We start from the raw sequence: 72,089 nt of genomic DNA, 5'->3' as shown, positions 1-72,089 counted from the left end.
GTCCCTGGATCAACTTGTACTATGCGCTATCTTCCATAACCCTGTAGCTATCTTTCATAATCTCTGTAGTCTCATCTGCGTAATCTCTACTTTGCATCTTGTGCAGCATAGAGGGCACAGCTGGTGTTTTGGTGCAACTATAAAAAAAAAAAGTTTGTGTTCATGGAAGTAACTTTTGTTTGTCAATAGTATTTGGATATAGGCAGTATTGCTTCCATTTCTACACTCTCCCTATAACAACATATATTGTGTGTGTGTGTGTGTCTGTGTGTGTGTGTATATATATATATATATATACACACTCCAAGTGCTCCAAATTGGTGTGAGGCAGTGATGATGGGGGTTAATGAAACCTGTGGTACATAGAGGCTGTGAGAGAGGCATTTGGAGAGGCAACCTGTTAATTAGTAGTAGATTTTTTGTTTTCTATAATTAGTCTAGATATATTAACCATTTATGTAATACTGATGTGTACGGAATTAGGTTTGATTAGCAGTCGCTATATGTTGACGATTACACCACGTCAGTTAGACCAGGCCCGGACTGGCAATCTGTGGGTTCTGGCTAGGGTTGCCACCTGTTTTAAAAAAATTACTGGCCAGTCATGGGGGGGCGGAAATGCTGTGACAAAAAAAGGGCGGGTCACGGGTAAATGGGCGGAGTGTGACCTAAAAATGGGTGTGGCCACGTGCAGCGTGCCACGAAAGGGGGCGGGGCCCATCGCAAGAGGGGCAGAAGACGAAGGAGGGGTAAGTTTCTGCCGGAGGGCCAAGGGCTTTTGTTATAGGTATTACAAATTACCGGCAGCTACATTGCTGGTAAATTTGTAATAACAGCCCCGGCCCTGACAGGTATTTTACCGGCTAGGCAACCCTAGTTATGGCAAATGCCAGAGGGGATGCTGTAAATTGCCATAGATAGTCACTATGTAGTGGGCTGGTCAAGGGCTGTTTGGGCCTCTTTGAACTTGAAATGCCAGGGCCTATTTTGACTCCCAGTCCAGACCTGAGTTAGACTGTTGTTTTCCCGCCAGATCATGTATATAAAATGCAAGTTTATCATGGAATTGTTACTTTGAGAAAGGCCTGTAATCAGGCCGAAACGTCAGTCTGTAACTTCTACAATAAAACATTTTTTCCTTTTAAAAAAGTCCTGAGAGTTCGGACCTATATATATACGTGTTTAAATTTGATATTTCCCAGACATGGTACAGTTGTGTGATAATGTTATGTAAGTTAAACCAAAGTGCACTAATAAGTAGCCTATTAGCATTGTACAAAATGTATTTGCAGTAGGAAAATTACTGGGGTTTTTTTTTTTGCAAAGAGTTTGTGCCATTGGGCAGTGTTACTGCATTTGGCATTGAAATGTTTCGCCTCTTCAACCCTTTTGATTAAATGTAAGCAGTGCAGGGCCAGGCCAGAAGGGTTGCCGCCACGCAAACGAGGATGTACAGGCCTGTGTTATCAGGTTTTAACTTCAGAGAGAGCCACTCGTCTATATCTCTGATTCAGCCTTAATTCTTTTGTCTTTATAAGTTTATACACCACGTCACTCAGTGCTGATTAACAAATCAGTATTTATCCTCTTCCGTCCTGTTTATTTAATGTAGGCAGTGTGCGTCGCCTCCCTTATTGAGCGTAACGTGCCCAAATGAGGGCGCACGTGCGTAAACAAGGGCGCGCGTATGCGCAACTGTGCGCACACCAGGTTGCGCATGCACAAACTAGCTCGCACAGACCTGCTTTACCAGGCTTCAGAGAGAGACACTCGTCCCTAGATCTCGTCCTGAAAGTAAGAGTCAGAGAGAAAGTGTGTGCTGGAGGGTGTGCCGATATGCTGGATGCTGCTCTGATTAGTTTGTTTCCGAAAAGTGTTGGAATTATACATTAAGCACACAATGAAAAGTTGATAGTAGAGAGACCATATTTAATTAGCGATATGTCAGAAATGGCCTTGTCTGTTGTCTCTGTTTGCCCAGATATGTTTCCATTGCTCTTGTAATAAACAAAATAGTAAGTGTGGCAAGAAGTAGCGCTTCTTAACTATATTAGTGTTTAGGACATTTTCTTACCAATGTGCAACGCTTTGGGAAAAAATAATTCACGATTATGTATAATAAATGCGCATAGAAGGAAGTCTCTCTTCTTTTTTGCAGGGGGCGCTCCTTTTATTTAGAAGAGATCACTTTAAATAACTGCTGCAATAAGGTTTGACAAAACACAGCACCTGTTATATAGGGAAGTCATGATACAGGACATTGAATTTGTATTGTCTCTTTTGTATTGGATGCCATAAATGAAATGTGGAAAAAAAGACATTCTAATATTATATATTTTCTGTCATGGTGTGACATTTTGGGGGGGACAATGCTACATAGGTTGATTTAGGAGCCTTTCAATTACTCTATTGCCCTCCATAAGTATCACCTGTAAGCGCTTGTTCAAGAGATTTTCACCAGGGATGTACCATTTCTGTTACTTTTCCCTAATCCGAGCCCATGTGTCACTGCACCACCACTCTTATTTTACTCTTATTTTCTCTTATTTTTGTCACGTCTGCCTGTGAGTGTTCATTGCACATGTGGGTGCATTAATGTAGGGGGGTGATGTGCCTGGCTGGGTTTCCTAAGGTGCCGTGCTGGCTTGGTCCACCCCTGATTAGTACACACACAGGCTTTTTGTTTTTGTGCCTTTGATGCACAATTCAGATAAAAGTTTGAACAAATCTAAATGCAGGAGCTAATAGATTCCTTTAAATTCTACCTGTTTGTTTGGATGCATGTTGAGAACTACATTTTATTATGGTGAAATCTTACTGCCCCCCCATGCAACGTGTATTTTATTGGATTTGTACAATAGAATAGAAAGATGTGTTGTGAACTCCCACAAATGTTTGCATGTTTAATATACTGCACCTAAATGCAATATATGTGTTTATGTGATCAGCATGCATTTCAAATGACAGTGCGTTAGTCTTACAGTTGCCACTTACACCAACTCTCACAGTGTCACATGCTGTGGGATCTAATACAAGAGGTGCCAGGGCCAGCAGGTGGGACTCACAGAGGTGTAACTTGGGTGTGTATGGGCACCTCCATGACCACGGGGTCTGCTGTATAGTTAGTTACACCACTGGACTTCCAGCTCCACAGAAAGCACAACAAACATTATGTTGCTTTTAGCACTTCCACCAAAGTACCCAGAACAGCCAGAGGGCCCCCAAACTTCAAATAAAAATGTAATTCACTGTAAGCTGCTAACTACATCCATCAGGCTGCTGTTAAACAACAATTCCCCTAAACCTTCCCTAGCATAAGCAGATGGACATATTGTTAGATATCCCAGCTGCACGCACCTAACACTAATGAAATCTGCAGACTGGCGGTAGCAAAGACATATTACTTCATGTAACAACAAAAACTACATTCCCCAGCATGCACTTGTTGGGGGGAGAATCGCTAGGTACTGTATATGTCTCGTGAATAATTACAGCTAATCACCACTGTGTCTGGCACCAAGAGCAGCTTCTGAACTTCCTGTTACTTCCTGTTACAGTCGGGCTTTGCCAAGGTAGGAAGGAGTAATAGGTAGCTACTTATAAGTTTTATATATATATATATATATATATATATATATATATATATATATATATATATATATATATAGTCTCCTTCGTGGAATAAAGATGTGGGTAGTTCTTTAGCTGCTCAGTTGCAGGGAATTACTTTGTATTTTCCATCTGTTCTCAGACACTCACCTCCCAACATATGGAAAATAGAAAGAGGGACAAAAAGATTTTTTTTTTACATCACCCATTTTATAGCCACCCCCCCCCCCTATACACCACATCTATTTTACACATTAGGCAGGCTATGGAAAGTTTGAACACATTTCTGGGGGCTTTATATTTTATTACACTTTTGCTAATGAAGGTGAATTGCCCTTTAAATTGCAAATCTCATTTCTCCCAAGAGACCTGCTTATTGTAAATAGTTACAATTGTATCTTTGCTTATCTTAAATTGTTTTGCTCTCTGCCAATAGCCACTATTTAATTTTAAGTCTTAGAAACGTTGTATCTTTTTTCTGGCTGTTCAGTGCAGCAGATCAAAGAGAAAGTCAGGACATTTCAGTAACAATCCAGGACTGTGGGTTGAGCTGTCAAAATCGGGACTGTCCTATGAAAAATGGGGCAGTTGGGAGGTATGATGGTGCGTTCTAAATGGTGGCTCTGCTCCTGCCAGAATCAGCAGACCCACTGCTCCCCACCATTAGCAACCTCACATAGCTCTTTTCTACCTCAGTTACCAGTTTAAAAATATTGAATTATAGGTCAGGTATGGGATCCATTATCAAGAAAGTGATAGTACAGAAACCCCCCAGGTCCCATGCATTCTGGATAAGAGGTAATATACCTGTACTTTACATTTGCCACTAACCACAATTCCTTAGGGGCAGATATCAGACATTCATTGAAGAGCCACTGTAGCTTTGGGGTATGGAAAAAGCCTTTGGGGTTATATAGTAAGAGAGGCATAGAATACACACATAATCAGATGTTTTCTTTCAGTATTCTGCCTGTAGAACACTGCTAAACGCTAACTGGATCATATGCGTTTGCTGCTGCAGGGCAATGCTGAACATATTACAAGTATTTGATTAAAATATTGTTGCTATTGGGAGTTTGTTCTCTAAAAGCAGAACCAACCCCCCCAATAAGAAAAACCCCTATCTAATACCCTAGATAGTCCCCCATCCCTGCTTCCACCCTCCCTCCCACATAGTTCATTGCCCCTGAAAGTGCCCTATTTACAGGTAATTGTCGGGTTTTTCACACTTAATTACTAGCGGTTGTGTCCTCGTCCTGGTCAGTTGGATTTCAGTAGCGATATGCCTAACGGGAGCAAATCAGAAATAGTGCAGAATTGCCGGTGTATGGATGAGGGAGGGTGATAGGTTCTGCTTACCGGAAGATTTAATTTGCGAGCATCTTGAAACTGGGTAAAACCCGACAATTACCTGTGAGTAGTTCTTGAAGCGCAAATTACCCTTATTATAAGGTTAATACACTATCGGGATATTTCCTTTTTTTCTTTAGGTGTTTTAGGTTATAAACGTCCTGCAGCGCACCTCCCCTGCATACTATTTAAACATTTGGCCTATTTCATGGCCATTCCCTATTTCCTCTATATAACAAAGAGGCTAAATAGATGGAATAATAGATTATAGTATGTAAAGAATAAATACTAGGAGAATAGAGGTTGAGTGAGGAGAAGAAGAATAATAATACTGAGAGTGGGCCCCTGGTCTAAGGTTTTTGGGTGGGCCCCTGGTCTAAGGTTTTTGGGTGGGCCCCTGGTCTAAGGTTTTTGGGTGGACCCCTGGTGTCCCAGTCCGACACTGAGAAACCCCCCAGGTCCCATGCATTCTGGATAATAGATGCTAATCCTATACTGTTTGCCACTAACCACAATGCTCTAAGGGCAGATTTATCAAAATCCGGATTTGTGAAAAAAAAATTCCCTTGCTCGTTTATTTTGCAGAAAAAGGGACAATGAGTTTCTCACTGGCATGCGACTTTTTTGTGTGTGGGATATTTTGCCTTGTTTTTTTCTTAAATAAGCTAGCAGTGCCAGAAAAAATGGCATGAGTTTTGTCTAAGTTTTTTCCTCGTCCGTGGTTTTTTTTCACGAATGCAGATTTTGATAAATCTGCCCCTAAGTGAAGCTTTACAATTTGTCCAAGAGCAGTTTTGTGCAATTGATTTAATGGGGAAATAACAAGAAGCCTGCTCCCAAGTTTGCAAAGCCTGTTAAAGTGCTTAACTAAAGGCAGCTTCACAAGCAGAAATAGTGAGAAATCGATAGTGTGGAATAAAGGTGCATGAGCCGGCTGTAGGATACAGAGAAAGCAATATTACTGAACCTGCACTGCTCTTGGCAGACTCTGACACATTTCTCAATGCATTGTGTAACTGAATGCAGGCTTCAAACATTGCACATTTTTAACCTTTAACAGCTAAAAAGACTCACATATGATATATATTATCTCTAACGGATTCTTATTATGAGGTTAAAGCGCTTCACAGATTTATTGATTCTAGATCAAAAGTTACTTAGAATTAAAATATCCAAATCAATTTGACATAGCATTTTTATTCTGCAAATGTTAATACATTTTATTTGAGACAAAAGTCTTGATTGTGACTGCAGTGTTTTGCTTCCTGCTCTTGTACTGGCTGCAGACACCCATCCACCCTTCCAAATGTGTTCAATTGTATTTTAGATGATATATAGGGGTTCATTTACAAATGACCTGGGTGCAAGAACATTAAATGGCATCCCTTGTGTCTGGGCAATATCTCCACTCTGCACTAGTGATGTGCGCTCCAGCCCAAAACCCGCGGGTTGGCTGGTTCAGGAAGACTCCTGCAGAAGATTGCCAGGTAGTGGGCAGGCAGTTTAAACCACCTTACACTGCCGATTTACACCTCCAGCAGCCTGTATTTATAGGTGCATGCCTGCCCCCCTTTTGTGACGTTCGAAATGGGAGGGTTGGACATGGGTCTATAAATAGAGCTGCCGGGTCGGTTTCAGGTTGGGAGGGCTCAGGTTAATGGTGTCACATCTCATTAAGCAATTACAGTATATACTGCCTACTTTAAGGGTATGGGCACATATAACCTTAAAGTATATGGGCTTCGTTCCTCTCAACCTGCATATTTTTGCAAGCTGAGAGAAGCAGATCCACTCTGTGTCCCTGCTCCATATATCTAAATTTCTTCCACCTGCACCTTACAGGTTAGTGACTGGGGTCCACAGGGGGGAATGAATTGTACAAATCATTCCTAACCTTTGTAGGCTTTCCTTGCCCTTTAAGCTATAGGCACATGGAGCTGTAGGCTCTGCTGCTCTCAGTCTGTGTATTTTTTCAGGCCCCATCTCAATTGATTTGAGTTTAATCTGCCTGTGTGCGCTCACACTCCTCAGAGAAGGTCAACCCAAATACACTAATGAGGGATCTTAGGCTCAACCTCCACTTAGTCATGACTGGGAGGCACGAAACACGTAAGGCCAATGGAGATGCATACCTTTTTTTAAATGAATCTACAGTAAATATACTATTTTTAGGTGGAGTATTTTTGAGTGCCTGGATGCCCCCTGTTTTCTGCTATATACAATGCACTCATGTCAAGCTCCCCATATACATAAGACAACCCAGTACCCTTCCCCTAGTCAAAACCCAAGTATTATCTAAATAATTAAACAAAAAAAAATACTGAGGGAATAACTAGGTTCTACCTAGTTCACCTTCCAAATACTTTTTTCAATTCAGTTGTTTTTAGATTGTTCCCCAGAAATAAAGACTTTTTTCAATTACTTTCCATTATTTATTTTTTACTGTTTTACCAAAATCTAAGTGTAATGTTGACTGTTCGTGTCTCTGGTGTTTCAGTCTGGCAGCTCAGTAATTCAGGCGCAGACTCTAAACTGTTACAATTTTGCAACATTTAGTTGATACATTTCTCAGCAGCATCTCTGGAGTATTAACAACTATTGTATCAATTATAACAGCTGCCTGTAATGAAACCCAGAGATTCAGCTCAGCACGGATGTACATAAGAAATATATCAACTAAATGTATTAATTTAGAACAATTTACAGGGTCGGCGACCCCCCCCTCCCAGAGCTGCTTCAGAAGGTGAAAAAAAAGACACTTGACACTTCAATATTAGAAAAACGGTCACACATAGAAAATAGAAAGTCATTGGAAAAATCATTATTTCTGCTGATCTATCTGAAAACAACTAGTTGTTTGAAGGTGAACCACCCCTTTAACTTACAATATATAGAATCCACTGTTACCAGTGTCGGACTGGGATGCCAGGGGCCCACCAGAAAACCTTAGACCATGGGCCCACTTTCCAAACTTTTATTCCTCCTCTCCTTACTCAACCTCTTTTTCTTCTAGCCTTTTATCTCTACATACTATACTCTATTCCTCCATTATTATGCCTCTTACAGAAATAGGGAATGGCCATGAAATAGGCCAAACGATTAGAAGCAAGAGTGAGGTCATTGGGTCAGTGATGCTGGGGGATCACACAGCAGTATTGAACATGATATACAATTCTCAGATTAACTATGCATAGCATGATACTTTCCCATATCCCAACACTAAGGGGCACATTTACTTAGCTCGAGTGAAGGAATAGAATAAAAAATACTTCGAATTTCGAAGTATTTTTTTTGGCTACTTCGATCATCAAATTGGCTACTTCGACCTTCAACTATGACTTCAAACCGAACGATTTGAACTAAAAATCATTCGACCAGTCGCAGTACTGTCTCTTTGAAAAAAACTTTGACCACCTACTTCGCCACCTAAAACCTATGGGGAAGGTCCCCATGATTTCCTTTTGATTGAAGGAAAATTGTTCGATCGATGGATTAAAATCCTTCAAAACGAACGATTTTTCCTTTGATCGTACGAACGAAGGAAATGCGGTAAATCCTTCGATATTCGAAGTCGAAGGATTTTACTTCAACAGTCGAATATCGAGGGTTAATTAACCCTCGATATTCGACCCTAAGTAAATGTGCCCCTAGTAGTTTACTCAGCCAATATCCCACATCTACTCCTGTTTTAAGTAAATACAGAAAACCATGTGCAAAAACCTCAGAACTTGGAGAAATGAATATCACATACTGTAAATATGGTGAATACATGCTATATGTCCCACATTGTACATAATTTAAATGTCAAGATTTAAGCCTATATATAATCATTATGGTGCTTTCCACCCATTCCTAATCCTTGTGGATTTAGAAAACCTTTGATTGCAAAACAAAGTACATCAGTATTTGGGAAATCTATTTTCTTTCCATCAACCATTTATGTTTTTGGCTGCACAGAAATCAAATATGCTCACTTAGATGGAAAATTCTAACTTTGCCTCTTCGGAAGTCTTTCAGCAGTACAGAAAGTTCTGTCTTTTCTGGCCACAGATGAAGGTTAACGCAATTTTTAGCTCAAGCAAAATAAGAAAAAATTGACCCTGGCAAATTAAAGATAGAACTGGCTTCCTCAAAATAAATACATAACCTTTATTGTAATTTACTTAATGTGTTTACCTGACCATGTTGGGAGGGATTTATATGTAAGCTTTGGCTCTGTTCTTTTCCATTAACCTGACCACATCAAACCACAAGCACTGTCTTTAGTTAGGTCAGTAGTTCCTAACCTATGGGTAGGGACAAAAAATTGCATCCCCATGGGTCTCCATGACAGTAGCTGGTAATCAGTGTCGGACTGGCCCACCGGGATACCAGGAAAACTCCGGGTGGGCCCATGTGTCAGTGGGCCCTCTTGATTTCAACTTGCTTAATAATGGAAGCATTTAGTAAGTAGAGACTAGGAGAATAAAGAGGTTGAGTGAAAAAAGGAGGAAAAGTAATTTGGAAAGTGGACCCATAGTCTAAGGTTTTCTGGTGGGACACTGCTGGTAATAGTAATAGTGATGGGCGAACTTTGGCCGTTTTGCTTCGCCGAAAAATTAGCGCATTTCCAGTGAAATGGTGAACAATTTGCGAAACTGCGCCAGCATCTCGTTTTTGGCGCCAGCGTACGTTTTTTTGGACGCTGGCGTCTGTCCAAAAAAACGGACATCGGCGTCCATTTCTTTTGTCGAATTTTCGCGGCTGTTTCGCACCTGGCGAATAAATTCACCCATCACTAAATAGTAATTAAAATGAGTCGCAAGATTAATTTAATTTTGGGTAGCAAAGTACACTCTTCTTTCTCCGGGGACCCGAATTAAGTAAAAACTGATTTAGGTGGTACAATTCATAGGTGACTTCTTGCATCTTCTACACTTTTGCAGAGGTGCTGCATTTTCTCATATAGTGAACAGCAATGGTTCCTGAACTCTGAAGGGGGGGGTGCAAAGCCTTGATTGGTTTAGAAAGAATTCCTATTTGCTCTTTTTGATACTCCTGGAAGCCCACCTTGGAGGTCCATTAATGTGAGATTTGTGGCGAACACTGGTTTGATGTCCTAATAGTCTTGAAACTATCCCTGAATAGTCAACCCACAGGGGGTTATTTATCTGGTTGGGCTTTTTGGGGCAAAAACTCGAATTTTTTGTGGAGAAAAAAAAAACCTTCCGATTTAATATAACCCAATGCTGCAAAAAGCCGAAAACTGAAAATCCGCCATCTTAAACCTGTCAAGGTTCTGTATAAGTCAATGGGAGAGGAACCAATCTCAATTTGAAGTTATCATGGTCTGCTCTGGGTTTAGCCCAGAAATCCAACTTTTTTGGGGGTTTTGGGCAAAAAATCTTGAAAAATTTGTGATACGGGTTTTCGCACGATTTTATTGTGTTTTTCCATGATCCGATTAATTTGGGTTATTTTTTTTAAAAAAAACGTCAAATCGAGCATGGGAGTTTGGTTGTGTTTTTTATTAAAATATGAGGTAAATTTGGATTTTAGTAAATAACCCCAGTGTCATATGTCTGTGACCTTTTTATGAGCCTTATCAGCGGATAACTCCACACTGATTATTACACAGTTTATAGGTACATTCTGTTTCCAGTAAAATCCAATAATAATTCTTGGTTTCATTGTTTAAAGAACAAAGAAGAGTATTGGCCAGTTTATAGCCCCTTTTACCTCTAGTTTTTAAATACCTAGGAGTTTCATTTGCCCACATTATTAATTGTAGGAGTATGCTATAGACCCCCTAATTTAAGTGAGGAGGAGGCTAAGCTCCTGATGTAAATAGAAAAAGCTGCTAGTTTAGGTAAAGTAATGATAATGGGGGATTTTAATTACCCAGATATTGACTGGAGCAACAGTACTATCAGGACAATTAATGGGAAAAAGTGTATTAACTTGTTGAATTACAATTTTATGCCTCAGGTTATTGAGGAGTCAACTAGAAAAAATGTTATTCTGGAACGTATAGTAAATGTGCAAGTATTTAAACCTCTGGGTAATAGCGACCATAATGTGATATCATTTAATGTCTGGTGCAAATATACACTGGGGGTACTGAGAGAGCTGTATTCAGTTTTAGCTAGGCCTCTATTTCTGATTTTCTCTGACTCTCCCACCATTTTCTACCCATGAGCCACATTTAAACTTAAAAGTTGGGGAGCAACACAAGCATGAAAAAAGTTCCTGGGGTGCCAAATAAGGGCTGTGATGACCTTTTTGGAAGCCCCTATGTGGTGTGGACTGGCAGCCTACAGGAGACTCTGTTTGGCAGTAAACCTGTTTTTTATGCAACCAAAACTTGCCACCAAACCAAGAATTCCAAAATAAGCACCTGCTTTGAGGCCACTGGGAGCAAAATCCAAGAGGTTGTTGCTCGCGAGCCACTGGTCGAGGATCACTGCCTTAATGGGACTGAACTTTTTTCAACCTAAGTTACTATGTATAGCATATTGGGTTATTTCCAGCACATATAAAAGAGAGATTTTATTTAGCTGTCAGTTGTGTATCCTTGCACGTTATAATGTTTGCATGAAACAAACAGCATTTATATCTTTTCATTGTGTGATTGTTCCTTTACATGATGTTACCTAGCATTTCTAAGAACTAATAAAAAAACAGAACTCCAGCTACAGTACACTGATCTACAAAGAAAACCCTAAAGCCTAGCACATTTGATTTAAAGCCTATACTGTATATTACTAAGTACTACTAAGGTAAAGGAATTTTGCGTGAAATGAAATGCACCAGATCATGTGAATAATCTGAGACAGGTCTATAAAATCCACGTACAAGGGCAGTAACGGAACTAGGTGGGGGCGGGGCGTGCAGCCGGGCCCGCCCCACCCTCCAGCCGGCTGCAGCGCGCGTGATCTGCCGGGGGGCCCTGTGGGGGTGCGGGCCCTGGCCCAGTTGCACCCCCTGCTCCCCGGTAGTGCAAGCGCATTTTAAATGCAAATTACCAGCGGCAGCCAGGGAGACAAAGGACCTGACATGGGGTAGGTGAAAGAGCAGGTACGTGCCTGACGCCCCCTCAGCTTTGCGCCCTAGGCACGTGCCTACTCTGCCTACCCTTAGTTCCGGCCCTGATTCCTACTGATTCCTGTTTGATCTACTGTGTTTGACCTTTGCCTGCCTGCTTACTACTCTGACCTCTCCAATCCTGACCTTGCCTGTCTCAAACTATGTTGATCTCTCCAATCCTGAAACCTTTGCCTGTCCTCCGACTATTCTACGATCTCTATCCTGATTCTGGCCTGTCTGACTATTCTATCTGCTTGTGCTGGCCCGGCCTGCCTGTTTCTGGTGGTGTTCTTCCTTCAGTATCCTGGTGAGACGATCGTGCCCCAGAACCGTTAGCTTTGCTCCTCTCTCTGTTAAGACCTGGCGGCATCCAATTAGCCGAGGGCTCATCCCGAGGTGAAAGGCGGTGGTTAAAGGCAGAAGTGAGAGCCGAGACCAGGGAGCTTAGCTTGGGTTCTGGATATAGGGTGCCGAACGTGACAAATACACACAATGGCAGTATAAAAACAAAAGGATTATAATAGGCTTGAGAAAGAAAGGCTGGAGTAAAGATCTGCTCAGTGCAGTTTCTCACACACAGCTGCATAGACGCAAAACAGTAATCGGATTATTCCTTTAAAAATGTGGGGTAAATTGATCCAGTGTGTGAATATACATTATAATTATGGATATATTATCTTTGTAATAAAAATATAGAATAGTTGAGATTATTTGTGAATTCTCCTTGAACTTGATCTCATGTTACACAACCAGTTTTACTTGCTCTGAACTTTAGCTACCTGCAGCTATACAGCCAATTCATTCAGTGGTGTAACTGTATGCCCCCCCCCCCCCACTGAATAAGTTCAAAAACGCAGTACAGTCCCAATGGAGCTTTCATATTGAAACACACTGAGGTCTGGGTGAGAGGAAACTGGAGCACCCAGAGAAAAATGATGAGGAAAATAACTCAGGACCCCAATGTTGCAACACAGTAATACTAATTGATGCATTGTGTGATATACCCTTACATCTTATCTGTAGGTCCATTTGTTGCTTTAAAAGAAAAGTAGCAGTATAACTACAGACGAAAGCAAATGGAGGTGTAACCTAAATTCCCCTAATCATATCATTCTACAAAGTCTTTTGACTTAAAGGAGATGTAAACTTTCCAGTTGCTTATACCTACATTTTCTGCAGCTGCAATATATGCAGAATGCAAACCTAAGATTTAGTGTATTTAGCTAGCTTAATATCTTTCCAGAGTATTTCTCCCACCACTGTTTCCCTGACAGAGCAGCCATGATGAAGTCTCTCTACTTGGCACCTGTATTCTCCTCCCCATGTGTGACATCACCAGACAGGCTTGCCTCTTCATTACTGTCAGACTTGAATGCCGCACATGCTCACTGGGACTTTTCCTGGCACCAGTGCTTTTTAGGCATGCTCAGTAAAGACCTCGTCGACTAACGTTGACAGTCAAAGAAGATAAAAGGGGGAAGGCAGAGCTTCACACTGGTATATGAAGTGGAGGTACCTTTTCTATAAAAAAATACCGGTATTAGCCCTGCCCAAAGCCCCACCCCCAATCCCGCCCAAAGCCACACCCCTTGTGCCTAGCTATTAAAGCCCCCATTCACGCTGTTGCCGCCCACAAACTTCTCATCACGCGAGAGTGCGCCGTAATGCAGCCCGCATACAGTAGCTGAGCAGGGGAATTTGGAGCAGGGAGGGAGGGGGGAGCAGCGAAGCTGCTTAAAAGTAAGTGTCATTTATTTCAACCCACAAAAAATTACCGGGCAATGTAATTGCCGGTATTATCTTAATACCGGCACCGGCCTCCATACCTATTTTACCGGCTAGGCCGGTAATTTACCGGCCAGGTGACAACCCTAAGTGGAGGATATATTTTGCAGATTTGTGCTATACCATAAAAATCATGACAGAATCCCTTTAAGGATAACGACAGTGTTAGTAGAGTGTTTGTAGAGATTAAAAACTATAGGCAAAAATCTAAATATAAATTTAAACTACTCCTCTAATTCCAAATTATTGAACCAATGAGCATATCATGTGTATATTTAATTATACATGCTGGATTTTTTCAGGTATAGTATAAATCATCATGATCTCAAAATATGTCAATTGTCTTTTTTTTTTTTTTTTTAATTCCGACATTTTTATTTGAGCAGCACAAAAGTCATTACAGAGTTACAATGATATAATATCAATAATCATATGCATCTGAGGTGTACATAAGTTTGTTATCGAGTACAGCAGTGGGTCGTTACATTTGAGTCCAAAGATGTGAGAATACAGTAGGAAGTATTAATCTTATAGTATACAGTCGTACAATAAAGTTAAGTTAACCATTTACACCAGACTTTCTCATATTTGAGGGGGTTACTTCTGGCCTTGTAGATAATTTCAAGCACCCAATGTGGACCAGGAGGAGGAAGAGAGTCTTTCCACCTCCTCATAATCATTTTTTTTGGCTACAAAGACACATTTATTGACAAATAAACATTGATGGAAAGTAAGTAGGTCTTTCAGCCCCACCCCAAATAAGCATACCTTTATATTCCTGGGAAGCTGTACCTCTAAAATTGCGTTGAGCGTATTGAGTACCAGTGCCCAGAATGGCGTTAGAGATGTGCAATCCCACAGCATATGTGCAAAGGAGGCTTGCTCATTGTGGCATCTAGGACATTCAGGGGAGATCGAAGTAAAAATACTGTGTAGCCTCGCGGAGTAATAGTACGCCCTGTGTATACAATACAGTTGGAAAAGTCTATCCCTATAACTTAAGGAAACAGAGAGGGGAGAGGCTAACAGTTCATCCCACTCTTCATCCTCTAACTGACCCATATCACCTTCCCACTTTGTTCTAAGGGTGACCAGCGGACTCTCAAACATCTTATTGTGAAGACAAATGTATATTTTTGATATAAGGCCTCTTGAGGAGCCTTGTTCTATCAAATCCAACTGGACAATTCGGATGGGTCGTTTACTGTGCTGTATATGTAAGCATCTTTTAACCTGTGCATAATGCAACCATTGATGGGCAGGGAGTTGGAATAAGCATCTCAGCTCTTTAAAGGGGACCATTCCATCCTCACGCCAAACATTCTTTATTTCAGATATGCCTCATCTCTGCCACATCAAGTTAGGCTTCAGCATAGCTACTCCAGGGAAGCCTTGATTTCGCCATAGTGGGGTTTGCTGAGGAATGTCAGTGCACTGAATCACCTGCATTGCTTTCCGCCAGATTACCCTCACACCAAGTAGGACAGGGTTTCGATAAGTCATGGGCTGTCGTTGTTTGCTAAGCAGCCATTGGAGAGGGGAATGACTCACACCCAGCAAGGTCTTATGGAGAGAGTATAACGTTTGATGACTTGCCCCTTCTACCCAGGATGCTAAATGACTGAGTTGCGTGGTGAGAAAGTATAGGAACACATTCGGGAAAGCCATCTACCAGTTTCCCCCTAGTTAAAGTAGCCAAGCTCAAACGGCTTAGTAAACTAGCTTAGTAAAGAATGCTTTTTTTTTTATTATAATGGGAGTTTGTTGTAGGATATATGTTATTTTGGGCAGGAGAATCATCTTAATTAACTGCACTCTACCCATCAGACTCAGCATCAGGGATTCACAGGCTGTCACCTTATGCTGCATGACTTTTAATAATGGGGATAAATTTAGGTTATAAAAATCGGAGACAGTGAGTTTAACTACTATTCCAAGATAAGTGAATCGGTCAACCACCGGGAATGGTGTGGGGGTGAGCCCTGCTGGAGGAATAGGCTCATCTACTAGTAATATGCATGACTTAAGTGGGCTAGTTACCAAGCCTGACAAGTGAGCAAATTTGGTGGTTAAGTTAAATAGAGCTTGTAAAGAGGGACCATGGTCTAAATATATTAAGGTGTGGTCTGCATACAACTGTATGCGTTCCTTCCTGTTTGACAATCGCCACCCAGTCAGTCCCTCCTGATGTCACAGCTTGTGCAAATGGTTCCATGGCCAGGGCAAACAGAAGCGGGGACATATGGCAGCCTTGCCTGGTTCCCCTTCGGAGGTGGAAGACCTGTGAGCTGTTGCCATTAATTACTATAGAGGCCTTAGGTGCATGATATAGCAATCAGCCAGGTTGTGAATTTAGGGCCAACCTTAAAACTACCCAAAACTTGCCACAGGTATGGCCATTCTACTGTATCAAAAGCCTTAGTGATATTCAAGGAAGCTATTGCCCTCTGCCCGGCGTTATCATGATGAGATGTTAAGTTAAAATATAAACGCCAGATATTTAAGGCGTTTGATTTACCCGGCATAAAGCCAGTTTGGTCCTCTGATATAACTGTATGCAGAACATTACATAACCTGAGTGATAACAGCTTGGCCCATATCTTAATGTCAGTACATAATAAGGAGATAGGAAAGGATCCTGTCCTGTCTTATGAATAAGAACCACCGAGGCCTCATACAAAGAGGAAGGGAGGGTACCCTCCTCCACAGCAAATTGCAGCATTTTTAAAAGGTGGGGGACTACTATGGTTTTGAAACGTTTGAAAAACTCAATGGCCAGTCCGTTAGGACCTGGGGGTCAATCATGTCTAATTACTCAAATATTTTCCTTTTTCTTTCTGTTCCATTGCCATTTGCTGTCTCTTTCATATAAACTAGCAAATATCCGTCACATTACACTACAAAATATTTGAGGAGGTGAGAATTATGAATACACTTTTTAATACATGAAACATCAGCTTTTACATTGGTCACAATTGCTATAGTTACATAAGAGCAGAGGGGTTTTTCCCCAGACACAAAAAAGGCACAAATCCATCTAGTTTGTCAAGTTTTCTTCTTTGTATACAAGTTTTATTATAATGAACATTGTAAGTCAGTGTAGAATCATAAACAGAATTTACCTAATGATTTTTAGAGATGAATGAGAAATGTTCGCTTCTTAATATGAATAGTGTTTGAATTGATCAAATTGGCCCATTAAATAATTTGGCTAATAGGATTGATTGCTAGAAATCCCAGCAAATTTTTAATATATGCAGGTAGAATTTGATAAATGAGTCCCTTAGTGTTGCAAGCAACTGTGCTTTTTTGAGGTATGAATCGAGCTTCAATGTAGGAGGATTACCCTGCTGCACACATTAGATTAGATCAGTGTATATAATTCAAATTTATCTCGTTATTTTCTGAAATATACTCCGACCAAATCCGCACAGGTTATTTGCCCTAATTTATCAATACAATTTCTTGAAAATTTCCTGTGCAGGAAAAAACTTGAGAAAAATTCGAATCAGATTAATTTTTTAAAGATCTTTGGATTGTTGCAAGAAACCCAGCGCAGATCAGAATATGTTCAGGACTTCTCCCATTGACTTATATACAACATTGGCAGGTCTGAGATGCTGGATTTTCAGATTTTGACTTTTTTTCATCCTCAAGGTATAATAAATACCAAAAAATTCAAGTTGTTTTTTTTTCACTAAAATTTTGGATTTCATAGTAGATTTTTTTGAGTTTTTGGCCTTCAGACTTTAATAAATAACCCCCACAGTGTCTAACTGGGAAGAGTAGACAGATACCATTCAAGGCACCATACTAGGTAGGATCACATTTCTATTGTTCCACTGGTTTGGGGTCATAAGCCCAAACTTTAGGAAAAGCAGGATGTAAAAGGATCATTTTCTCATCTGCTGATGCCCTGTACATTGGCAGATTTATTTTTAATTCGGTGATTTAGCAATTCCGTCCAGTATTCATGGGTTTATTTTATATATATATATATATATATATATATATATATATATATATATATATATATATATATATATATATATATATAATATATAATAAACCCATGAATACTGGACGGAATTGCTAAATCATCTAAAATCATACAAAAGCCCAATCGACTGTCACATGGCTTAATCAGTTGGATATGCTGAAACTTAGCCTATATTTGGACTATTTTATTTTAAAGGGTAAGGTGTAGCCTGCCAATTGATTTGAAGACAGAAAGTATGGGTTTAAATATCAGTACCGTTTCCCTCTGAAACATTTACATTACACACATAATAGTGGAGATATGTGTTGGGTTTTTTTTTCCCCGTAGTATACTGATCCTTTAAGGTTGTCTAGGCTTCTGTATCAACCAAAATGCCCAAAAGTAATATCATGAGCATGAGACAATACATCTCTACAGCCAGGAACAGCTGTGGACAACCACAATGGTAAAAGAGGCTCTATGCATGAGGACATTCTTTTGAGCCTTTAGTCAGAATCGAACTGCTCCAGCTGTAACCTACACCAGCCAATCAACACGTCATATTTATTGGACTAATGACTAAAAGCAAACGAGTCACAGATTGCCATACTTACGATATGTGCTGGAATAACAGTTTGCAATTTATTATGGACTACCTAGAATGGATATGAGGGAATGTCAGTTAACTTTAAATGTGCTAGTCATTTGCCACTTCTGATCAACAAATGTTATCGTTATTGTTCTTTATTAAAAGTCTAAAGAAGCTATTAACATGTTTGTAATTAGAATGGATTGCAAAATTGCCCAGTACTGTATAAAGAAGACACATATTCTCCTCTATGTGTACAAAAACATGAATAAAGGGAACAAAAATTGCACTTGAAGAACAGGCGCAAATTCACAACAGCTCCATTATGGCCATCGTAAAATGATGATCGTACACAATCAAAGTGATTTGGAGCAGAGTTGTTTCCTCAGTGGTTCCCATATTCTATTTATTCAGACACCATGTAGAAACGATACATCAAGGCTACGATCATTGCAGATATTCCAGGGATTATCCAATTGCTCCACCAGCTAAAAAGAAAAATAACATTTGAAAATCCCTTAAATAAACAAAGAAATTCTGTGATAATTTAATTTGTAAAATGGTTATTATTAAAGCCAGAACATTCATAATGACAGTTCTCACATTAATTAGGACTGTCCAATCTTTTCTATGTTTTGGGCTGATATAACACTGAGCAATTAAATTACAATCATGATTTTATACAAAGAATGCTACTCACTCAATGGGCAGATTATAGGCCCTCTAATCCTAAACGTTGGTGTCTGACCAATTATCCACCAGTGTGAAAGTGCCAATTCAGTGCCAATAACCCCCCCCCTCCCTTTCCGTACATCAGAAAAGATCCCAGAATCCATCCATTCTAATCTTTAATCTTACTGTGATAATAAATTCATTACCTGGAATCTGAATCAGTGGTAGTAATGAAGGTTTCCTGAAAAACAAAGAAAAGCAAGGCTTATTATACAGAATATGTATGTGACTAAACATGCTGTGTTTTAAAAATCTCTTTTTGCATATTTAATAAATAAGGATGTGCATATAAAACAAACATTCTAGCCACTAAATCCAAACCCTCCTTCTTAACTGGGTTTCCTGCCAACTCCACAACCCATTTTGGAAAGCCCCCTGGGCCCCTGTACTCGGACTGGAAACCGCTGCACAGTGGGGTCGGAGTGTGTCATGTCGTTGACATTGTTCAGCAAGAGCTCAACGCAATCAGACATGGCCAAATAGGAAAGTCACCAACCCGCTTGTTAGAGAGGAAACCAGTGATGGGATGCTAACACACAATAGGAAGGTGCAGTGCAGGGTCGTCTTCAGAAATCACAGGACCCTGTACGGCAAAATTTTCTGGGCCACCCCAAAATTAAAAAAAATGCTTGCCAGGGTCCCTCATAAGTTTGGCTGTTAAGGGGGCCCAGCCATGCTTCACTTACTGGATTAGCCGGGCCCCCCTGCTGTCAGCCTGCTGCAAAGTTTAGAAGAAAGGATGCGAGCTGCATTATTTTTCTCCTATTCAGTTCTTTGAGTTCTCTGTACCCTCATTGGTAGTTTAAGTCTCGTTGAAGGTGCATTGGGATTGGAAAAGCTGGAGGGGAAGTTCCTACTTCACCCATCCAATCCCTGTACAGTATAACTGGGACTTAATCGACCATGGTACAGAGAACTCAAGAGAACTAAATAGGAGAAGAAACATGCTGACAGTGGAGCTCCCGTCCTCTCTTCTAAAGCTTGCAGCAGGCTGACACTAGACTGACACCAGGAGGCCCAGCTAATCAAGTGGATGAAGCGTGGCTGGGTCCTGCTAAGACACAAAAACACGTGGGCCCGGTACAACTGTCCCCCTGATGGCGGCCCTGGTCCAGTGACATATACAAGAAGGGGGGAAAACACAGGTTCGGCTACATGTAGCGCATGCTTGGTGAAGTTCAAATACTTTGTGGTCATTCTGGTAGAGGTTAAAGGAATGAAGGAAAGGATGAAAAGTGGGTAAATAGATAGGCTGTGCAAAATAAAACATGTTTCTAATCCAGTTAGTAAGCCAAAAATTTAATTTATAAAGGCTGGAGTGACTGGATGACTAACATTACAGAACACAACTTCCTGCTTTTCAGATCTCTAACTCTGAGTCAGTCAGCGACTTTAAGGGGGGCCACATGGGACAAAACTATTCAGTGAGTTTGCAATTGATCCTCAGCATTCAGCTCAGATTCAAAAGCAACATGACCCATCCGGCCCCCCTCAAGTCACTGATTGGTTACTGCCTGATAACCAATCAGTGAAAACCAAGAGAGATACAAAGCAGGAAGTAGTGTTCTGGCTATTGTGTTAGACATCCAGTCACTCTAGCCTTTATACATTACATTGAACTATATTGAAGTTTTATTTAAAATAGGCTATCTATTTATCCAGTTTTTATTTTTATACTGAACAATTGCTTTAAAGCCTGACCAAAGTAGATCAGTGATTATCTATTAAATGGTGTTTGTTTTAAAACAAACTTAATCCTGCACATTTAATAATACAATACACGTGTGTGTGTATATATGTAATATATATATATATATATATATATATATATATATATATATATATATATATATATATATATATATATATATATGTATGTATGTATGTATGTATGTATGTATGTATATATATATATGTGTATGTATGTATGTATGTATGTATGTATGTATGTATGTATGTATGTATATACATACATACATACATACATACATACATACATACATACATACATACATACATACACACACACACACGCCAAGTGCTTTAACCCTTTCAAATTCAGGGATGAAAAAAGTCTATGATGCTGCTATGAAAGTATCAGTGCCAGCAGTGTAGATTTCCCAGTTCAGGGTATATTTTCTGCCAGTACATGGTCGTAGCAAGATCAAAGTACTTTATGGGTTAATATAAGTCACAAAGGCTGGTGGCATGAAATTCTGATCACACACTGGTAAATATTACACTTCTTTTTTCTAAAAGAGTAGGATTAAGCAATCAAACTTACAGATGGTTTCTGGATTTTGGATAGATCATCCTGTAACAGGAAATGAGAAAATAGGTTAGAATATATTCAATTAATTTGGGTAAAAACAAAAAAAAGCAAGATTGGCTTTATAAATCTCCAAAGATGGAGTTGCCCTCTATAGACATTATTAATGCATTTAATCGTGAGCATCCCTCCTGAGTCTTTAACCAAATGTTGATGTAACTTGATTGTTGATTCTCTTCCCAGATCTCTCACACTAGCCTGAAATGTGAATCAACAAAAAACAACAGCACTACAGGGCAAAACAAATACTGTTCCAACATTTACAATATCTTCATCTTGGGTTGTGTGCTACATTTTATACAACAGCCAACATAGGTTTAGGTTAAAGGAACAGAAACACCAAAAAATGTAAGTATTTTAAAAGAAAAGACAATATAATGTACTGCTGTCCTCAACTAGTAAAACCGGTGTTTTCTTTTGTTTCTCTAATGGTGGAACATGTGGTGCATTTCAATTGGCTAAAGAAAAAGTGCATAAAATTGCAGTAGCCACTGGCTAGAATGAAAAATGTCTTTAGTGTCAATATTGGAGCGGATACATGTTAAAATGCTGTAGTGTAAAATTAATTATTGTTAAGGCATTGACGCATTTTGCAGCCTGTCACACGTAAAAACAATAATTACTAACAGAAAATGATCCGATTGAATGGGATAGATTGGACTCCTAACCAGAGTTACTGGGAACACATGAAGCGTAACAACTCGGGATGTTTCAGAAGACTGCATGGGAAAGTTAAAATAGAGAATGGATAATATTAAGATTACTTACACTGTAACAGAATGAAGGTGTTTAAAAAAAAAAAAAAAAAAAGCTCTTGAGAATTCCAGAAAAGCATACAGAAGTTGAAGAGACACTTACCGGGTGAAGTTCTCCTATAACAAATTCTTTAGACATGTTTCTTGCATCTGTCGAATGACCAATGTCTTCAAAAGTCTCTGTTGCATCTCCGCCAGCTTGTTCTCTCAGCACTTCTTCCCCACCTGGATGCTGATAAAACACAAAAAGTTCAGCTATAGGGCACAAAAATAACACCAGGCTGGGGGGCAATGCACATCACAAGGCACATTAGTACTACAGCCAGTCATGTACCAGCCTCTCAGTCACGAGAGGGCCGAGTCAGACAATCCAGTAATACACCAGGTCTACGGGGTAGGGAGACATCAGGGCTCATGTATCAACAGTGAGCAAAGTTGCACCTGAGCAGAATTATTTTGGCAAACAATCAAATGTTACCTGTCAGCATCATTCATCAGTGTTTTTTGGAAGTTTTTTTTTTTTCAAAAATTTGAACCAGTGTCTGGCTAGGGTGTGTTGGGCCTACGGAAGCTACAATCTCAAGGGCCCCAATTGTGAGAGGACCTGCATCACAGGGCCCACCGGGTTCTTTCCTGATGTCCCCCCAGCCCAGTCCGACTCTGTGTGGAGCACAATGCTTTAAAGGAGAACTAAATCCTAAAAATGAATATGGATAAAAATGCCATATTTGATATACTGCATTTATTGCACCAGCCCAAAGTTTCAGCTTCTCAATAGCAGCAATGAATCAGAACTTCAAACTTGTCACAGGGATCATCATCTTGGAAAGTGTCTGTGACACTCACATACTCAGTGGGCTCTGAGCAGCTGTTGAGCAGCTAAGCTTAGGGGTCGTTGCAAATTATCAAGCAGAAAATTAGGTTGGCATGTAATATAAGCTGATGCTACAGGGCTGGTTATTAAATTCTGATGCTAATTGTACTGGTTTCTACATAGATGAAGCCGCACTCGCAGGTCTTATGAAGAAAAAAAAATCACATTTATTTGGCACAACTGACGTTTCGGCTGAACGCCATCCTTCTGCCCGGCCGTCCGAATTTGCATAATTAGGGGTGGGAAGGGAAGTCGCATGACTATTTGTCACAAAACAAGGAAGTTACCCCTAATTGAAAACCCATTATCCAGAAAGTTCCAAATTACAGAATTGCCGTCTTTCCCCCTTAGACTCCATTATAATCAAATAATCCAAATTTTTCAAAATGATCTATTTTTTCTCTGTAATAATGAAACATGATCCCAACTAAGATATAATTAATCCTTATTGGAAGCAAAACCAGCTTATTGGGTTTATTTAATGTTTACATGATTTTCTAGTAGACTTAAGGTGTGAAGATACAGAACGTAAAGACCCATTATTTGGAAAGCCCCAGGTCCCAAGCATTCTGGATAATAGATCCCATACCTACATATATATATAGAAGTAGTGAAGATTGCACTCACAGGTCTTAATGTAGCAAAAGAAATTTATTGTGGACAGGTGCTGACGTTTCGGCTGATACAACAGCCTTTCTGAAAGTGGAAAAGGTTTCACAAAAACGGAAATAAATACACGGTGTGGCGGGAACAAAAATCAAATGTAACAGGAAACACCGGGGGCAGAGGAAATGACGTGTCAAAGGTACTTATTTATTTTTTTTACTTTTTTGCTCTACATATATATACATATATATATATACATATATATATATATATATTTATTTATTTATTTATTTAGCTGATATAAAGCAGGAGAAACAGCGTTCAGGCTGAAATAGTACCCTAAACACACACAACTTCAGCATGGTTACCACTTTTATAGCTCAGTTATAGCAGACATATACATTTCAGAAGGTACAGAAGGCAGGAGGACAAGTAGCACGTACTTACAGTACAGATGGAATTACACTCTTACTATTTGCTGCTGCAAAGCCAAGATGAGTGACTCAGCAGAAAGAATTAGGCAACAGATGAGCGTGTGATTGGCTCATACAGGATTCACCCTTGAACTGCCTGGCCTAATGCAGCGTGACAAACAGGCCGATCAAAGGTTTACAGGGCAAGTAGAAGAAAAACTATGTATGTTTTCAGTTAGACATTACACTTTAGCTGTTGCTGGTGAAAAGGCATTTTTATGAACTAAAATGATCCAAACAAGGAATTATATGACGGCAGCACAGATGACATTGATTTTTAAAGGAGACATATAGGATAAATGAAAAAAATAATAATAATTTTGTAGGCAATTATGAGTAATATATGGTGTTGCTTTTACATGGTGCTAAAAAATATCCCATTTATTAGAGCTCCCTATAGATGTTCACTGGTCCTGGTTTCAAATGAGAGGTGGGCGTGTCCTAACAGCCCCTGCCAGAAGTACAGTAGGAGGGGGACAGCCAATCACAGCCCTGCAGTCACACAAGCAAAGACAGGCTTCAGTTCCCTATCAGGTCCTGCTAGCTGCGGATTGGTTCTTGTCCTACAGTGCAGTGTGCCGAGTCAGAGAATTCAGGGAGCAGGAAGTGGAAGAGAAGGGAGGGATTATTAGGGATTTTGCAGAAATATTCAATAAATCAGCCTAAAACACTACTCTCTTAAGTACAATACTTCTATATCTAAAGGAGTATAACCCACTGGTACATTTTTATTTTTTAAACAAAATGTCTTCTTTAATGCTCAAACCTATAAAATATCTATCTATCTATATCTATATATATATATAAATATATATATATATATAAATATAAAAATTTAACAGGTGACCAGTAAATGCTCTCTGCTGCTCTGGGTGACTAGACTGGTAAGCAAACCTAAAGGGGACGTTCACCTTTACATTTTTATTTTCAGTCATATTCTGAGACAATTTGCAATTGCCCATCATTTGTTATTTCTTGTTTTTGAGCTATTTAGCTTTTTATTCAACAGCTCTCCAGTTTTCAAATATCTGGTTGCTAGGGTCCCAAATTACCCTAGCAACCAGGTGCTGATTTGAAAAACGAGACTGGAATATGAATAGGGGAGGATCTGAATAGAAAGATGAGTGATAGTAAAAAGGAACAGAGCATTTGTTTTTTAGATGGGGTCAGTAACCCCCATTTGAAAGCTGGAAAGAGTCAGAAGAAGGTAAATAATTAAAAAAAAACTAGAAACCCCATCTGGCACGGGCCGTGCCCTCCTCTCCAGCTAAATGGTTAGACAAGAATGGGAACTATAAATACAAAGACATGAGAAGGAAACAAGGAAAAACTGCATATTGAGAAGGAAAAGCTATGATACACGGCAAAAGAGAAGGGACAATAAAATTTAACACATGGACAAACTTTCTACCTACTATATACACTTAAAACCAGGATAGAACTTAAGCAGGCACCGATTAGATTTAGTTTTTGACAATGATTATGATGTTGATGATTTATTCCTGGAAAAGTTGACAAACATACTGTAACAAATCACTATGTTATAATAAGATATACAACAGTAAAACAGAAGTCGGACGCCTGTTAAATACAGTCCCCAACTCCCAATACCCTACTCTTATCCCCTCGTTTCCCCCTTTACCCAACAACAAAATGAAATTTGTCAATTTGAAAAGTTCCTTTATTGATGCAATTTACACATTAACATGTTATATAACCATTTATATGTTGTTTGTTATGTAAAAAAAACTATTTTCAATAAAAAGTTTAGGGCCAGCATTTTAGTTTGGTAGAAGTTTGGGATGTATCCAGTAATGTATTGTCATAGTCGTCCATATTTGCACAATTGAGGTGCGTCTGGCAGACGGGATCACTCATAGAATCGACTTAAAGGAGAACTAAAGCCTAAATAAAGAAGTAGCTAGAAACTTGTACATTATATTTTGGGCTTCTGTGCCAGCCCAAGGCAACCACAGCCCTTTAGCAGTAAGGATCCATGTCTCTAAAGATGCCCCAGTAGCTCCCCATCTTCTTTTCTGCTGATTCACTGCACATGCTCTGTGCTGCTGTCACTTACTGAGCTTTAGGGGCCCACTCACAATATACAATACACATAGAATATAAATGTCACAATATAAGGCTGATTAGTAATTAATACAGATAATTACTACATGGCAGCATAGAAACCAATGCAACTAGCATCCAAATTTAATAATCAGCCCTGTAGCATCAGCTTATATTACATGCCAACCTCATTTTCTGCTTGATAATTTGCAACAACCCCTAAGCTTAACTTCTCAAAAACTCAGAGCCCAAGTGACAAGTTTGAAGTCCTGGATCGTTGCTGCTATTGAGAAGCTGAAACTTTAGGCTGGTGCTATAAGTTCAATATATAAAAATGGCATTTTTATCCATATTCATTTTTAGGGTTTAGTTCTCCTTAAAGATTTCCTTTCATTGTGCAAAACACACTGGGGCTCATTTATCAACACTGGGCAAATTTGCACTTGGGCAGTTACCTATAGCAACCAATCAGTGATTAGCTTTTTAAAGCCAGCTGTAAGTAGAACAATGCAAGCAGCATTTGATTGGTTGCCATGAGTTACTACCCATGGGCAGTTACCTATAGCAACTAACCAGTGATTAGCTTTCTGATGCAGCAATTTGATTGGTTGCTATGGGTTACTGCCCATGTGCAAATTTGCCCAGTGTTGATAAATGAACCAAAGCAAGTACTCTACCCTAATGGCAAGTACTCTACCCTAACAGGTACCTTCAGTATGAAGTACAACGATACCGATAACTATACCTTCAGTATGAACTATAAATGTTTCCATAAAGTTTATAGTTTTTTCAGAATTACAGACTCTGAGATCTGTCAAAATAGCCAGGCACTGCAGCAGCTGAAATCAATCACATTTGCAAGTTCATAAATGCCAGACACACAAAAGTAAACACAATTAAAGTATGAGAAATTCACTTAAAGGGGTTGTTCACCTTTAACTTAAAGGAACAGTAACACCAAAAAATGAAAGTGCTTTAAATTAATGAAAATATCATGTAGTGTTGCCCTGCACTGGTAAAAGTGATCTGTTTGCTTCAGATACACTACTATAGTTCATATAAACAAGCTGCTGTTTAGCAATGGCAGAAATTGAAAAAAGGCTATTTGGCCCAAGTTAAATAGATAGTACAGATATCACCATTATGTTCTACAGAGCTTATCTGTTATAGCTGTGTAACCAGAGCCTTTTCTGACACGTATCAGAATTATTTCCACATTTTGTGTTACTGGCAGTGTAAAAATAGCAAATAAAGAATATTTGTTTTTATATCCCACCTCCTGGAATGTGAAGAGTCACCACAGGAGAAGATGACAGAAGGGGATAAAGACACAGAAGGCACATAGTGTGCTCAGTCTCTAAAGTGTATGTATGTATGTATGTATGTATGTATGTATGTATGTATGTATGTATGTATGTATGTATGTATGTAGACAGACTAAATGATAATTAGCATGCTTGGGTCTGAGGGTTCCTTATCCTTTGTTGCCCTATTGTATAATTAAAGGACATATAAACCCTCCCACAAAAATGTAATCACTAAACAGCATCTTTGAAATCTTAATATAACTGCTATTCTGGTTGGTAAAAGGTTAATAGTAAGGCTGGAGCATCCCCTTAATCGCTTAGAAATCCGTCTACTCCTCTAAACCATTCTGCCCTCTCCCTCAGGAATTTACTTTGGCTGTTGACTTATGAGCATGCTCAGTTCTTCTCATCTCAGATCACTAAACACACCCTCCAGTCTAACAGCCAATGAAGAGATAGTATTGCTGGCTCCCATAGAAACTCTAGTTGTCTGATCCTATTTTTTTTCTCCTAACCCCCTCTCCTGAGCTCAGCTTAACCATTACAGTGCTCAACCCCAGCAGAACTTTTTATCAAAGTATGTTGTGCTAGTGTAAACCTGCATTGTGCATTGCATGAACTTTACAGCATACATGTCCTGTTTGTAGATGTCTGTGTTACTGATGATGTGTCAGAGGGAAAATGGCTGCCAGGTGAGGGGGTATATGCAGTACAAATGATGTGGCTCAGGTGGGGAAGATATGCCCAATTTATATACATGGAGGGAAAATGTAGGCTTTACATGTCCTTCAAGCGAAAAAAAATATTCTAAAATAAATTATGTCATAGGTGACTAGGAGACTGGCATTAATCTGCCCAATGTAGAATGACAACTATACCAGTGATAAAAGTGACAGGAGAAGCAATGATAATGCCAAGAATCTTAATATTTTTAGATCTGAACATATTAACAGATTCTTGGCATTATCATTGCTTCTCTTCCTGGAATCAGAAAAAAAATAACAAAGAAATCTGTTGGGAATGGAGACTGATGCTATTAATGAATGTTAAATAACCCTCGAAAATACACCCTTTCTATATTCACCACTAATTGCATGTACCTTGGTGTTATAAACCTCCATAGACAAATTTTGACCAAAAGGTCATATACAGACATACCTGATTCTACAGATTGAAAGGATAATAATCTGAGAAACCATTTCGCAAACCCCACCTTAGGCTCACTGAGTGATCAAACCCCTCCCTCATCTTGTTCTATTGTGGAGTGGGTGTTGCACGGATTCTCTGAAAAGCAGAGAGACTTCAATTTCCAGAATACATCACTTCACAAATCAATAAGGTGACGGAGGGGTTGGCTCACATATAAAGTTCACATAGTGTTTATAACTTTTTCTACAGACACTCATAACAAAATGGTGACATAAAAGGGGGTGGAGCTTCAGGCTAGACAAGGAAGTAGATGAGAGAGCTGCAATTGAGCTGCTCCTAATACTGAATCTACATGAGACAGAATGCAGGGAGACTTATTCTTTAAACAAGTTTTCCATAACATAAAACTGCTAATATGGCAGATCCATTAAAAAAAATAATAATGAAAAACGCAGCGGACCACTCTACATAAGTAGGGTAACTCATGAATTTCAACATCTAGGTGATTGATATTAAAAACACTATCTATATGTCCCTTTTATTCCATTTGCGGCTCATTGTGGCTATTGAAACAATGTAGCAGAAGCCAGCTGATTTTGAAATCTGTGAAGAAGATTGCAAGTCACTGTGGGAAATTGACTTTTGGAACATTGGTTCAAGGATCAGAATTATCAGTATGAAATCTGGATAAAGACTGTAATTGCAAATACATAACTAAACGTTTTTAACTAATATATATTGGAAAGTTTTATAGCCAAAATGTAATTCCAAAGAGGAAAAGCACATTATTTTGTCAAAGCTTCCCTTGGATTTGGGCTGCACTGGCTTACATATACTTTTTATTTGTTCTTTCTTTAGTAGTATTGCCTTTAAGAGAAAGGTTGCCCATCTGACTGAAACAGTTCTTAGGTGAAGGTCCATAGTAAAAAGTATTTTTTTTTTTATAAAAGATATTAAATTCTTTATGAGGTATTAAAAAGAATATTTCACTTACAGCACAAATCAGGCAATGTAATAAAAAGTGCAAAGTTTGCTACAGCTTGGGTAACCCATAGCAACCAATCAGTAGGTCGGCTGTTTGAAAGCAAAAATCTATTGGTTGCTATAGGCTACAAGACCTAGACAATCGTTGAACCTTCGATTACATTACTCACATGTGTATACCATGAAACAGTCACTTGTCATTAAAAGTAACAAATACGGCAGTGTTCTCCACATAATTGTGTATTGAATGGGTTCCTTGGCATAAAGTGCCAACTACATCGCAGAAGGCAGAGGAAAGTTTGTCTTGCTATTTGGTTTTATGTATTTGCATTCAAAATCCAGACACTGTTTTATTCATGTATAACATTATAAGCTTATCCAAGATTAAAGGAACAGTAAAAACAAAAAGGCAATCGTTCTTAAAGGGGTGGTTCACCTTTGAGGTAACTAAGTATTTTATAGAATGTCTAATTCCTAGCTACCTTGCAATTGGTCTTCATTATTTATATGCAATACTTTTTGAGCTATTTGCCCTTTTCTTCTGATCCTTTCGGCGTTTCAAATGGGGGTCACTGACTCCATCTTAAAACAAATGCTCTATAAGACTATAAATGTATTGCTATTGCTTCTTTATATTATTCATCTTTCTATTTAGGCCTCTCCTATTCATAGTCCTGTCTCTTAATCGAATCAGTGCATGGTTGCTAGGGTAAATTGGACCCTAGCAACCAGATTGCTGAAACTGCAAATTGGAGAGTGCTGAATATAAAGCTAAATAACCCAAAAACCACAAATAATAAAAAACGAAAACCAATTGCAAATTGTCTCAAAATGTCACTTTCTACATCAGACTAAAAGTTAATTTAAAGGTGAACAACCCCTTTAAGTAATTGTTTGTACTATTTACAAATAAGGTGCAACTTGTAGCAATTTGAGTATAAAGAAGATAAGCTCTGTAGAATACAATGGGTTTAATGCTTGCACAGGAATCTAAACCCTTTGTATTGTACAGAGCTTATCTGCCACGTAACCCATGCCTTTTCTCATGTTTCAGACTGAATTTTGAGAATCAAACAAGTTTTACCTGTGCACTTTCATTTCTTTATGTTACTGTTCCTTCAAATGGGTTATTGATCTGTAAATTGGTAAGGTGTAGACAGCAGGATGCCAACAGGTTGCAACTAGAATGCCTTCACACCTGGAATTTAATCAGCTGGTTTCTAGTGGCTCCATAAACCTATCAACCAGTAAGCAGTTTTTAAATCCAAATAGAGGACCTGAAAACAAAACTAACCATTACAAAATAAGAACAGAAAGGGGAAGCCACACAGTCAATCTGCTTTCTGTTTACTAGTAGGTTCAGTGACCCTGACAAGTGGAAACAGCCACAACAGCATGTCTAATAAATCAAAAATCATACAAAATAAATACAGTAGAACCCCCATTTTACATTTTTCAGAGGACCAGAGAAAAATGGTGGAAAATGTAAAATCAGGGAAATGTAATATGCATAATATATAGGTGGGACCACAAAACAACAATGTAAAATAAGGGAAAACTTAAAATCAGGGGATGTAAAATGTGGGTTCTACTGTATTGAAGACCAACTAACAAGATCCTAAGAGCAGATCCAGCTATAACATAGTAAAAGTTAAAGTAAAGGTGGCTTGTCCTTTTAAAGGAGGTTACATTTTTTAACATCTGGTCCAGCCAATAAAAGCCTCTGACTCTGTCCCTCCAAGTGTACTCAGGGGGTCTATTGACTAATATCTAGCTAAATATCTACCATGCAGGTTTAAAATTCCGTCCGATAAGGACCACACCAGTGTGTTGATGCCAGAACTGTGGAGTCGCAAGCAATTTTGGATATCTGGAGTCGGAGTAGCCAATAATGTACCCACTACGATTCCGAATAACTTTAAACACAAGCACTGAAAAGAACCAAATCAGATTTAAAGGAATAGTTCAGTGTGAAAATAAAAACTGTGTAAATAGATAGGCTGTGCAAAATAAAAAATGTTTCTAATATAGTTAGTTAGCCAAAAATGTAATATATAAAGGCTGGAGTGAACAGATGTCTAATAAAACAGCCAGAATCCAACTTCCTGCTTTTCAGCTCTATAACTCTGAGTTAGTCAGCGACTTGAAGGGGGGCCACATAGTACATTTCTGTTCAGTGAGTTTGCAATTGATCCTCAGCATTCAGCTCAGATTCAAAAGCAACAGAAATGACCCATGTGGCCCCCCCTCAAGTCTCTGATTGGTTACTGCCTGGTAGCCAGGGTAACCAGTCAGTGTAAACCAAGAGAGCTGAAAAGCAGGAAGTAGTGTATAGACTGACTGGTTATACATCAAATCACTCCAGCCTTTATACATTACATTTTTGGCTAACTAACTATATTAGAAACATTTTTTATTTTGCACAGCCTATCTATTTACCCAGTTTTTATTTTTACACTGTACAATTCCTTTAAGAGCTTCAGTGAAGGAGGATATGGCAGAAGTAAATTGGTTTCTAAGGACAATACTTTAGTTGATGATTCTAGAGCTATATGCCAGGTTCAATTAATATATATGTTGTTTTAGGTTTTACAATTGTTTTTGGATTATGTAGTTTAGCTATGATTTTGTTTTAGAATTAACAAAGGATGCTGTTTATATTTTGGTAGTGATAAAATGCCTTGTATGATGTATCGTTAACATGGAAAATATATTAGTATATTAAAGGAACAGTAACACCAAAAAAAGAAAGTGTTTTAAAGTAATTAACATATCATATACTGTTAGTAAACACTGGTAAAAGCTGTGTGTTTGACCTCATCTGATGTGATGTGTAGGCCAACTATATGATCTGATTGGACCAACATGAATTAATTTGTTTGGCTTAAAGAGGTTGTTCACCTTTGAGTTAACTTTTTTTTTTTTAACTCTTTATTTTATTGATTTTTGACACAAATAAAAGTTATAAACAAAGAAAAAATGTAAAAGAAACAGCCAAATTAAATGGAGAAAGCAGGATAACACAAAGTATCATAAAACATCATAGTGTGGAATGAGGCATAAGGTAAAATACCTATTTTATTTAGCAGCTCTCCAGTTTACAATTTTAGCAATCTGGTTGTTAGGGTTCAAATTACCCTAACAACAATGCATTTAATTGAATATCAGACTGAAATATGAATAGGAGAGGTGCTAAGATGAGTAATTAAAAGTAGCAATAACAATACATTTTTTGTTTACAGAGCATGTGGTTTTAGATGGGGTCAGTGAACCCCATTTGAAAGCGTCAGATGAAAAAGGTAAAGAATAATGAAGACCAATTGAAAAGTTGCTTAGAATTGGGCATTCTATAACATACTAAAGTTAATTTAAAGGGTTGGTTCACCTTCATGTTAACTTTTAATATTTTGTAGAATTGCCTATTCTAAGCAACTTTTCCACTGGTTTTAATCGTTTATTTATTTTTTTTTTTTATAGTTTTTGTATTAATTGCCTTCTTCGTGACTCTTTCCAGCTTTCAAATGGGGGTCACTGACCACATTTAAATAACAATGCTTAAACAACAAAACAACAATTAAATAAACAATGGTCTGTAAGGCTACACGTATATTATTGCTATTTTTTATTACTCATCTTTCTATTCAGGCCTCTCCTATTCATATTCCAGTCTCCTGTTGAAATCACTGCATGGTTGCTAGGGGAACCTGGACCCTAGCAACCAGACTGCTGAAACTGTAAACTGGAGAGCTGCTGAAAAAAAAGCTAAATAACTCAAAAGCCACAAATAATAAAAAATTAAAACCAATTGCAAATTTTCTCAGAATGTCACTCTCTACATCAGGGGTCCCCAACCTTTTTCACTTGAGAGCAACATTCAGATATAAAAAGATATGGGGAGCAACACAAGCATGAAAAATTTTCCTGGGTGGTGCCAATAAGGGTTGTGATTGGCTATTGGTAGCCCCTTTGTGGATTGGAAGTCTACAGGAGTCTCTATTTGGCAGGATATCTGGTTTTTATGCAACCAAAACTTGCCTCCAAGCCTGAAATTCAAAAATAATCACCTGCTTTGAGGCCATGGAGAGCAACATCCAAGGGGTTGGGGAGCAACTTGTTGCTCACGAGCTACTGGTTGGGGATCACTGCTCTACATCATATTAAAAGTTAATTTAAGGGTGCACAACCCCATTAAAGTTGAACCATCCCTTTAAAGGCTGGTGACCATAGGAGTAAATTTGTGAAGCCAAGCATACAAAGGGAAGAATAGGTAGATTTAACTGCTAGGTCATTGAGTCAATAAATGAATCATACAGCACCCAGACAATGAAGTTAGCTGACCATCTATTACAGTGTATGGCCAATGGCTTGCAAAGTAGGACAATAACTTGCAGCTAAAAAGAAAGTCTAATAATATGCAGTGTAAAGTAACAAAGTCATTACTTTAGAACCTTTGCATGCATATTGGGTATTGTTACACATGACAGTACTGGACAAAACTTGTATTTGAACTTTAATGGCTCAAAGTATTAAAGCTTGACCAGGTTGTAAGAGCCGGTGTTCTGAAAGAATAAGTAAGAGGCAGTTTGGGGTTATTCCATTTTGTTCAGCGGTGAAAATGACTGCATCTTCTCCCATGCAGTAACAGCAAGTGATATTTAACATCCCTTTAGCTAAAAGCAATGGCAGATAGGATCTATCATTTCGGAGAACAAGATTTGATCAACCTGCAAGTTTAACCTTTGTACTGATTTTTCTATTTACAGAGTCAAACAGAGAAGGTTAGTGCATAGGCCATGAACTGCTGCCAGTCACAGACATCTGATAAGAGCCTGGGGGATGGCAATACACAGTGTTTGGTGGTTAAATACTAGGGATTCACCAAATACATTATTTGGGATTCTGCCGATTCCCCAAAGCCTTCATGAGTGTGGGCGAATACAGAACCTAAATCCGAGTTTGCATATGCAGATTAGGGACGGGAAAAAGTGGAGAAAACATTTTATACTTCCTTGTTTTGTGACAAAAAATTATGTGATTTCCCTTCCAAACCCTAATTTACATATGCAGATTAGGATTCAGATTCCGTTGGGCTAAACACGATGATTCGGCCGACTTGCATAGTGCGGCTACATTTTGCCACCACAGCAATATTATGTACACGCCTCCTAAATGCCACATCCATTTTAAAAAATTTAGCAGGTTATGGAAACACATTACTGGGGGTTTTAGGGTCAGGTTTCATGTGTTATTACAATTTTGCTAATGAAGGTAATTTGCCCTTTAGGCTGCAAGTCACAGTCTCCCTGAGAGACTTGTCTTAAATAGTTACAATTGTATCTTTGTTTATCTTAAATTGTTACAAATGTATCTAAGTGCAGGCACCTAGTATTCTGGGTTCTCTGTCAAAAGCAGCTTATTTAATTACATTTCAGAAACTTTCAATCTTTTTTCTGGCTGTTCAGCGCAGGAGTTCAAAGAGAAAGTCAGGGACATTTCAGTAATAATCCGCGACTGCAGGTTGAGCTGTCAACATTGGGACTGTCCCTCAAAAAAAGGGACAGTATGTTAATAACAGTTGCCATGCCTGATTGAACCTTTACTTTTGGGCATATAAAACCCTGCTTATTTAACTGACCACATCATAATCAGCTAATTAAATTATTCACATTAATGCTCAAGCCACTGCTATAGTAATTATGCCAAAATACCCAAACTGAAGTCAGTTGTATCTTTAATCTGCTATCCTTAAACTATGAATTGCATCACCAGTCATTTATATGTTGCTGTGCAGAAACTGGAGTATGATATACTACATATGCACAATATAAATATATATATATATATATATATATATATATATATATATATATATAATGTATGGAGATCCAAATTATGGAAAAAAAACCTAAAGAAGTCACATACCTGTAACACATTTCCAAGTAACAAAGCCCATAAAGTCTTGCACACAATATGGCACCTCCTGAGTCACTTAAAGGGGTTGTTCACCTTGAGTTAACTTTTAGTATGATGTAGAGAATGAGATTGAGACTATTTGCAATTGATTTTTTAGTTATTTAGCTTTTTATTCAGCAGCTCTGCAGTTTGCAAGTTCAGCTGGTTAATAGGGTTCAAATTAACCTAGCGACCATGTACTGATTTGAATAAAAGACTGGAATATAAATAGCACAAGGAATGATTAAAAAGAGGAGTAGTAAAAAGTAGCAATAGCAATGAATTTGAAGCCTTACAGAACATTTGTTTTTAAAGGGGCCAGTAACCCCTATTTGAAAGCTGAAAAGAGTCAGAATAAGAAAAAAAAAAAAAAAACCTACATGTAGGGGGAGATTTATCAAGGGTCTAATTTCGAATTCTAGACGACTAACCAAAATTAAATCAAAGTTTTTTTGGGTCGAATAGGTCAGTTTCCGATCTAATAGGTCCGTATTCATATCGTTCGAATCGAAGGCATAGCGCATTCGATTGAATTTGATTCGAAGTTTTATCCAAAAAGACTTCGATTTTTCAAAGCCCATCAATTGACTCCACGTGGGTTCTAGGCAGTCCCCCATAGGCTAAAACAGCAATTAGGCAAGATTTAGATGGCGAATGATAGAAGTCAGACAGTACATGATAAATTTCGATATTCAAATTTTCTAATTTTTTGCAAATTCAAATCAAATTTCGACTTTTTCCTAGACGAAGTACACAAAAATAGCTCGAAATTCGAATTTTTTCAACTCAAAAATTCACCTTGACCTTTGATAAACATGCCCGTAATGTAACTGCTAATATTTTAGCACCTCAGACCCATAAAGTCTCAGAACTAGACAACAACTCCTACAGGTGGGGACTTGTTATCCAGAATGCTCAGGACCTGGGGTTTTCCAGGCAACAGGTCTTTCTCCAATTTGGATCTTCATACTAGAAATTCATGTAAACATTAAATAAACCCAATAGGCTGGTTTTGCTTCCAATAAGGATTAAGTATATCTTTGTTGGGATCAAGTACAATCTACTGTTTTATTATTACAGAAAAAATTAAATCATTTTTACAAAGTTGGATTATTTGGATAAAATGGAAGTCCATTGGAGTCTTTCTATAATTCAGAGCTTTCTGTATAACAGGTTTCTGGATAATGGATCCCATATTTGTACTTTATGTTTGTTAATGGCATTTAACAGTTTTTTTTTAATCTTGGGGAGCTTCATTGCATTTACAAAAATAAAAATTATTTATTTAGCGCTACAAGAATGTAATAGGAGGCTTTCTCTTGAGTAGTGTGGTGTTCTACTTTAATTATAGCATGTTGACGATTTCAACCTTCAGATGAATGATGACATGCTTCTGCAATATTTCTAAGATTAAAGCAGACCATTGCACATTGAACATGGATCTAAATAACAATAAAGTAAAACTGACAATTTTGGTTTGTTTGGCACAAAGTGAGACAAATGCTAAAGGATTATTTTACATTAAAAAAAAGCTGTATTAAGCCAATATTCTGTAGATAGACTTTAACATTACAATTTAGAACTTGTTTGTACCTGCTATTCTGCAGAAGGCTTGGAGACATGTCTTGTGTGTTCTTCAAAATGATTATATAGGTATGGAACCCGTTATCCAGAATGCTCGCGACCTGGGGTAATTGGGATCCTTAAATCTACTAGAAAATCCTTTAAACATTAAACAATAGGCTGGTTTTGCTTCCAATTAGTATTAATTATATCTTAGTTTGGATCAAGTGCAAGGCATTGTTTTATTACTACAGAGAAATAGGAAATAATTTTTTTAAATTTGGATTATTTGGATAAAATGGAGTCTATGAGAGATGGTGATGCCATAATTCGGAGCTTTCTGGATAATGGGTTTCCGGAGAACAGATCCTATACCATGTAAACCTGAGCATCCGCAAGAGAGCATACCTTAATTTGCAGCACTCTCTCACAGCCTGAGTATACCTGTGCCCTTGGCATAAGATTTATTTTATGCTTTGCCCTATAACTGGCCATAAAAAAAATGTATGCTTGAGCATGATTGGGTTTCATGGATACAGTGCACGAATACTAATACAGGATTTAATAACCACTGAAATGGAAAAAAGGCAGCTTTTTGGTTTCTGAACAATTAAAACCAAAAATAATAATTGGCATATAGTCAAAAGCTGATGAGTATACCTGCACGGTTTTTATGTTGTTATACTAAGCAGCTGTAGATGAAATTATGTATGGCAACAGGGAGCATAGAGGAGACATCATATAATTACCTTCCTATGTAATCAGCATTCTTACTATTTTTATTCGCCAAAGTAATCTGGGTGCCCTGCGGAAACACATTAAGCTGGCCATAGACGCAAAGATCAGCACGTACGAATCGAGGATTCGTACGATTTTCAGGCCGTGTGTATTAAGTCCCGACATTTTTCGTCCAGGGGAGATCGGTCATTTTGTCGATCGGACAGGTTAAAAGATTTCTGTCGGCTGCATGTAATATCTCTGCATGTAATATCTCTGCATGTAATATCTCTGCATGTAATATCTCTGCATGTAATATCTCTGCATGTATTGCCAATCATACGATTTTCAGAGGGAGACTGTCACTAGCTTTGGTCGGACATAACTTCAGTACGATTGCTGTCAGGGGCAGAACATCGGCTGATCTGTTCTTTTACTACTTTATTTGATCGGAATGGATAGTGGCAGGTCAGGAGTTGCGTCTATGGGCAGCTTAAGAAAGCTTTCTGTAGGAACATGAAATACACCTCTTTACCAGGGACTCTCTTTAGGTTAAACGAACTACAGAGGAAAAAGCAGTGATGTCTGGAACATAGGAGCTTGTTTAATAGGACTACAGTCCAAGGCCAAAGGTGTGCCTAGTATCAGGGCTGTCAGTCAGAACAAGTTACAAGTGTTATATTTGGGACCTTTTTTTGTCAACACTAAATATTTGATAGTTCCACTTTCACCCCCACTATCACAATGGATCCCACAGCAAAACCTGTGCCCTCCTTAGCCCTAAACCGTTTGGAAAAATGGCAAAAGGTAAATAAATAATCATACTATAATAAACCCTACACTTTGTACAATATGTGGCATTCAGGCTATAACAGCGCGGCCTGCTGGGAATTGTAGTTTTCCGACAGCAGGAGAGTGTGCACACGCCACTTATAATAATAATAATACTCCTACACAGTGGGATATTTTCCTCCCTTCTTGTGAAAACACTTATCATGCCATTGCCTGACTTGCAATAACACTACAGCCCACAATCACTACACAGCTACAGAGATTTCAGCTGCCCTATCCTGCTTTAGACAGATGGACGCTGGGAGTTGTAGTCCATCAGCTCTAGGCAAAAGCTATGGTTAGAATTGCCGCTCCATACCTCTTCCAGGAACTTGGTGACATCATACACTTTGTTGTGGAGGAGTATCCAGGTGCTCTTGCTGTGGTTATGTTGCTTTATTTCCTCTAAAGTGTAGTATTTGACTTCCTTCTGTTCAGCCATGGTGCTGCTGGAAAGGCGAAGTATACAACAGGACGTGCAGAACACAAACTGACGGACCGTGCCTTCTTCCTGTCACTAGGATGCAGACTCCTCTCAACACTCCCCAGGCGGTGTTTCTGCCTCCTTCGCCGGGCCCTACTAGTCCGCCCTCCAATAGGAACAAGGGTCGGTGCAAACTAAGGCAGGCTAGAAAGGCAAGAGGAGGAGGGTGAATCTTATCTTGATTCTAATTGGTTAACTTTTATGATGTCTGTTACAGCGCGAATGGTGATTGAATAAAAGGAACATGTGACTTTGGTCCGCGAAACCTGGTATGACAGTATTACTTTTGGAGCTTCTGGGACATTGTCGCGCAGGGTTGCGGTTTTCCAGCTAGATTGGGCTACTAATTTAAAGCCCAGGCTAGTTTTGAAAGTACAAACTAGCCAAAGTACAGGTTTGGGCTACTTTTTGGGCCTTTGGCTAGTTTGTACTTTGGAAAAAAGTATTTTCTTGCTCCGAGTGCATGTTGGGTAATGTAGTTTTTGTTTTACAATTTCCTGACGGTCAAGTTTAATGTAAGACTACAATACCCAGCATGCAATGGGAATGACATGTAGAAGTCGGGAGTTGCCAGATTTTGGGCTCGGTACCCCAGTCTCCCATCCTTCTTAAGCATTCTCATATTTTCCAGCGACTTTCTTCAGTTTCAGACAATTTTGGGGCAAAAATCTGCTGGCCACAAAAATGTCTAGCGGTTGAGCTGTTTTACCAATATTTAAAATTGTAAATGTATTAGCGCCTTATGGGGCTCCTATACCACCTGGGCCCCCTCTGTAGTTTTTTTATGCACATTTTCACATATATTCATTTATTGAAGTGTGTTTTGGCTTTTTTTGGGCTGGTTTTGTAGCTGACTTTGGCTGGATTTAAAAATTAGACCTGGCAACCCTGATTGTCGGTGGCACTCCTCTGTAGTAAAGCAGGGGAGAGGTCACGCACACAGTCATTTGAGTTTATGTAAGAAAAAAACAGTGTGTGGGGTCACTGGAGTTTAAAAGAGTTCATATTTCATACAGTTACGCCAAAAGCAAATGCTAGAAACCTCAATGTCATTAAACACGATAAGATGCTGAAATTGTGGATCATTCAGGATCCACATTCACATCTTTATAGCAAAGAAGGGCTAAAACGAATGTTTTTGTTATGGGATCTTTCTGTAACATTAAGGGGTTGTTTGCCTTTGAATTATTTTTTTATATGACATAGACATTGATAGTGACAATTTTGCAATTTGTTTTAATTTTTTTTGGTTTTTAGAAGAAAAATTTTAAAAAAATGATACTTGATACTAATATTTAAGACTAGGAGCAAGACTCCACAGATTGTGGTAACCTTATGTAACACTATTTTGGTCTATTTAGACATTAGGGGTTAATGTCCAGCTAGTGCATTAGAGCATGGCTTACATTTGACTCTAACACAGGGGTGTCCAACCTTTTGGCTTCTCTGGTCCACATTGGAAAAATAAAAATTGTCTGGGGCCACACATGAGATACACAAACTTTTTTGATTTGTAAAATTAAAGAAAAATACACAGAAAAGAACTACAATACCAGTTGGATAACCAGATGGAGCTATACATTGGAATATGGGACACCTGGATATTAAACAGACTTATTATTATATTATTAATACTAACTGGGCAATGGGCAGAGTCCTCCCTACTCCATAGTTCACCACATTGTTACAACCTGGCATAGTAAGCCTGTTTCTAACAAGATGAAAGACTGAGGTGGTTAATGTGTCTGGACTTAGCACAAAGTGTTATTTCACTCTCGTTTTCTCTGTATTTCCATATATTTATTTCTTATTTTTCCCTTTTCTTCCTTTTCTCTCTCCTTCAAGCTGGGCCGCATTCATATGCATTCTGGGCCACAGGTTGGACACACCTGCTGTAACACTAAGGGCTGGACTCCACGAGCGGTTTTTGTCGGACCGACGCCCGCCAACAAAACACATGTGACAAGTCGGATGGAGTAGAACGCGTGGAGATATAATTGGATTGAATGAAAAGTCGGAGGTAACAACTACATTACATCCGACGCGACACAACTGTCGGATGTGGACGCAGAAAGCTTCATCTTCATCCGACAGTCGGACCATGTAGTTTTTACCTCCAATTTTTCATTCAGTCCAGTTATATTTTCATGTGTGCGACTCCATCCGACTTGTCGGCGGCGTCCATCCAACGAAAAATGCTTGTGGAGTCCAGCCCTTAAGGCAGGGCCTTCGCAAAGTGGAAGAATTGACTGGTGTAGAGCAGCTATAACTCCCACAGGCTACTGTGCATAAAACAATAAAAGAAAGCACACCAGGAGGTTCTTGCAGTGAAACAGAATAAAAACAGTTTATTTGTTAGAGACAAACGATACACAGGGTTACTTAGTCTAAATGAATCCACACTCATTTTTTAAATAAAGTATTTTTGCCTCTACACCTAAATAATGAAAAGAGGGGCTAGGATTGCCTCTTGTTTGGTTTTGACCCAAACAATTCAGTTTCGGCCAACCTCAATTTCCTCTTGAAAATTTGCGACGACCCCTAAGCTTATCTTCTTAACAGCTGCTCAGAGCCCACTGAGCATGTGAAAGTCACATGCTTTTTCCAAGATGGTGACCCCCCTGTGACAAGTTTGAAGTCCTGGATCATTGCTGCTATTGAGAAGCTGAAACTTTAGGCTGGTGCAATAAGTGCAGTATATAAAATATGGCCATATTCATTTTTAGGGGTTAGTTCTCTTTCAAACTAGCATTTAAGCAGGTTATATACAGACTTGTGGTTGAACTTGATGGACATGTCTTTTTTCAACCTAACCAATCTCCTGCACTACACAGGGCAGACCATAAACAAGTGAAATATTTTTTACTTTCCAACTTCCTGGTTCTACTTTTTTTATTTTGGCAGAAGAAGTAATTTTATCAAGTTACCAGCCCAATGATAAAGCAGCCATCCAAGACTACCACTCAAGCACCATGCAGACCAGGAAGAGTGGAGGTCTGAAGAGGCGTTGCTAGCAAAATTAAGCTAATATTTCAAAAACAATTAGACACAGTGGCAGCTAAATTACTGCTGACTTTGGGAAATAAGTTGCTGAACTATAGTTGTTGCAGTTGAAATGACAGAAGCAAAATATTGTTACACTCCATACTTACTTCAAGGACTACGAGAAAGCATAACTGATTTAATTTCTTTTATCATGGATATATTGCAGACTTTATACCTGATATACCAAGCTCAACACTCGAAAAGTATAAAGTCTACTGTCTATCCAACATAAAACCCAGAAGAAGAAGCAGTTCCTGGACATCTTCCAGAGTTGCTACTGTGTGTTGGTGATTGTTGTGGCTGAATGCCAGGCGAAATGGTAAAAGCCACCTATAAAGGATTTTACATTGCTGTGGTATTCTTGTGATAGGCCCCATACACATTCTCCTCTGAAGGGTTGTTACTGAATGATACCGCAAGTATAAACATCAGCGTCTGGCGATAGTAGACAACTTATTATGTCCCTAGGTGGGTCATCTGGTCTCTTTTGATGCTGCATTAGAAGGTACTTCTCCATTTGCAGCTATACAGAGGAAACTTACTTATCTGTGGGTAAAAGTAAAGTTCCACTCCCAAAAGCCTGAATCTTCTTCCCAGTCAGCTTTAAGACTATCACAGTATGGAGTTGTTTACTTGCCACAGGAGGACAGGTGAGACCAGGGGAATAGGTGAGATGGGAGAGACAAAATAGTATCTAAACACCAACTATAAGCTATAATTGTTCTCAAAATCAAGAAACAATGAAGCAGGGTTTCAGCTCTCCAGAGAAAAGAGAATCTGATAAAATCATAAATAGAGGCTGGTCTAAAACTGAACTAAGCTTTCTTAAAACCCATGGGTGTATTCCATCTGGCCCGGGTGCCTTGTTCATATTAATTTTTAGTAAAGCTTTATGAACCATATCCTGAGTCAGCCACTGACTAAATTGAGCTGAACCAACAGTGCAGCTATGAGGTAGGTCTGGGAACTCTGACTCTTGTACTGCATACACTGAAAAAAAAGAACTAATTTAGCACATTTGCCTTTTCTGTATCTGTTACAACCATACTGGTACCATTATTTAAAGGTGCAACACTCTCAGCCTGCATCTTTTTACTATTAATATACTTAAAAAACTCTTTGGGGTTAGTCTTACCCTCTGCCGCAATGCGCTCCTCATTTCTAATCTTTGCCTTCCGGATTGCTGTTTTACAATATTAATTACAGTGTTTATATTCATTAAATGCAGCTTCTGTGCCCACAGACTTGTAGTTTTTAAATTAATTTCTCTTTATTCCTATTAAAGGAACAGTTCAGTGTGGCTATTATGTTACACACCCAGTCACTCCAGCCTTTATAGATAACATTTTTGCCTAACTAACTATATTAGAAATATTTTTTATTTTGCACAGCCTATCTATTTACCTAGTTTTTATTTTTACACTGAACAATTTCTTTAACTTCTTCCATATTATCCACATTAATGTTTCTTGGTGAATCTACATTTACTTCTAAATAGAATAAATTGAGAACAGTAATGATTTAATATCATTTTAAATGACAACCATTTCTGTTCTGTGGTTTAGCACAAAACATAATGCTCTGAAGGGCAGCCCTTAAGGAGCTAAAATTTGCTGAAATTAAGGGTAAGGGCACACCTGGAGATTCAGGGAGATTTAGTGGCCTGGCGAGGAGGAAACTGCAGGCGACTTCGGAAATCGAAGCCCCGCGAGTGCATCAGCGCAGGAGTTTTTTCATTGAAGTAGACGGAAGGCACGGGGAAACAGTTTGGGGAGATTAATCGCCGGTCGACTAAATCTCCCTGAATCTCCAGGTGTGCCCTTACCTGCCCTTACCCTAAGGGGTTTTGTCACCCAAGTGTATATTTGTTTTTTTTATGGTCACTATTGCCCAGAACTTCAATTAATTATACATTTGCTATAAGTTCTGGGTCATTAGAGGTCACTAGATCCAGTAGAGCATTTTTTCTGGTTGGCTCCTCAATAATAACTTGCTCCCATTAACAGCCCTGGCAGTAATGTTGCTCCAGTCAATATTTGGGGAATTAAACCCCCCCTTTATTATTACTTTCCCCAAACTAGCAGCCTTCCTTTCCACAAACTAGCAGCCATGCCCGTGAAACATCGTGTGTCTAATATCCAGCAGTGAGTACATCTTCTTGCATGGGTGTGAAAATTATGTACCACCAGCTTTTGCTGAAATATATCTCCCAGGTACCCCTTACAGAAGCTATTGGCAATTTCAAGAGTTGCTGTTCTGGAGGGCAGCAGGTTAGATATGCTGATTGTGCTTGTAGAAGACACTGCTTGTTTTTTTCACTGGAATGTGGATGATTTGCAAGCCGTGTAGGCCTTAGTGTCCACCAGAGGGCACTATGTACACTTTTTTAACACAATTACATGCCTGTGACACGTTTTTCACATGGTCATTGCTGTTTTTATATACAGATGTTACCGAATGAACTAGCACTTTGCCCAGATTGAGGTGTATTTTAACATGCAGCTGCTTCTTTACCATTCCAAAAGGACTACTTTCCTAGAGCTGAATTTAATCCTAAAACACACTGCAAGGCTCCACAATACTGATAGGAACAGATTCAGCTATTGCTACTGGTAACAGCAAGAATAATGTGGTAGTGATGGGCTGATAGGGCCATTTTTTGGCCATCAGGAGGCATAGCCTGAATTGGGGCTCTGTCCTTATCGGGAAAGGGCTGCTGTAACAACTGACACTGCTTTCTACAAGAAGCGCCAGATTTTTGATCCAGTGCTCGGTGCAGAGACAGACAAACCAGTTCCTGGTAAGTGAGCACTAAGGGCACATTCTTGCCCCTGCTCCCCAATTATTGAAAAAAAGACCCATTATGGTAGTGTAGAGACCCTGAGGGTAAGTGTTTTACTCAGGCAGTTTAGCCTATATGTTGGGCACCTAAGTGGTCCTTTTAGCCACCCATGCAGCTATTGCCTCTTTTCCTGGGTCCTTTGTAAGTTGATTTAATTATGGCTTGCCCTGTAGGTGGCAGCGTTTAAAAGTTTCCTGGGACCTAACCTCTCTGGGAAGTTGTTACAGGCCCAGGGCTCCAGAAGGGGAAAATAATAGATAAGGTTAGCTAGTGACAGCTAGTTGTATTATAGTCATTGTAGAAGTGAGTGGCAGGCTCAGGGAAGGTAGTGAGCAGCCTGCTGCTCCAATGAGGAGGAGTGGGGTTAGGACACAGTGGTGTGTAAACTTCTAGTGTAGGGATCTCAGTAGGTGAGTTGAGGAGCAGGTAGGGTGCAAAGATACAAGACATATGGTAAATTATAGCCACTGTTGTGTTACTCTGCTTTAAAGGAGTGACTGCTCATTTCATTTTTTGGACTGTTCTACTTTTAATAAACCAATCTGGATCCTTTAATGCATAGAAGAGTCTACAAGATACAGGGAGTTGCTGGGAGTTGTTCAGGGTACCGGTGGGTCTAGGGCACACTACAAGCAGTATAGCCTGTTCACACACTATAAGCACACATCTCAGGTCCACCTATGGGTGTGCTACACTAGAAATGTTGCTCCATTTCCCTAGTTTCTGTCTAATAGCAGACATGGAAGAATTATTCAAGCTAGCAGAGCCTACCACACCTTTTCACACATTTTTCTCACAAGATATCCACAGGAACAACAAAATATGGGAATATAAACATATATAAAATAATCATATAATCATAATTATGCCTATAGAATCTATGGCTGTGAAACTTGGGTCCTAACTCAAAATTTAGCAAGTAACATTGATGTTTTTGAAAGGAAGATAAATCAGGCAAAATTTATGGTCAAGAGAACGGTCAATAGAAAATACAACCACGAGCTATATAAAGACCTCCAACTAACAGCGTATATAAGGGACAAATGGCTGCGGTGGGCGGGACATGTGGTTAGAATGGATGAACAAAGGACCCCAAAAAGACTTACACAGAATAATTATGGTTGAAAACCAACTGGAAGACCTAGAAAGAGATGGTCATCAAAGTTAGTAAAGACGCCAGAGAACTATTAAGATTACGCAACTGGAAAGATGGAGAGAGAACATGGGAGATAGTAATACATCTCCTTATAAATAACAACTTTTCCTAACAGCCTGTATCATGCATCTGCACTTGGAAAGTAATACTAGCTCTGAGTGTTTAGGGAATACTGCAACCTTATAAATATAGACTCCCAACTCTCCCCTCTGCTGCTACCACCCTTTTGCCAAAACAAGTAGCAGCACCTTCACTGAAATGCTAATAAATGACTCCCTATTAAGCAAGTAATAACTTAAACCTTTCTTGTCTCAACTTTCAAAGACCACCCCTGCACTCGCTGCATCCTTTCACATATATACCTTGTTGTCTCCTCTAAGAGCCACCAGGGGTCATATACAAATGTCCCAAGTGTAAGAAAAAATGGTACCCCTTGGTTCTCATTCAGAAATCACTTGAAACAAGGGTCATAGAGCAGACAGAAAGGAGAGGGTAGGGACCCACCTCTCTGAGACAGGCAAGACTGAATTAATTGCATTAATCCATTAAACACAGGTCCTTGTGAGAACTGCAACCACTGGTGCTGATGGCAGAGTAGGGTGAAAAGATAGGAGAGTTCCAGGTGGATGCTCACAAGCGGCCTACCTCCCAAGCTGTATGGTCCTAATTTTATTTAGAAATGTCATCCATAATCTTTCTTTTTGCTTTCATTTTTTTCCCATGCCTTAAAGAGGATGTTCACCTTCCAACACTTTTTTTCAGTTCAGTTGGTGTCAGATACTTCGCCAGAAATAAAGAGTATTTCCAATTACATTCTATGTTCTATGTGTGACTATTTTTATAATATTGACGTGTAAGTCTAAATTTCACCTTTCTAAAGCTGCAGGAACATTAAACTTAATTTTTACAGGGCAGGTTTAATTTATGGACGCTGAATGAAGCATGCCCTATAAGATATTCCTATTGCATTCCTGTGAGGCAGTTTGTCAATATTAACTTTGTGACTTAAGTCCGCATCCAACACTTTGGGTGAAAACATTGGATGATAATAGGCACCCCTGCATAGCTCCACATTTTAATATAAAGGGGGAGCCCCTTTTTTGATTTTTTTTTTATCACAATGGGGTTTGTAGCCGTATGTGATGTTGTTTAATGTATTTCATATATCAACGTAACTGCACTTAATAAATTACACCCAGTTTTGATTATGTGAAATGAGCGTGCCCACTTTTAACTCCTATTCTTTCTTCTTTTTGTATTTGGCTCAATTTTTGGGTTTGGTGCACCTCCACCTTATTGGGGATTCATTAAATGATCTGTGACGGTGATTCATAGCTACATTTGGTACACTAAATTAGAATATTTTTCCTGGGGACAGAATGTCCTGAAAAAGTAAGCACACCACTGGAGAGGCTTTTGGAATCTTCTAGTTCTACCCTGGAGTAAACCAACAAGACAAGTGCCCATGCCAGGATTTGTAAGGCCACTGGCAGCATGATTTCAGGGATGACATGCTGTCCAGAAAATTCTCATTGATGTTCATTCTTACCGACACCCAAAGCACTGGGTGCATGGGAAATACAGTGGTTAAAGGGGAACTATTGCAAAAATGAAGTTGTAATATAAGCTTCATCATACTGAAATAAGAAACTTTCTAAATACAATCAATTAAAAATTCTGTAACATTTCTGAAATAATTGTTACTTTTTTTTCTGAATAATTAATCACTATCCCCCTCACAGCATCTGTTTCTCTTCATTCTGTCTTCATTCAGGAAATGGGTGTCGGATATTTATTGACAGTTAGATCCAACATATCTTATGGGAGCTCCTTTTGCCTAAAAAAGATATTAGAGCTCACTCTATTAAAATCAACAGACATGTCTCTCTCTACATGCAGAATTTGTGCAAAAGGCAGTTATTTTGTTTGTACTCAAATCAGTTATTTGATTGAGCTCTAATTCATCTGCCAGGAATAGAAGCCCCCCCCCATAAGATATTTTGGAGCTAATGGACAATAAATATGACACCCAACTCCTGCATGAAGACTGAATGAAAAGAAACAGATGCTGAGAGAGGGATAGTAACCATAAACTTGATTATATCAGGAACAATGCAGAATATTTAATAGATTGTATTTAGAGTTTCGTATTTCAGTATGATGAAGCTTATATTAAATTTTCATTTTTGCGATAGTTCCCATTTAATTCTTTTATGCCCAGTCCTGTCCTACAAATGAGCAAGTAGCCAGAGAGGAGGACATGAAGGCTGCCAGTGTAGAAGGGCCCACAGTAGATAATTGACCCTTCCAGTAACAATGTATTGTGCAGATCTGAGCTATTCCCTGATGAAGATTTTATTATTTAATAACTATTAATCCCTACAAGGTGTAATAAAAAAAACACAAAGAACGAACACAGTAGCATTGTAATTCCAATCTGTTTAATTGCATTTCCCCAGCATATATAAAACGTGTTGGTCTTCTTTTGATTCATCGGTATTGGGATTCTGTTAACTGTATGGTAGGTTTATTGGATGTAGTTTTATCAGATTTATTCCAGGTTGGACACTTCATACAGGTAAGCACCTAAGAGCTTTACTCCCTGAATGTAATTGAACCTGGAAAGCAACAAAAATCTGTCAATACAATATGCTGGTGCAATGGTATAAAACTATACTTTGAGAGATATTTTCAGAGCGAGTAACATTTTTAATTCCTCAGCTCAGTTATACCCCATAATACCAGATGATGAAACAGTGGAAAATGCCAATTCTATCTAGCCAACATTAGAATTAGTTGTGAGTGACAAGGTTTAGCTACTGTTACCTGTTGAGCTTTTCGTTTTGAGAGTGGGCACCATCATCTGCAGAGCCTACAGGCAGCAGCATAACATTCTTGCCCGTTGCCTCCTGGAAGGTGAGTGTTACAGGAATGCTCCCGCCTTCTCTTGTTAGATCAGGTTCAACATTAAAAACTGAAACATGATGTTTATACATTAGACAGCTGACCAGAAATACAAATTTGCCATGTACATCCTTAAATAAACTGTAGTGCATATTGTAATGCTGGTTTTATATGTTAATACTCAGGAGTGTTTTTATGAATTATACCTTCAGATAATGCACACACTAAATACAGCTACAGTTTGATCTGGATAAACCTAACCATATACATGTCTCATAAGGGCCCAATACCCAAGATTGTTTTTCAGTTTAGTATGCAGTTTCACAGGAATCCGGCAGGTTTTAGGTTGAACTCTTAAAGGGCCAGAGTATGATAAATCTTGAAAATCCAATTAGAATTTCTTACAAAAACTCATATTGAAGCATTTCTAACACCTGTTCATAAATAAATTCAGGGATGGGCATCTTAGAGGAAGCAGTACCAAGGATATGCTTCTATAATATTACCTATTATTTTCCCTGCTGACCTGTCCCTTAATGTAAAGAGACAGGGCATTTTTTTTTTTTTTTTTTTTACACTGAATTTTTGTAGTTAACTAGCCGAACCTACTTTCTACTTCCTCATCTGCCAAGTCACCATAAACTAATAGACACATAGCTACAGTAAAGGGATGTCAGTCAGAATCAGCTGGCCGAAATATATACATTACCTGTTTTCATTGCTTTTCTGCCAGCGATATAATGAGGATGATTAACGTCAGATACCCAGGGCTTTCCTCCATGGCCCATTGTTACTTGGAACTTGTTTGGACTTCCTAGCTCTTTAAATTTCTTGGTCAAGTAGTCTTCCACCTAAATAGCAAAATATACAATGTTACAATATTATAAAAAGGTGTAGACATATGGCCAGCATAAGGTTTCAACTCAATGAATCATCCCACAAACATTGCCTCTTTTTGCCCAAAAGGAATAATTTAAATAAAACATAAAATGCACAGCTGTGTTACTTGAGCCAGCCAAGTTATTTTAATGATAAAAAAAAATATATCAATTCCTAGTGGTGTAAACAATTGATTTATTTAAATATAATGTATTTGTCACATTGGCTTGTGTTTAGGGATCCCTGTCCTATTATTTCCATTCAGATGAATGAGAAATTCTTTGTGTATAGCAGCTACTAGTATAGTCAGACCAGCTGGGAATGCCAAATTGAGTATTCCTAAGCAATTCTTACTTGATACCACCTGCCAGAGGCAGCACACAGTGTCAGTGTCCCATACATTCTGCCATGGGCCTTTTTTATTATTATTATTATTTTTTTTTTACTGGTCAATTTTTATTTTCATAAAACAAGTATGATAACAAAACAAATATATCAGGTCGGTCATATTGTCAAAGGCATTAACATAGAATAAGAGTTACTTTGTTAGGTATATCCCCACATGGCAAATGGGCATAACTTAATATTTCCATCGGAGGTGTGGAGTTATTAGTTTTAAGGGTCATGGGCCTTAATTTTAATTAGATCTAAATTCCCCCACTAGTTTTTAATTTATATCCCTACACAAGACTCCCTTGCCAATTGTATCACTGTCAGTATGTAATGTTCAGGTCACCCACTGCACCACCTGTGCTCTAAATACAGAGCTGCACAGTGGGGTTGGTAGCAGTCATCTTTGCTACGGAGACAGACAAAGGATACAACATGGCTAGATATCGCTAGGGACACAGACACCAGTGGGCAGATTCATTCAGGATCTAATTTAAAATTTCGAATTCAAGTTTTTTTTTATGGCCAAAACTGTCAATTCAACTAGGGAATTGTTAAAATTACATTCCAGTTGTCTTTAAAAAATTTGATTTTGAGATTTATCATAGTCTGGCCCTTTAAGAACTTGAATTCAACTATTCGCCACCTAAAACCTGCCGAATTGCTGTTTTAGTCAGTGGGAGACGTCCTGGGATCAATTTGGAGTAGTTTGCTGCCTTCCTGACATTCAAGTTTCTTTCTGAGAAACAACGCGAATAGAGTTTTTAAAACTCGAATCAAATTCGATATAGTGGATATAAATATGCTGCTGTGTAGCCATAGAGGCAGCTATTCAGGTTGAATATGGTACACGTTTACACATAAAACAGATAAACTGTGTAGAATAAAGTTATTTTAGTAAATATCCAAAGAGCTAAATAAGGGTACAATGCCATTTATTTATTTATTTATTTGAGATACAGCCATGGGGCCCAGGTTATACAAGTACAAGAAGAACATCTTCTTACCTGTTTTTTCACATCCTCTGGGTTCATATCAGGCACCAGTCTTATGGAGAATTTTCCTATTACTTTTCTGGGGATGACAGTTTTTGCGCCGGCTGCAGAGAAGGCTCCCTCAATGCCATGCAGAGAAAGGGATGGAAATCTCCACCTGTGCATTAAGATCTTTTCCTACAGGAACAATGAATATGTTTACAAAATGCAGACCTGCTGTGACCCATCCAAGGATAGACACAGAAGACACCGGCACAGCATGGGTATTACTAGCAGGTATAACCTTGCTCGTTTATTGCGGATGCAACGTTTCGGGGCGTGACCCCTTTCTCAAGCATGCTCATGCTTGAGAAAGGGGTCACGCCCCAAAACGTTGCATCCGCAATAAACGAGCAAGGTTATACCTGCTAGTAATACCCATGCTGTGCCGGTGTCTTCTGTGTCTATGCTGCTTTTGAGGTTGCCCAATTCCTCTACCATCGAGCACCTGGGATTAGTTTGTTCTTGGACGGCCAGGGTGTGCGAGTGTAAGTTTGTTTTTTTACCCATCCAAGGATAGCGTACTTTGTGGTCAAACATGTGAGACGTCAACACTTGTGAAAATGTGCATCATAGCATCTTAATAAAAAAAGTATCTGCAAACCAATTTTCCAGAGTCCTCTTTTAAAACACGAATAGAATATGGAAGAATCCAAAGAAGGTTGCTACAAGGGTCTTTTGCAGAAATATCCTGCTCCAGTGCAGTTTTTAGCAAATACAAGCACCGGCCTAGGGTCTCAGTTAAGCAATTTTAATCACTGGCTGGGGGCAAGATGATAGGATCTTTTTTTTTTTTTTTGCATAGTTATATGTTTTGAGATTTTTTAGAATACCTTTGATTCATGAAGAAGTCTGTCAGCTCCAATATCACATGCAAAGTCTTCTAGATCAAACTCAATCGCATCATATATATCTTTCTCTTCCTTCAACACAGGTGCCACTGCCTCATTGATGCCAGGAATAAGGATTTTTCCCTTTTTGTCTACCAAGCTCCCTAAATAGAAAAAAAAAAAAAAAAAAGAAAAAGATTGCCATTACAAAACCTGAGAAAGGGAAACCAGTGTCATAATTCAAGGTTCTCCTTTATAGAAGTTTCTTTGCAACTGTGATTACCAAAAATACCTGAATATGGAAATACTTTAAATAATTCACAGTCCAATGGTCAGTACTGTGCTGAAGATCACAACTTGTACTAGACATGGTCAGCAGCTCGGGTCATGTAAGTACCTAATATCCCAACATGGCAGACAGAGTCTTGAAAGAGGTGCATCGTTTTTTTTGTTGCAAAAATAGGATGCTTTCCTTGTCCTTTAGTAAGGGTGTGGAATATGCAAGATTTTATGCAGTATATCTGCCACTGTATCGTCAAAATTTCCCGTTTAACTGCGCATAGTGTGGCAACTCCAGCAGGGCAGGAAAACAAAGTAATCAAACTATTTTTTAACCTGTTATTCAGTGGACTGCAGTAGATAATAGACTCAACCAACACTTTTAAGGAAAATTTCTCAAAGGAACAGTAATGCCACAAATGAAAGCTTCTTAAAGTAATGGAAAATACAAATTTATTTTTTGCCCTGCACTAGTAAAACTGATCAGTTTGCTTCTGAAACACTATTATAGTTTATATAAACAAGCTGCTTTGTAGCAATACCGGAAATTAAAAAAAAAAACAAAAAAAAACTATGGCACAGGTTAAATAGTAGATAACGATTAACATCATTATGTTCTACAGAGCATACAGTATCTGCCATCTGCTGTGTAACCGAGCCTTTTCTCCTTTGAATGGCTGCCCCCCATTGCTACACAGCAGCTTATTTATATAAATAATAGTAGTGTTTCTGATGCAAACACAGCAGTTTTACCAGTGCAGGGGAACACTGCATTATATTTTTATTACTTTAAAACACTTATTTTTTGATGTTACTGTTCATTTATATCACTACCTGGTTGCTAGAGTACATTGAACCCTACCAACCAGTTGCTGAAATTCCAAAAAGGAAAGCTGATGAAAAAAAAATATATATAAAAATGTACAGTACAAATGTAGATCAATTGCAAATGGTCTCAAAATATCAATGCCATGCTAAAAGTTAATTTACAGATGAGTTACCTACCCCTTTAATCTCTAACAGATGTATCTGCTTTGCTGGACTTTGCACAGTACTTTATGCAAATAATTACACAAATGACTTTTATTGCTTGTTTAGAAGGCACAGGTTTTCTAGTTTGAGATTAGTTATGAAAATGCCCTTTGTATATAAACTTTGTAAGATTTTGATAGAAAGTTGCAAACTGATTAAAATCTAAATTTCTCTTATAACTTTTCCCACATTATGTAACAATTATCAAGGTTTTAGCGGACATGACTATTATGACATTTATATTTATGAGTTTGCGGCAGGTTTAGTGAGCCATAGCAACCAATCGTATGTTTGCTTTCAAACAGTTTAAACTAATCATATAGCCTACTTATAAAAGTGGCGGGTTTTCAACACTGTTTCAGCATCATCACCAATTCAGTTCTAGAGCATTAATTTAAAAAGGAACTAGTTAATTTTAACATTTGGTCAATACTATTTAATTTACAGAAATGTACTATAAAAGCAATATAAAAAGGTTATTATAACATTTTTACAAGAAAAACCTTATGTCACAGGAACTTCTTAAAAAGGGGCAGTATACCTTTATTTCAATGAACAGGATTTGCACTGAAAATACCATTTACCTATTGTATGGAATGTATTGTAAATATGGTTTTGTTATTTATTGCACTAAACTGGGCAACCTCTGCAACTAAAAGTAAAGTCACATTATTCTCTTTGTTTGAATGTTTACAATTCAGCAGTTCACCAAGAAGCTTCTCTATAAACACACTTTTTCTAAGCTGTAGTTTAGCTGTCCAGTAAGTGCCTTCTGCTTATGGTTGCTATGCGCTATTACAGCTGGCACCAAATTTGCACTTTATAGTGTCTTACCCATTAGTGCAATGAGATCAGTCATTGCTTCATGCACAGAGCCTCCATATACACCAGAGTGAAGATCTTTGCAGCTGCATTCCACCTAAGGAAATTAAGAAAAAGAAAAGCAGTTTTCATGAATGGAGTAGTATACAATTTATTTCAACATGAGCAAAATAAATAAACATACTGAAAATACAGTCTAGTGTCCCGTTTAATGATATAAAAAGTTAATGCTCTGTAGCAAGACACTTGCTATCTTATGATTAATTAGCAGAGTTAGCTTAACTAGAAATAAACTATGTATAAACAACATCATCATTCACCATTTTTGCGACTGCTTTGTCTTACAGATAAGCCAGAGTCGACTGAACTAGCAATTTAATTATCTTCCTTGCAAGAACCAGACATGCAATAGCTTATTTTTCACTATTTGGCTCTAGAATACCAAAAACATATATACATTTTGTCTATATAACAATACCTTTATCTATAACTTTATTATGAGCTAAGGGAGGCTAAACAATGCTGGACTTCAAAAGATCACCCACTGACATAAGATTTTGGAAAAATCCTTATTTGCACATCTAGAAATCCCTCCCTGAATATCAGTTCAGTCTAGGCATTCAGGTGAAGTTTGATGCTCTACATATTTTATTTTTACATGCTTTCATAAATATCTGTAACCTATTTATGTGCAAATACAACCAGAAGAATGGGCTTCATTTACTTTGGAGTTCCCCTATGGTGAAGTGCAGAAGAGATCCACCACAGGGGAACATAGCAAGAAAAGACGATAAGTGATTTGACAGCTTTGTCTGTAAAGTGGAAAAGACTTCTGAAGGAGATTAGGCAATTTTGCCCAAGTTGTATGGTGCCTGTTATTAATAAATTATACAAATATGTAAAACTGTTCTCTCGTGAGTTACCTCAATAAAAAAGTAGCAGATTCCACGGAGACCGTAAGTGATACATGGCTTATTTTTGCCTAGCCAGTAGTTGTCTGAAATGCAAACGTAGTCCACACCCTTGAAAAATGAATCCTTCCGTGCAAATATAAGGTCATCTAAGCCTTCTGATCCAGACTCTTCCATTCCTTCAAAGCAGAACTTGAGATTGACAGGAAGTTCCTAGAAAGGGAACACAGAAAACATCATGTTAACCTGATCAGTGTAACAATATATAGGATGTGCAGTACTTCTCTTGACAGTGCAGTCACACTAACATAATGGTTTTGATTCCTTTTTTGGAAACTTCCTCATCAGTGCAATTTTAAAGGGCAGCAGCCATAACTACAGATAGGCTGATAAATACGGCTACCTGTGCAGAATAACCTGTATACGTTTAACAAACATATACAAGGGTTTATTTTCAACCGTTTTTTATTATAACCAATTTTGTTTTAATATTAAAAAAAACATTTAATTTTAAAATTTGGCCAATACTATTTAATTTACAGAAATCTCATATTCCTACATTATTTTATAGTATATTTATATGCTCTACTGTCACAGTATACCCCTTTAGTTCAATGAATCAGGCTTGTATCAAACATACTTTAAGATAATAAATGTGTATGTTTTTATTACCTGCACAAATTAGGGCAAAATATGTAACTAAGCAACACAACATTATACCTTATGTTTGAATGTGCACAATTAAAACAAATCAGCAGTCACCCGAGAAGCCTCTGTATAAACAAACATCCCCCAGCTGAAGGCTTTCAAATAAGAAGCTGCACATTATACAAGAGAGCTCTCACTGGACTGACAGATTATGACTTTGTTTTTTACTTTCAATTACAGCTTTTGCCCTCTCTACTACAAACCCTATTCAGTGAACAAATGCTGAAAAAGGAGGTACGCTTCCTTTAATACAGTCTTCCTTGGTGAATTTACAACTAAACATACCAGTTTCTTACAAGGCTTTCTTTGTTAATTATTCAGTGCAGGACATTATAGAATGCTTAGCTCGGTATAGGAAGTCAATGAAAAAAAAGAGAGATTAGATGCGTGGCCTTATCTTGTACAGAGGCCATATCTCCATTCTGACTTAATCTGCAACTGTTCATGGATTTCGGCCGCTGTGGATTTATTACAAGTGCAAAAAAAGGAAAACAAGAAAGCAAACCATAGCTTTGGTGCCAAAGGAATGTTTGCTGCATACTTGAGAGACTACACATGAAGCAATAGTTGGGCAGGTCAGATGTGATCTGAGTCTGATGGACAAAAATCAAATGAATGATTGCACACTCGGATTTAAATAAAGAGTATTTTTTTTTACATAAAAAACAAAAACCAGAAATAAATATCATTAGACCAACGTGTTTCAACCAAAGTGGTCTTCCTCAGGGGAAACGCATTGGGCGCATGAGGATATAGATAGAGATATGGATATAGATATGTTTTTTTTTTTTAACCCACTTTTTTTGATGTAATAAATACTATACTTCATTTGATTTTTGTTCTTATTATTTTTTTGGAGACTCTCATGGGGATTAGCACCTCCTAACTTTATATTTTCACTGAATTTGATGGAGACAGGTTGGGCAACATTCTATTTGCATTTACTTTTCAGAAGAATGTTATGTCGGAGACAAAATAATCAGATCAGTTCACCCAACATCTTGGTGACTAAATCAAGCAAAGATCTGCATGTTCGGAGATTTGATCTAACTGGCAGATTGTACCATTTATGGCTGCTAGGGGTGTAAGATTGTGCTCCCAAGCACTCCACAACAGCAACTTACTTTGTGTGTGCTCTAGGGATGCACCAAATCCACTATTTTGGATTCGGCCGAATCCCCGAATCCATCTTGAAAGATTCTGCTGAATACCGAACCAAATCCTAACTTGCATATGCAAATTAGGGGCGGGGAAGGAAAAAGTGGAAAAAAAAATTGGATTACTTCCCTGTTTTGTAACAAAAAGTCACGTGAAATCTCGCCCTCCCCACAATTTGCATATGCAAATTAGGATTTGGATTGGCCAGCCAATCCTGAATTCGGTGCATCCCTAGTGTGCTCCCCAAGTCAAATGCATGGAGAGTCCCTTTCCAGACAACCATAATTCACTACCTTCCCGTCCTGCAACTCTCCCCAGAACTCCAAGCAGCGCAATGTAAACTTAGCTCAGTTTAATCAACGATCTTATACTACAAGATACATTACCTGCTTAGTTTGCTGATAAGCTTCTATGCAGTTTAACCATGCAAGTACAGGGCCTTTGTCATCTGTAGAGCCTCTTCCATACAGCTTGCCTAGGCAAAAATAATTCATTATAATAAGAAACAGGACAAAAGTCTAATACATGCTATAAATGCCTGTAATCAGTGATTGTGCTAGGGTATATATATCACAATTATATCACTGTACAGTATGCTTAGGTACAAAGGCAACATCTTTATATGATTAAAATATGCATGTAATTGAGGTATTAATGTGATTTGTTCTTGATGATACAAGAGAATTTAATACAGGCTATTTATTATGGTTTGTGCAGAAAACATGCATTGTAAGTGGAAGGCAGCTGATGACTCACTATGAAGATATGAGGGGAAAACGTGCCCTCGAGGGGCAAAGACCAGAGCAAGAAGCCCAGTCGAGGAACTGGTCTTAAAGGGGTTGTTCAACTTTAAATTAAGTTTTAGGATGATGTTATTCTGAGACAATTTGCAATTGCTTTTCATTTTTTATCATTTGTGGTTTTTGAGTTTTTTATATTTTTATTTAGCAACTCTCCAGGTTGCAATTTCTTCAATCCAGTTGCTAGGCTCAAATTACCCTAGCAACCATGCACTGATTTGAATGAGAGACTGGAATATAAATAGGAGAGGCCTAAATAGAAAGAGGAGTAATAAAAAGTAGCAATAACATTAAAGTTGTAGCTTTACAGAGCATTTGTTTTTAGATGGGGGGTCAGTGACCCCATTTGAAAACTGGAAAAGTCAGAAGAAGGCAAATAATTAAAAATAAATAAATAAAAAAAATAATAATGAAGACCAATTGAACATTTGCTTAGAATTAGCCATACCATAACATACCGAAGTTAGCTTAACCCCCCCCCCCTTTAATGGAAGATCTTGAAAGATGTGAAGTCCTCAATAGCAGACTAAAAAGGATCAGGGCTTAGCGGAGAATAGACAGGGTTTTTAATGGGATGAGGCATGGCCTGGGTGATCACAGGCATGGGCAGGATTTAAATAAAAAACAAAATGGGGTCCCATGACTTCTCATGGCAGCCCTTGGTATTAACTTGAGAGGCCAGCATCTTGATCTGCGCAACAAAAGGCTAATTATATTTATTTAAAATTATATAAAATCATGCAAAAATGTCATGGTGTAGAACAGTGGATAGATAGAAGCAGTACAGAAACACCAGGTACCCCTTTGAAGAAGATGAATAGAAAACCACCTGTCACCAGAAAACTGGCAGTAACTGCCACTTCTTATTTAGATGAATGGAATTTGCCAAAGAGGGTATGGAGCGTTTTTTAAATGATATATACACCATTGTCCATTGTAAGAAAACAGAAAGAAAAAAAAAAAATCACCAATGTTTCAAAAATATGCAATTATCTAAACATACAGTATATGTTCTGTAAGAACACTGCACAGAACCAAGTTACAGGATAAAATGGAATGTAAAATATATATTTAAATAAATATTAACAAGGTCTGGATTTCTATTTGATCTTTGATTAGTCTGGCTTATCAGTGCTTTTATTGTGTGTCTGTATTGCTCCAATAGTCCACTTGCTGCAAATTCTTATCAGACAAGATTAGATTGTTTACAAAAGTGCTGAGGAGTAAGAAGGTTTTATGACCATCTTTTAACTAGTCAGCGAATAGCACTGATGGGGAGGGTATGAGTCTTCTCACTCTCTCTGTACCTTGATTGAGTCAACAACACTTTGACAAACAATTCTGTATTATTTAAAACCGAGGCATTGGATTTGCTGCTTTGATGCTTTCCACACTTAAATCATTGCAAGCAGTGCAAAATCGGCATGCTCCCTAAATGTTGCATATTCACTCAGGGTACCTCCCTGCTTGCTCAGTTGTGCCAGTTCTTTCTACATACTTGTCAGGGTTCTGACCTTCCGTACTGAGCACCAGGCTAGTGTTGGAAGAAGCACAGTTGTGCTGGCGATTTCCTGAAAACTATATTTTAAAATATGCCACAGTATTTAAAATAATAAAATTAAAAGTTGCTCTGTGCACAAATTTTCGGTCCACAAAGCACTCACATTTCCCATTCAAGTGAATAGAAGCAAATGGAGGCCATCACCATTTTTTAGCTGGCTGAAATACCCCAAGATAAAAGGCATTGGGCCAACAAGTTACTAAAATGTTAAATGTTGCTTCGTAATTTTCAAGCGGTTGTTCACCTTTGAGTTGACTTAGTACAATGTAGAGAGTGATATTCTGAGACAATTTGCAATTGGTTTTCATTTAATATTGTTTATTTTTGATTGCTAGGGTCCAAATGACCCTAGCAACCATACATATATTTGAATAAGAAACTGGAATATGAATAGTAGAGGGTCTGAATAGAAAGAATTGTAATAAAAGTAGCAATAACAATAAATATGTAGCCTTACAAAGCATGTTTTTTTTAGTTTTTTTAAGATGGGGTCAGTGACCCCCATTGGAAAGAGTCAAAAGAAGAACGCAAATAATTGAAACGCCAATTGAAAACTTGTTTATAATCAGCCATTCTATAACATACTAAGTTAAAGGTGAACCACTACTTTAAAGAAATAATGCACCTTATACTGAAAACTAAAAATTAGTGGCAACAACAAACTTCTGTTTGTTAGGATTAGGATTCTGTTCTGGAGAATCGGCCTTTTTCAGCAGGGTTCAGATTCAGTCGAAACCTTGTGCCTGGCCGAACCGAATCCTAATTTGCATATGTCAATTGTGGGGAGGACTTTTTGTTACAAAAAAGAAGTAAACCATTTTTTCCCACCCCTAATTTGCATATGCAAATTAGGATTTGGCTCGGTATTCAGCCGAATCTTCCAAGATGAATTTGGGGATTCGGCCAAATCCAAAATAGTGGATTCAGTGCCTCCCTACTATATTATGTTGCAAATGAATAAGTCTGATGAACTCTGTTGCAGCAGGGAATATCAGGTGCAGGCTACAGAGTAAAGGTGGCCATACACAATAAGATCAGAGTGGATCTCTTCCAATATGCTCACCAAAGGCAGGGAGACATCGGGTAAATCAGATTGTTCAGCCCTAGGGCCAAACGATCGGATCACAAAAAAAAAAAAAAGAAATGGCCACCAACGGGATAAGGACCGCATCGACTAACCAATGTGGTCCTTGATCGCCAAGAAAAACCAAACCTGCCCAATCGATATCTTGCTGATTTTTGGCCTGATATCAAGCAGAGAGACCAGTCAGAATGCCTGATACATGTTGGTTTAAAGGACCAATAATTGGCAGGTTTAATCTGCCTGCGTATGGCCACCTTTAGTGCAGTGTTGGTCTGATGATAAACCTAAAGTGTGATAGGATGTGTAATATCTGCTCTAAAGGTGGCCATAGATGCAAAGATCCGCTCGTTTGGCGATGTTGCCAAACGAGCGGATCTTTCCCCGATATGCCATTAACAGGCATGGCTATATCGGGGGTAATCTGATTGTTCGGCCGTATGGCCGAACGATCAGATTACGATGTGCCACGAGCTCCGGCGGGATCGGTCGGGTCAAAATCAAACCTGACCGATCGACCAAACGACCGATCTCCGCCGGGCGAAAGATGTCGGCACACGCCACACACGATCCGAAATTCGTACGAATCCTCGATTCGTACGATCCGATCTGTGTGTCTATGGCCACCTTAACTCCTAGTCCGGCCACTTAAATATCAAGTCCAGAATAACATGTAATAATGCAATGAGTGGGCATGTGCAGTGGAAAGCTCTGGTTATTGTCTTCTCCCCATTTCAACTACTCCATGAACTGTTTTTCCCCAAGTGATTTATTAGGTACAGTTGAATCCAGTAATGGGGCTCTTTCCATACATTGCAGCCGTTTGCTTAAAATAATGTAGATTATTATAATAAAGGCTTTTGTGCAGATGCATTAATATAAAACATATGTAGGCTTACCATCTCTTTCCTGCAAAACAAAGGGCTCGCTGTCCCACCCATCTTCCAGAGCTGCTGGCTGGACATCCAGATGGCCATAAATGCATACAGTTTTCTTTCCAGGATCTGAACCTAGTTTGCCAAGGATAACGGGAGGCAGGGGGATCTCTGTGCCATCAGGTAGCTGCAAGCACAGCCATTTATTAACACATGCATTTTGCTGCCAATTATTATCAGCTCTAACTTTGCAAGCTGTTATTGTGAATTCTTAGATACATTTTTTGTTAAGGGCTTTATAATGTTTGACATTTTGGGGAGGAAGCACAACTGTTCATGTTGTGAGATCACTGAAGAGGCATATGAACAACGTATAGGGAATGTTGTTCTGCTGTGAACATGTAAACATTTAAGTAGCCCAGTGTTTTACACGAGTGCAATGACTAGGACTTCTGATGAACATACAGTTTGCTATATTTGTTATTTCTTGCGCCAAACAGGACAACTAGGGTAACTGAGCTACTCCATGTTTGGCCCTTGCAAGGAAGCTAATTACTTTCAAACACTACATACTCCCTTTGTTGTGACCGTTTTGTAAACAGAAGTTCATTATGCAGTGGGATTATTGGAGCACTGGACATAAAAGGATCTAATTAGCAAGAATCAAACGTGGAGTAGTCTCAGTTTCCCTGTTTAAGAAATGACAGAAACCATGGATATTTGTGATTAATACCAACAAAACTATATTAAGCGAAAGCCCTATTCATTGAACTTATACTGAACTAGGGGTAGGTTTCGCCAGACACAAGAAACCTAAGCAAACACAGCATCACTATACAATATACTATGTCTGTTTAGGAAACAGAAACATCAAGGGAGTGATTTACTAAAATCCAAAAAAAAAAAAAAAATAAATACAAATTTCTATTAAAACAAAGTCGACCAAACTCCCATCACCCGAATTTAACTCATTTCTCAATAATTCTTCTCAAAGTTGTTACAAATTCGTAAGTCAATTCGAATCGGACAATGGACGCTCCGAAAACATGACTTTATCGGATATAAACCCTGAATTTATCGGATTATGCAGCACAGATCACTATGTCAGAAAACAACTTCAGGGACATCTGTCATTGACTCCTACAGATTAGCTTTGAAGCTAATTTTTTTCCCCTCTAAAAATTCAAGTTTTCCCCTTGAAAAACTTGACCAGTTAATTTTGAGGTTTGCTAAACGGCCCCTAAATGTATGCAGATTTCAATACAATTATGGTTACTCTACACCAGTATTAGTAGTGTGTTCACTCCCAATCCTTTAATATACCTTATATAAATGAACTACTGTATTGTGTAGCCATGGGGCAACCATTCAAGTTCCAGTAGGGCTGTAGGACACACAATTGTATTGTATGTGAAGTCAAGCTTTTTAAGTTATAGAACTGTATGGCAAAATGCTTATTGCACAGAACTGCTATATGCATTTGCCTCTACTTCTTAATGAGATACTGACATCAGAAACCTTAGAAGTTTTATATTTTATTTCTGTGTTTGTTGAATGTTTAATTGATAATTATATTTTCACCTTGCTTTATGCAGGTGTTACCGATTCATCTTGTAGTTTAGTCTAAAATGCCTTAATCTCCGAGTGGGATTCCAAAGCCTTCCTTATTACATATCTTAGCCAACTGGTTGTTCTATATATGGAGGCAGGGTGTTTGTCCTGTGGCCTAGCCCCATGAAGGAAACAAAACCATGACCAAAGCTGTAGCCTAGACTGTTGCCGTTATATATGCACTCAGACTTAGGATGTATCAGTGGCCTTTGCACTGGTCTCATATCAGTGCCCGGCACTTGTGCGGATTAAAGCACTGTGAACATAAACAAGCAGAGCAAGCCTGCCAGAGATTAGGGATCACAGTCGTAAGACAATGTATATCTTCCTGATGCTATATAAGAGTTTAAACTTTACTGTCATATCTGTATATCTTGCATATCTTGGCACATGGGTCATATGTGTTCGCTTTTGAATCTGAGCTGAATGCGGAGTATCAATTGCAAACTCACTGAACAGTTATGTCCCATGTCGCCCCCCTTCAAGTCGCTGACTAACTCAGAGTTATAGAGCTGAAAAGCAGTAATGTTCTGGCTATTATGTTAGGCATCCAGTCACTCCAGCCTTTATACATCACATTTTTGGCTAACTAACTATATTAAAAACATTTTTTATTTTGCACAGCCTATCTATTTACCCAGTTTGTATACTGAAACATTCTTTTAAGACCTTTTAGAAGTATTTTGAACTGCATTATAACAAACAAAATATTTTATATTCCAGGATACTGGGACACATAGATAGTGTGAATTTTCAAGTGGCCCCTAATGGCAATTTCTTCTACAAGGTATAGGAGACAGGTTGACAGGTTTGGGTGGGAGCTCTACAACATTACACCAGTCCAATATAGGTATAAATAGTCAGAGCTGGGTACCTTTATTGAGCTTTGTTGAGGGGCAGAGAGAGGACCAAGGCATAAAGCAACACTTTACTGAAATCCATTAAATGAGAAGACAGCCATGAGGGTTACTTTTAAAGCTCCAGGCTATTTGAGGGCCCTCTGGCAAATGACTTTACTGCAATATAAGTGGGTTTTTTTGGGATAATGTGTTATACAAGACATACGTGATATTTTGCTGACTTGCTATATCTTGTATCCAGTCTTACCTTTTGTTTGCCAATGTCTACCAGTTCAGTTGTACCACCAAGACGTTCAATCTCCTTAGCAGCTACCTGCATCATCCTTTTGATTTCACCTCTTTTCTCTGGCCAGGCTGACACACTCTGGATTGCTACCCATTCTGCCAGTCTCTACAAGTGATAAGGAGAAGCAGAACCCAGTTAGCATCTGGAGCCCACTCAAGTAAACCCATCAACTTTTATCTGGCTTTATACCACTAAGGGCCGAGGGCACATCCTCTTTCTACCCTTTAAGAGAAAAAAAATAAAATCATGATGGAAAACAGGAACAGCAAAACAAGATGATGACACTACAATGCTTCAAGGCTACTCTACACTGCCGATGTTGCCAAAAGGGAGAGTTATATATGCCAAACTATAGGGATATGCACGGTTACAAAACAATATAGATGTGCTGGTATATGGTCTTGATTGTCGACTGACCAGACAGAATGAAACTGCCTCAGCACATTAAACAAAGTTGTATCTTCCCACATTGCACAATTTGTCACAGTTTTGGCCTTACTGGCCTTCAGCAGTTTTAGACTTCCTCTTTCGACTCCATTGTGAACAGCACTGCCTCTACAGTAAATACAGTACAGGTATGGGATCCATTATTTGGAAACCCGTTATCCAGAAAGCTCCGATTTATGGAAGGGCCATCTCCCATAGACTCAATTTAATCCCAATTTTTTAAAAATGATTTCCTTTTTCTCTGTAATACTAAATCAGTACCTTCTACTTGCACCAAACAAAGATATAATTAATCCTCATTGGAAGCAAAACCAGCCTATTGGGATTTTTTAAATGTTCACATGGTATTCTAGTAGGATTAAGGTATGAAGATTTTAATTACAGAAATATCTGTTATCTGGAAAACCCCAGGTCCTGAGCATTCTGGATAACAGGTCCTATACCTGTATATACTATTTTTCAATCTAAACAGAAAGCTGAACAGACATAATATCAAAGGCTATTGTGATACTAAGCTCTATAGTTAGTATAGATATGGGTATATATAATTTATGTGAAAGTAGGGAGGGGTGTGTGTATGGATGCTGGGATTTCATTTGGAGGGTGTAATATTTCCATGTGGATATGCTGTTGGCCCCTGGTACCAGATGCCTTTGTGCTTATTTTAGATCAACGATAGATTTTTAGACCGGATTTTGTGCCTAAATGTGTCAGAACTTTTTTTTTTTTTTGCACTGCACACAAAACTCTAGATGTCCCATGATCTAAATTTCACAAGCACAGCAGCACAGCCAAGCCCAGTCATCAGACAAAAAAGCACAGAGGCACAGTCACACACCCAAAACATACATAGGCAAAAATTTATATACAGAATTGAGTGCAAACACTGTGATGCCATATAAACAGCAAGATGAGTTGCCAATATAAAATGCTTACATAAATGACAATAAACCTACAAACATGCAGGGGGTAAGGGAATACGCCCTAACATAAGCATAAAGGTGACCATAGACGCACAGATATCGTACGAAACAAATTTCCGTCCGATATTCGTTGCGTGTATGGTGGAAAAAGAGCCGGCCAATAATCGCAGAAGACTTGGATATCGGTCGGCTCGTCGATTGGGCTGGACAGAAAATTTTGATCGGGTGCCTTTGAAGGGACGTAAACAGCGCCCATTGTTAGTGCTGAATCGTCAGATACAGGTAGAATTCTATTGTTTCTTCCCGTATAGCTACCTGTATATCTAACGATTCAGCTCTACAAGTGTGTATTGAAATGAATGATCTTTCTTAGAAAGATCTTTTCCAAGAAAGATCGGAATTGTTCCGTCTATGGCCACCTTTAGGTCTAGAAACCTGCAGTTTACTTTCAGTTAGCTGCCAAGTAAATGTTAGCTGTTGCTTGGTTGCTATGGGTTACTAGACCTAGTGCATATTTTAAGCTACACTATTGGGTAGTGCAATAAGGACACAACCTCCTGTATACTAAACTCCCAACAGGGGCTCACACTCTCTATCTTAATAATAATGACGCCAGGCAGAACAGATGGGCAGTACTGAGTGCACCCTGGGGTGCTGATGGTATAATATAGGTAACACTAGGCATCCTCGGTTGTTTCTGCTGAACTGGAAATCTCAAACAAACCCCTAAACCACCTACAGCAAGAGACTCAAGGTATTTCGGCAGCTGTCTGTCCAGGGCTTGTCTGTCCCATCTTCATTCCAGCAGAAGCAGCAAATTAGGATAAATACACAAAAGAATCAACATAGTGGTTTCTCACCCACCGACCTTAACATACAGATCCTGGTTCTTATCGATGTGCTCAAACAGGACTGGCAGAACTGACATGTTGCTCGGCTGGACGGGACCTCACTCTACAGACTGGAAATGCAACGCGTTCTCGCTGACAAATTGGCTTCCTTATAGCATGACCGTAACTCCTCCCACTGCCTCCTGGGTAAAGTTCTATACGGTCACATGACCCCTCTTCCTAATGTAGCTGAGGTGTCAGCTGATAATGGATCTCTCCGCCTCTCTCTGCAGTTTCTGTCAGTGGGGCGGCTGGAACGTGATTCCGCCATGTGATAAATCTCTGCTCTCTTTCATACTTCCAGTTCTCGCACACAAATCTTAACTCGTGCCTCAGACTCCCAGCTGCGCCTGCACTTTACTTCTTTCCTCTGTTGTCCGATGCTCTGGAGCGGTTCAATTAAATTGCTCTTTCCTCCAAACATACTTAGGCTTTCACCCTATTAATAAAAATAAAACCTCCCAAAGCTCACCCAGAAAAACTCACCCACTTTGTAGTATTTTGTGTGGGATTTTTAGAAGCATAGCTATCAGTAGATGAAATTAGAGTTCACCATTTAATAAATATGCTTCTAAAAATCTCATAGGAATAAATAGAATGTGGGTGATGAACTCTATTTGCACACTTTCATAAATCTGCCCTTCTAAATGTAATCTCTCCTCAAAATATGAGGATATTAGTAGTTACCTCGGAGTTCCATGACCTGTATAAAAACACTCAGCCTTTGGCCTCGTGTTTTTATATGGTCATGAAACTCATTGGTAACTTATAATATCCTTGTATTTTACAATAGGGGGTACTTTATTCACTATATGATTTAACCTGTATTCATACCTCCCAACATTTTGGAAGTAAAAAGAGGGACAAAATGTTTTTTTCACACGTATCGCAACGAAATGTTTTGACCACGCCCCTTTCTGTGGCCACATCCCCTAATTACCATGTTCATTTTACAAAATTTGGCAGGTTATGGAAGTTTGAAAATATTTCTCCTTATCTAAACTGTTTTTTTGTGTCTCAAAATTGTTACAAAGTATCTTATTTGCACTTGTTAGCTGTTCTGGGCTCTCTGCCAAAAGCCAATTAAGTTAGAAACTTTGTTTCTTTTTCTGGCTGTTCAGTGCGGAGAAAATAGGGACATTTCAGTACAAATGAGGGACTGTGGGTTGAGCTGTCAAAAGAGGGACTGTCCCTCCAAAAAAGGGATAGTTGGGAGGTATGCATCACAAGGTGGACCTATAATGACCTAAAGTAGACACAGTAAGTTTGAAGCTGAACAAGTAGGTTTAAAGGAATTGTTCAGTGTAAAAATAAAAACTGGGTAAATAGATAGGCTGTGCAAAATAAAAAATGTTTCTAATATAGTTAGTTAACCAAAAATGTAATGTATAAAGGCTGGAGTGATTTGATATATAACTTGTCAGTCAGAACACTACTTCCTGCTTTTCAGCTCTCTTGGTTTACACTGACTGGTTACCCTGGTTACCAGGCAGTAACCAATCAGAGACTTGAGGGGGTGCCACATGGATCATATCTGTTGCTTTTGAATCTGAGCTGAATGCTGAGGATCAATTACAAACTCACTGAACAGAAATGTACCATGTGGCCCCCCTTCAAGTCGCTGACTAACTCAGAGTTATAGAGCTGAAAAGCAGGAAGTTGGATTCTGGCTGTTTTATTAGACATCTGTTCACTCCAGCCTTTATATATTAAATTTTTGCCTAACTAACTATATTAGAAACATTTTTTATTTTGCACAGCCTATGTATTTATCCAGTTTTTCTTTTCACACTGAACTATTCCTTTAAGGGATTGTTCTCCATAAAGCTAGTTTTTAGTATAATTTTGAGACAATTTGCAATTGGTCTTCAGTTTTTATTTTCTCTGTTTTTTGAATCTTTTAGATATTTGTACAGCAACTCTCCAGTTTGGCATTTTCGAAGTTATCTGTTCAGGGTCTGACTGGGCCTGCGGGACACCGGGAAAAAAATGCTTCCACCTGCCTGTCTTTCCCTGCCCTGACCAAAAGAAGAAGCAGGTATGCACCAATCGGGGCGGGGGCAAGTTGCAGGTGGCGGCCCTAAAGTTGGCAGAGAGGCTCGGAGCAGGTGCATGCGAGCCCCTAAGGTGGTGGGCCTGGACCCCCCAGTCCAAAACTGTATCTGTTGCTAGGGTCCAAGTTACTCTAGCAACCAGTCACTGAATAAGAGAATAAATGTCAGCCTATGACTAAATGTTCCTGGTAGACACAAAATGTGTCAGGCCTTGGTTCTTAATTATGAAAAATAAAGTGTAAGCTTTTTTAACCCTTTTACAACCTAACACCGGCTTCACTACTTCGTGGGTCCAGGCTTGTGCCAGCCTCTTTTGAAGTTTTCTGTTTTTTTAGGGTCCAAGTTATTCTAGCAACCAGTCACTGAATAAGAGACTGGAATAGGAATAGGAGAAGGGCTGATAAGACAGGTAATAAAATGCAGCTGGTGGGCTGAATTCTGCACCACCCCTTCTGCTATCTGACCTCTCTGTGCTGTTTCAAGCCCCACTAGTGATGAACTGAACTTGTTTATGTACTGTATATGTGTGCTCGCCCTATTCCCACCGATGATGCCAGAGAAGGGGAAGGTCTGGTCTGGCACAGGTGTAGGTTGAAAGTAACATAACTGTAGCCTCACAGAGCAATAGTTTTTGGCTGCTGGGGTCAGTGACCCCCTTTTGAATGCTGGAAAGAGTCAGAAGAAAAAGACAAATAATTAAAAACTATGAGAAATAAAAAATGAAGGTCATTTGAAAAGTTGCTAAGAATCATCCATTCTATAAGTTAACTCAAAGGAAACATTGAGCCGACACTCCAGTGGGGAGTAACTAGTTTTTTTTTAATTGCTCCCCACCAGTGCTAGGACACACTGCACTGGGAGCTCCTAGTTCGAGCAGCCATGTTGAGGTACACGCAGGCGTATAATGAGTGAATGCCACAACTTGCTCATTATGCTCTTGCGCTCTGCACAACATGTCCGATGGCAGGGGGCAGTTTTTTAAAAAGAATAAACAAACACTCTCATCTATTAGCTTGCACCATTGGGTGGGGAAAATATTTTTGTTCAGGTGCCCTTTAAAGGTGGACCACCGCTTTAAGATGCTGGTGGGCCATACCAAAACACGTGTGTGGCAGTCGTAGTTTGACCCTTCTTTGGGTCTTTACACAGAACCCTTTTTGCCATAATGAAAAATGTAATTCAAAGCAACTGTCCACTGTATAGTCATTTTAGAAATTCTGAAAGGTTATTAAATCTACTGGCATTACAATGGTACATATAAACCCTTTTGCAGTTCAGTTAGTTTGAAAAAGAAGATAGTAAATCATGACCTTTTGCTTCTCATTTAGGTTAAAGTCTGTGGTGTGGGGGTGGCACTGACCCCAACAGTCAGAAACTACATCTCTGTGAGGCTATAATTATATTGTTACTCTCCACCCACGGCAGGCACTCAAATGAAGGCAATCTTCCACCAGGTAGTTGATTGAAAGTAAAACAGTTTATTGTGTCCACAGCCTTACGTGTTTCGTGTTACAAACACTTAGACATAGACTCTCCACCCACACCCATGCCCAATCCTCCCCTTCTCTTGCATCATTAGAGGGAATGGGGTGAGCATGCATAGTGTATATACACGTGTTGTCCATCATTAGTGGGACTTGAAACAGCACAGAGAGGACAGGAAACAGAAGGTGTGGTGGGAATTCAGCCATCCAGCTCCTAGGCACTTGTGAGCTGCCCCTGGGGGTAGTTGGTTGTCCTGAACTTACCCCACCCTCAGGTCCAACAGGTTTCTGGTAGACTCAAACATGAACAGTTCCCCAGTTAACAATGGCATCCTTTACAAGAGGGTGTTTCTCTATCTCCCCACTGTGGTCTCCCACTCACCATATACACACCCCAGTCTTATTTTTGCTTTTGTCCCTCCAACACTAACGGGATTGTGGATCTTGGACTCTGCTTAGAGTTTGAACATTTGCAAAGGTTTTTAATTCTTTTAATATGTTGCTAACCATTGGACTGCCTCTTGGTAGTTTATTTTAAATACAGTAGATTTGTTTACCTGATGCCAAATGTGTATCTCAGGCAAATAGTATTTATTTCTTTGGCACCACTGACATTGGCATTGGGGGTTGGGTTGATGCACGCCATGGTCAGTAGAGACACGACAAAAGTCAGGGCCGGAACTAGGGGCAGGCAGAGTAGGCACCTGCCTAGGGCGCAATCATGGGGGGGGGGGGCACACTTTAAAGGGGAATTTCCTTTCTTTCTTTTTTAAACCCTGATTTGCTTGGCCTTTAATCATTTTTCAACTTTATAAACCCCCTGTTCCAGACAGAATCACTCCCCAGCTCCCTTTTCACAGCTGCTGGCACAGGTACATATTTGTGGGCAATATCTTGGCTGCTACTTGCACAGGTAAACAGATAATATGATGGATATTTGGCTGCTGCTGGCACAAGTACATATATGGAGGCAATAGTGTGTATTTTTGGCTGATGTTGGCACAGGTACAGATTGGGGGCAATATATGGGATTGGCTGCTGCTGGCTTCGGTACATGGGGCAATATGGTGGCTGCTGGCACAGGTACACAGATCTTTGAGGGTAATATGATGGATTTTTGGCTACTGCTGGAACAGATACAAATTGGGACAATATGATGGATTCTTTTGGTTGCCGCTAGCATAGGTACAGATTGGGGGTAAAAATATGATGGATGTTTTGTCTTATGCTGACACAGGTAGAGATTGGGGCCTGGGGGAAATCTGAGGGATTGACTGCCATTGGCAAAGGTACAAATGGGGGCAATATGATAGGTGCTGGCACAGGTACAGGGGGCTATATGACTGGTAAGGTGGGAAATTGTAATGCAGGACTGGGTGGGGGGGCACTGATTGAAGCCTTTGCCTAGGGTGCAAAAATACCTTGGCCGACCCTGCCAAAGGTTCAACCTTGCTCACAGTGGAAGGGGGCCAATGGGGGGTTTTGGCTGTGAGGGAGTTTAGTTCTCCTTTAAAGGGGCTGTTTCTCATGAGCCTCCCACATGGGAGCAACAGTCTTTTCCTAAAAGAGGGGTATATTGGGGAAGGTAGCGCTACCTGGGGGTAGATGACTCATGGGGAAGGGACAAATTGCTTGAACTGACCTGTTTTGTCCACCCGAAATGGAGTGAGAGACTGTGCTAGGACAGACCCAAAGTTACCCCAGTGCAGGAAAATTATTGCGTTTGCATTGCTAACCTGTATTATTATTATCAAGTATTTTTAGAGCGCCAATATATTGCGTAGTGCTGGATTTCTAGGTCTACTTGATTTTACAGTCCGAACCATGAGTGTGATCCGATTCTACAAGAAGTGTGGTAAGAAAAGGGTTATACAAATACTGAAGATTATACCTTTTACAAAAGCAAACTCCTAGCACTAGCTACTATAGAACCTTCCCCAGAAAAGATATGAAACATAATAATCTATCAACAAAATCCTAACCCAAAACCTACCTCTTAATAACTCACATCAACTGAAGTGCCCCTCTTA

The 72,089-nt window shown here is 38.9% G+C and overlaps 2 protein-coding genes across 2 annotated transcripts; both read right to left on the bottom strand.

Annotated features, from left to right (window-relative positions):
* Positions 1-16,732: 16,732 nt before the first annotated feature.
* On the bottom strand, positions 16,733-39,274 carry cyb5a.L (cytochrome b5 type A (microsomal) L homeolog). Its single transcript, NM_001093238.1, is given in 6 exon segments — positions 16,733-17,793; positions 17,856-18,865; positions 19,256-19,290; positions 21,394-21,423; positions 22,297-22,425; positions 39,033-39,274. Coding segments are annotated over 5 exon segments (399 nt in total). The 5' UTR covers positions 39,156-39,274; the 3' UTR covers positions 16,733-17,793; positions 17,856-18,783.
* Positions 39,275-48,664: 9,390 nt separating this feature from the next.
* Positions 48,665-66,586, bottom strand: cndp2.L (CNDP dipeptidase 2 (metallopeptidase M20 family) L homeolog). The gene is given in 11 exon segments (NM_001093621.1): positions 48,665-48,858; positions 49,067-49,214; positions 49,854-49,995; positions 51,421-51,585; positions 52,281-52,441; positions 54,423-54,507; positions 55,334-55,534; positions 57,574-57,662; positions 61,529-61,691; positions 64,223-64,366; positions 66,500-66,586. Coding segments are annotated over 11 exon segments (1,425 nt in total). The 5' UTR covers positions 66,560-66,586; the 3' UTR covers positions 48,665-48,791.
* Between the last annotated feature and the right edge of the window lie 5,503 nt (positions 66,587-72,089).

Source organism: Xenopus laevis, chromosome 6L (genome assembly GCF_017654675.1).
Source record: "Xenopus laevis strain J_2021 chromosome 6L, Xenopus_laevis_v10.1, whole genome shotgun sequence".
NCBI classification, from domain to species: Eukaryota; Metazoa; Chordata; class Amphibia; order Anura; family Pipidae; genus Xenopus; species Xenopus laevis.
The sequence above is the reverse complement of the archived record's forward strand: the minus strand, read 5'-3'. Positions and strand labels throughout refer to the sequence as shown.